Source organism: Pinus tabuliformis, chromosome 5_1 (genome assembly GCF_031772625.1).
Source record: "Pinus tabuliformis cultivar Carrire ecotype Pingquan chromosome 5_1, CPIR1, whole genome shotgun sequence".
Taxonomy (NCBI): Eukaryota; Viridiplantae; Streptophyta; class Pinopsida; order Pinales; family Pinaceae; genus Pinus; species Pinus tabuliformis.
Window position 1 is genome coordinate 113,773,788 of NC_142305.1, and position 72,089 is coordinate 113,845,876.

Here is a 72,089-nt window from a genome sequence, read left to right on the forward strand (position 1 = left end):
ATTAAAATGATGTTTTTGAGAAATAGAAAATTAATTTGACAATATTGAGAGAGGTTTTTTCCTTAATTGACCCAAGAAGAAAAACCTCTTTCAGTTTTTACACAAGTTTCATGGTTTGGGATAAATGTCGAAAACATCATTTGCTTCAGGAGGGTTGCTCCACCTCTGGAGTGACCTTGGTAAAATAATTTTTTCTCCTATATGAAATGACCAAATTACTTTCTTAATGAGTCAACTAATAATTAGAAAACAATAGCTTTCCAATGAGCTATCATGATCTCAATTTTGAGTTGAGGAAGACCTTCAAACATTGACTGCAACAGCACTATGAATTTTGGTAGCCTCATTCTACACATTTTGAATAGTCTTGGGAGATTGGACTTTTGACAGGGAAAATGAACTCCCAATTGCAAAATTCAAGATGTGCTGGAAAGTAGACTCGACAAGCTTTCTAACGACCTATCTCACACCCAATTTGGACACATGGAAGGCCTTCAAAAGTGGTGAACAAAAAGTCATTGCGTATCTGAGGCTGGCGCTACGCATCTGGGAGGTGTTGCACACCTGTGTGAGGCACTGTGCATCTGTCCAGCCAAGCCCAAAACTCTCCCAAGTTGCCAATTCACCTCGAAATCTTTAGTTCCTCTCTCTAAACAAGTAAGTACATTACTCATATCTTATGATCTAGTGTTTTGATTGCTAAGCTTGGTATTTAGCATTTTTTAAAATTAAAACCCTAGCTTCTAGGGTGAAACCCTAGTTTTCCTCATCTCTCCATTCTTTTATTTACCCTATCATTTCCATTATTACCTAAACTAAACCCCATTCCCATTTATATATTTCCTAAATCCCACTACCCTCCTACATTTTCCACATTCCCACTTACACTCTCCTCAAACCCTACAAACCCTATTCACATCACCAAACCCTACCCATTCTCCCTAAAACCCTACTCATCCCTAAAAATCTCTTCATACTCATCTTCATTCCATTCCTCCACCCCGTTTCACTATATTATTCACTAATATAACCATAAGCTTTCATAGCCACAAAAAGCAATGGAAAGAGACAATGAGTATGAGTTTGAAGAAGACACCCTTAGTGACAGTTCCAAGGAGAGAAACATACAGCAAAGGAAGCCTCACAAAGGAGGAAGGATTATCAGAGAGGAGCCCACTAGTTTGAGGGAGTTGCAAGCCTATCCACTTGCCATTTCTTGCTTTAAAAACTAGGCATGTTTTGATTTTTGTGAGATGATAGAAAGAGTCAAATTTCATCATGAGTTGGCTAGGCGATTTGTGACTCATTTGAACAGTAATGAAGTAACCCTTGCTAGAATAACATTCACCATATCACCAGCTGTCATCTCAGAGGCTACAGGTATTCTAGATGTGGGTGAAAAATGGAACAAAGGTCAGGATATTGATAGGGAATACTATGAGCCTTACATTAAGGCTAGGTACAAAGGCAAAATGGAGAGAGTATTCCCCTTCAAGTTTTTGGAAGACAGGTTTGCTCCATTGATGAAAATCATTATCCAGTACTTCACTTGGGAAGGTAGGTTCTACCGGTTGTATGCCTACCACATTAGACTGCTGATGCATTTCACTAGAGTAAGAATGATGAATATCCCTTACTTCATGTTCAGAAACATTGAGAAAATGGCACATATTGTAAAGAGGAAACCATACCCCCAGCAGTTGAATAGCATTTTCCATTACTCTTTGATTAAAATCATTATTCTATATTAGCTGAATCTTCTTAACATGCCATGGTAGACTTTCATTTCTCATGAGATGTTCAAAGGCCCCGCAAATCTTTTCATCAGTACATCATGAGGAAGGTGGACCTTGAGGGCAGGAAAAGGTCAAAGAGACTAAAATTGTTGGAGTGCCAGTGGTTGTGACATACAAGATGGGTACCAGGAAATTTTTTGCAGCTGCTAGGTGATTATTATCTCCACAAGGTGTGGAAGGGGTCTTGCCTTCGTTATCAGGCCACAGGAAAATGCTATCTCCACAAGGTGTGGAAGGGGCTTTGCCTTCTTCTTCAACAAAATAGGTACAGGTTGAGCAGCAAAGCAAGGGCAAAGGTAAGGGAAAGAAAAAGATGCAAAAAAGGATCTTAGTGATGAGCAAGAAAGAGATTTTAACCTTGTTGATCATGAGGAAACACAACAACACTTCACTCATCAAGGAGTTGATGTCATTGACTTGGAAACTCAGGATCCAAAGACTGCCAAAGACATGATGATAAAGGAATAAGAGGTTGAGATACAATCCTTATCAGATAACTTAGAAAGAGCTAAGTGGATCATCAAATATTTAGAGCAAGAAATCAAACAATTGAGCGACAAGCAAGTCCTTATGGAGCTTCAAATGATCAAAGAAAACAGGCAAAAGGCCAAGGAGGCAAATGTCAAGTTGACCTCGATTGAACAAGAGATTGAGAATGATATGGAAACTTGGCTTGAGAGGGTTAATATACACCTTGAGGGGCTGATTGAGAAGGCCAATTGAGACAAGAATATGCTTTGCCACATGGCCTACCACTACATGACTCACAACAAAATCTGCAACATATGGATGAGGAAGCTTAAGGCTAAGTTGAGGAAGGCCTTAAAGAGAAAAAAGGAGTGAGATAAGTTGAAAATCTTGGCTGAAGCCTCATTATCCCTTCAAAGTAGCTAATGGTGGTGTCCTATGCCAAATCTGGGCAAGTTTTGATGAATTTTTGTCTTTTCCAAATTTTGAAATTTTGAAAACAGAAAATAAGCCTAGATGCGCAATGCCGGTGGTGCTACTATTTTCCTTGGAGCACTTGTTTGAGGAAAGGCTTATATATTTAGATTCTGCATGATGAGAGCATCAAGCCGAAAAAATTTCAGCAATTTTAGAGCAAAACTAGGTCACCAAAAGGTCAAAAAACTACCAAAAAATGACCTCTCTACCTCTTTTTGGACACACAGAAGCAACCTTGGGAGATTTCAATTGTGAGGGGACAAATGACCTCTAAATGAAAAAATTCAAGATTTTATACAAACTAGATAGGAAGACCTTTCTGATGAGCTACCTTGGGCTCAATTTGGTGAAGGGGAAGGCCTCCAGAAGTGGGTGTGAAGCAGCGCTGCACATTGAGCCAGTTTGCCAGAAAATCCAGTTTTCGCCTATTTTCACTGCAAGTTGACTTTTCTCTCTTCATGAATGAATTTATGATTGTAATTAATGCCTTGGTATGTAAATGTAATAGTGAAGTGATCTTAGAGGGTAGATTCATCAGTTTGAGGTGGTTTGGGGGTCAATGAATCAGTTTTCATGCTTATAGAGACAAGTTGTTCCACTGCCTATATTCCTATTCTCTGTTTGGAAATGGTTGTAACAACTCCTTTACTCTTGATTTCGACCCCTGATGGCTAGCATAGGTGTTTTGATTTCTATATTATGTATTTTTTCTATCATTAGCAAAGGTTGGACTCTCTTGGATGCTCTGAGCTACATTGTACACCCTTATCAACAGTTTGGCAAGGAAATAAGCCAGGATTTGTATTTATTTTTATGGGATACTTGTGGTAAAGTGTTTTTACATAGTTTCCTCTTCTTTTATTAGTTTTTCTCATGTGTTATGTGTGCCACAATCTAATTTATTTCTTCTAGTTGAATGATATGAAGATAGATAGGTAGAATACATTGTTTACAGTGCTCTGCCTTGGAAAACCATTGAGTTTTTTTATGTTTTCCACTATTTGAGAAGGATACATGATCTTTAATTGCCATCCTTAGCTCCTCACCAGTCTTAGACCTCTCATCTCGCTCGATTCCAAGTGGCAAAACACCTACCTACCTCGCCCCATAGAACACCTTGCATCCTGACTTGATTTCTAGACCCAAAACTGCCTGCTCCATTTGATCCAGCAACAAAACCAAAAAAATCAATCAAAAAATCCCAGAGATACTATACCTAGCCTAAAATCCATATCTGATCCAGTCATCTTGACTGAGATTCACAAGGAGAGAGCCTTCGCCCGACCTGGTAGGGCTAGCTACCAGGTTAAGCTTGGTTTGTGGTTATCCTAGGATTGCCTCCCTTCAGCCTGAGGTCAATCTAGGCTCTAACATAGTGGTGATCATACTGGGGAATGTAGTTTTATGTTCCTCAACAAAATGTATCAAGTTAGACTTGATTGTTGATGGTGGACAATGACCAGACATTGGAAGGCTGAAATCATTCACCTAGCGACTCCAGTGTCGACGAATCCCAAGGTTTAGAATTTTTATGGCAACTTTGCTCTTCAAGAACCAGTAGCCTGAAGAATTTCTTGTTATCAAAATGGATTTGTTTGCTCAAAGGTATGCTCCCATGAGCTAAGATCACATTCCAGGTTTCCCAAATAAAATTCCTAAGGTAGATTGGCAAAGGAATTTGCCTACGTTTAAAGATGATGATAGGGATGTTGCTGCTTTACATTTGGTTAGATTTCACATGCATATTAGCAAGTTGAAGGTTGATTTTCCTGAAGACTGCTTGATGAAGATATTCATGGCCACTCTGGAAGGTGAAGCCCGATCTTGGTATGAAAGTTTTCCGCCTGCTTGTATTTACTGTTTAAAACATTTTCATGCCATGTTCTTTGAAATGTATAAAGAATCATATCCATCCTTAATATTAGTTCAGAATTGTTGCAAACATGTTTATAGTTTTATTGAAAATCTTGAGAGAATTTATGAAGATGATGACTTCATGGACAATGAGATCATGGAAGCCCTATATGAAAATCCATTTCAACAGCATAAAGAGAGCTTAGAGGATACTTGTCAAGATGCTCAGGAAAATTTTCAGCAGGTTCAAGATCTTAGTACAATTGAAAATGATGGAGGACAAGGTCTTATTTTAGATTTGATCATAACAGAAGATAGTATGTAGGAAAATCAAGTTCCAATTTCAGATTGTGATAAAGTCAAGTTGGCTATTCTAGATCTAGATTCAGATTGTGATGATGAAGAAGATTCAGATCATGATGATGAAGAAATCATTGAAGCCTTCTTTGATTCTTCCCTTCAAAAACAGTCTCAAAAAGCCAGTCACTTCATTACACAAGATCATAATAAACATACAATAGCTTCTTCTTTGCTTGAAGATGAAGGAATTTTGCATCTTGAGAGTCAACGGGAATCATATGAAATGAATCAACAGTATGAGGAAAATTTATATACTCCTTTGTTTGAAATTAATGAAGATATTCAACAACCTTGTGAATCTTTAGGAGGGAAAGAAGACAATTACTGTTTTATCAAAAGAAAACAAAAGGTACTCTTCCTCTATCTGAACATGAGATAGATCAACTCCTGAAAGGCCATGTTATAGCCCAAGCTAATGCAGGTTTGCAGTGTTCACATAGTCATGAAGGTGTTAGTGAAACTTCTTCTACTTTTGAAAATGAAAATATGAGTTTAAAAGAGGACAATCTTGAAATTAGACTTGTAGATCAGTGAACATATATTGTTTTCTTTCATGAGGATGATAGGGCTGTCATGTTTGATAATCTTGAAGAATGTTTTCTGTTTAAGAATGACTTAGACTATGAAATTGAGGAATATGAGCTTGAGAAAGACAATATGCCAAAAAATGAGTCAGAATTACTCATGCTTGAAGAATTTACAGCTAACACTCAAATAGCAGAAGCTTATACCTCTCTATGCCTTCCTATCAATCAGAAACCAACTGTTCTTTCAGATCATAATGAAGGGAACACTTGTATTTTTGTTGCTGGATCTCAAGACAAGCTAGTGCTTCAGGATTTTCAAGATCCCTTCGGCATTCTTTTGCAAGCATTAGACAAGATGAATGTTGCCTGGTTTGTTAGCATAAGCCTTGGTTTCAGTTGCTATTGTGAGTTGCCTACATGTACATCGTTCTACCTGCTCGGGGAAAGTGAGAGTAGAATTTCAGTATGTAGCCATCTGCTGGATTGGTTACATTGGAAGGCCCACTTCACATGATTGTACATATTTCATCAAAGCAGGTGGTTTTAATCATGATTTGAAGCCCTCAAATCTCGATGGTCTGCTACCATTAGTTATTTTTGTAAGTACTTGTTTCAATTAAGTAAGTCTCCAGTCATATTTTCAATCATGAGTCAGTCTCAGTTTGCATTGTGTCAGTTTTCAGTCTTTGAAGTGTTTTGACCCCATTGCCCAATGGATGAGGCTACTAGGTCTATGGTGTTCTTGGCATCTCCAAGGAGCTACCATCCCCATTGGAGCCAATGTTAGTGTTAGTCTTTGAAGCCTTCCACTAGTGACCAAACATGCTCTTACAAAGTGGTCTTAGGGTGTCAAAGTCAAATTTTGTCATTTTAGTGTGTCTTCAAGTAAAATTTGGTCACTAGGTATTAGGTCTAGGATTTATTTTCACTCCTTTCAAAGTTTTCCAAGTGTTAGTCTATGTCACCATTCGGTTGAGTTTCCATCATTCAAAAATATTTCATTATCATTTCAGGTTCCAATGGATCATTTTACACCTTGTTCGTGCTTCAATTGTACTTGGGTAAGCCTCATTTCCCTCTTCTAGGGTTTTGAAGGTAATTTTTATTGGATTGTCAAATCATCAACAAAACTTGTATCGTTATGTTCATACACCTTACCCCATCCTTAATATACCTTCTTAAGCACTTCCCATCACTGATATCCCTCAAATTCATCATTTTCCCACAAACCCTAGCTTATTGCTACAATTTGACAATTTCCTAGGTTAGGCCTGTGATTTGCCCTTTTGGACCCCTTCCCCTCACTCAATATTTGAAATTTCACTTTCCCCTGCTTCCTAACACCCCTTTCTATTTTCAAAAATTTCCTCAAGAATTTTGAAGCCCCTTATCCCCTTCATTTCCCTTCATTTCTACAAATCCCCTGTTCCATGTATCGTGATAGGTTTTATTCAAATAATGTTTTTGAGAAATAGAATATGAATTTGATAAATATGCGAGAGGTTTTTTTCCATAGTTGACCCATGAAGAAAAACCTATTTCAGTTTTTAAACAGGTTTCATGGTTTGGGAGAAATGTCGAAAACATCGTTTGCCTCAGGAGGGTTGCTACACCTCTCGAGCGACCTTGGTAAAATCAATTTTTCTCCTAGATGGAATGACTAAATGACTTTCACGATGATTCAAATGATAAGTAGAAACAAATAACTCTCCAATGAGCTATCATGAGCTCAATTTTGAGTTGAGGAAGACTTTCAAAATTTGACTGCAACAACACTATGCATTTTGGTAGCCTCATTCTACACATTTTGACCAGTCTTGGAAGATTGGAATTTCGACAGGGAAAATGAACTCCAAATTGAAAAATTAAAGATATTCTGGAAAGTAGACTCAATAGGCTTTCTAACGAGATATACTGCACCTAATTTGAACACCAGGAAGGTCTTAAAAAGTGGTCTACAAAAAGGAGCTGCGCATCTGAGGCTGGCGTTGCGCATCTAGGAGGCACTGCGCATCTGGGAGGCGCTGCGCACTTGTGTGAGGTACTGCGCATCTGTCCAGCCAAGCCCAAAACTCTCCCAAGTTGCCAATTCACCTCGAAATATTCAGTTCCTATCTCTAAACAAGTAAGTACATTACTCTTATCTTATGATCTAGGGTTTTGATTGCTAAGCTTGGTATTTAGCATTTTTAAAAATTAAAACCCTAGCTTCTAGGTTGAAACCCTAGTTTTCCTCATCTCTCCATTGTTTTATTTATGCTATCCTTTACATTATTCCCTAAACTAAACCCCATTCCCGTTTATATATTTCCTAAATCCCACTCCTCTCCTACATTTTCCACATTCCCACTTACACTCTCCCCAAACCCTACAAACCCTATTCACATCACCAAACCCTACCCATTCTCCCTAAAACCCTACTCATCCCTAAAATATCTTCATACTAATATTCATTCCATTCCTCCACCCTATTTCACTATATTATTCACTGATATAACCACAAGGGTTCATAGCCACAAAAAGCAATGGAAAGAGACAATGTGTATGAGTTTGAAGAAGACACCCTTAGTGATAGTTCCAAGGAGAGAAACATATAGCAAAGGAAGCCTCATAAAGGAGGAAGGATTATCAGAGAGGAGCCCACTAATTTTAGGGAGTTCCAAGCCTATCCACTTGCCATTTCTTGCTTTAAAAACTAGGCATGTTTTGATTTTTTTGAGATGATAGAAGAAGTCATATTTCATCATGAATTGGCTAGGCTATTTGTGACTCATTTGCAGAGTGATGAAGTAACCCTTGCCGAAATAACATTCACCATATCACCAGTTTTCATCTCAGAGGTTACAGCTATTCCAGATGTGGGTGAAAAATGGAACAAAGGTTAGGATATTGATAGGGAGTACTATGAGCCTTACATTAAGGCTACGTACAAAGATAATGTGAAGAGAGTATTCCCCTTCAAGTTTTCGAAAGACAGGTTTGCTCCATTGATGAAAACCATTATCAAGTACTTCACTTGTGAAGGTAGGTTCTCCCGGTTGTATGCCTACCACATTAGACTGCTGATGCATTTCACTAGAGTAAGAATGATGTGTTAGCGCTTGAGATTTCACCCTAGGCTGAGAAAAGTAAATCTTCAAGGCTACATCAAACCATTTCACCTCGTAGCTAGCCCTACGAGGTATGAGAAGGCTCTCTCGGGTCAGATTCGATAGATCTTTCAATATGATTAGGCTGACCAATTAATCATAAAGATTTTAGGCTAGTAAATTGATAAGGGGGTTGATTTAATGATTTTTGGGGTTTTTTAATGGAATGACGGGGCTTTTCTGGGCTACATGGGCAAAATCACAGTTTCAAACAGAGAAATATAATGACTACACAGGTTGTCAACTGAGGCAAGGTAGGCATGCAATTTAACACCAAATCTGGTTTCAAACGGGATGGCAAGACTGGTGAGGAGTTAAGGAGGGCAGACAATAACTCTGAATCCTCCTTAAACAGTAGAAAACATCGAATGCGAACAAACTTATAGGAGGAGCATATAATACTATGAATTCCTACCTAATCACTTCATTTGTTCAGCTTGAAAGGGTCATGAAATGAAATGTATAACTGATTACATATGAGACAAAGGGAAAAACTTATGCTAAATCAACATACCACATGAATCTTAGCAAACAGAGCTGTGAAATTCCATTAAATTCTCTGCAGAAAACTGTACATTACAAAGCTCTATGCTTCTCCAGCAGCTCCCAGCGCTCAGAAAAAACTCTCCACTCCTCTCTCTTACTCTCTCTAAAAAAAAACTCTAATGATTATTTTTAAATACAAAAAAATAAAAAATGCTGCCCAAAACAGGGGCGCTGTTTTAAACTGAAATTACAAAAAATTCAAAAAGAAAACAGCCTTCTATTCTAAAACAGTACCATGTCCCTAAAAATCCTCTGATTGACTAATAAAAATATAACTGCTGGAGCGCAAATCCTCATATAATCCAGACTGATGACATTAGTGAGAAACCGGTTGCTATATTTGGACCCATTACAAGCTGTTCATCGCTTGTATGGATGAAATTAATTGGATGCAAGCTATGCCTTTGAAACTATCACTTAACAACCAATACTGCAAGGCGCTCGGACGGATCCTTTGGATCCCATTCGGCACGAAAATAGGTCAAGTAACTATCGACGATTTCGTGGCTTGGATAGCACAAATCACCACAGATAGAAATCTATACACGTATCCGATAATCCTGGCAGGTAACCATGATTTAGAGACAGGTGTTTGAGTTCTGTGCCAAGTTTTGCTATGGCATTGCTGTCACTACTACAATTCCGCCCTTTAGATTATCTTGCAGCCGATCACCATTTGCGTCCACGTTTAGAGTGCGATTAAATCCCAAGTCAAAATATAGATGATAAGGAGAACCGCGAATGAATGATTTCACAATGATGGCAGTACTTATGGTCCATGCTTTTATACCCTTCTGAATCCCAGAGACCAGAAAGGACATTCTCCACAGTTCTTCATATGTTGTGGCAAGAAACCTGCGCTGCCCATCCAGCTTTTCTGACAAAGAATTTATCACAGAAACTGCCCTTGAACCACTTCGATCAGGCCCAGCACCAAAGGGTACAGTATCGCTCACAGTCAGGACTGCTACCTTTACACTTGTATCACTATGTTCTTCTTGAGAATTCTTGAATATATTTTCATGTTTCGCACTTGAAAGTTGACCACTTAAAACATTGTCCATGGATACCGATGTCTGGGGAACAGGCATGCTGCTGACATCAGAAATTAACAGTGCCCACACCATTGTCCCTGCTGGAAGTATTTATTTCCTGCGGGCAATTCTAATAATGCATTTGCAGACTTCATGCTTAAAAAGCGGCTACTAACTTGATGTCCTGTGCTTACCGCAACAAAGCCAGGGTAACCAGATCCATTTCTTGTTCCCAATGAATTATAGCACGGTGATATCCAGGTCTTAAAGGGTCTAATGTTCTTGGTTCTGAAATGCGAGCTTGTACTCTCCAAAACCTGGGATCTCTCCAACCAATTAAGTGTCGGATTGCAGGAATAGCCATAAAATAGAAACAAACTAAGCAACTGACAGGATTGCCCGGCAAACCAAATGCAAGAATATTTTTTCCTGGCCTTGTTTCTGTTGATGCAACATTGATGGTTGCAAATGTTATTGGCTTTCTAGGCTTCATACAAACCCTATTAAAATATATAGTACCACGTCTCTCCAATAAATGCTTTATAAAATCCTTGTCTCCCATGGAAACACCACCTGATGATAAGAGAATATCCACCCCAGCAGAAACAGCTTTATCCAGCTTGGCTTCCAACTCTTCTTCTTCATCACATGCAATACCTAAATCCAATACTTTACATTGCTGCTGTGTAGCAGCTGCTAGTAGCATAGCCCGATTTGAATCCCGAATCTTACCAAGACCTATGAAATCTGATGCTGGATCTACTAACTCATCCCCTGTTGAAAGGACTGCAATTGTGGGTATTGGATAAACCTTGACCATAACAACTCCAATTGTGGCCAGCAATCCAATTTCTGCAGCACCTATTCTCTCACCAGATTTCAATACGACTGCCCCTTTTTGAATATCATATCCTTTCAGACATTAAAGCGGAAAGAAATGGATTTGAGGGTAGACCATTCTGTGGCCAAGTTGTTCCTCTTTGATAATCTGAAATAAGGGACTTGTGCTTTCTACTTGTTGCAAACTCAGATAAGATGAGTCCTGAAGATGAGCTTGATTCCGAATCTATACAAGCCACTCCAGAACCAAGTAATGTCCTCGATCCTACTTCATCATAAACGCTTGAAGCCCCAGTGGCATGGTCACCTTTTTTGGATTTCCTTGTCCACGGAAGTATTGAAACTTTATCTTCTGATTCACTTCATCTCTTAATATCAGACCTTCCATTAGGTGTTTTGTGTTCTCTGTCAGCTGATACTATCTGTTTTAACTGAAACATTGATACTACAGGACTGATATTTGGCACACTATCACTTTGAGAATCCCAATCTTCCTTTACAGCACTCGGCAATGTTTTGTCATCAACTGGTCTTCAGATTTTTCCTGGAGGTTTCCCTTGCAGAATTTTGTCGATGTTGCATGTGCGCCAATGTCAAAATAAGATGACTCAAGTAGTCCCAATACAGTTGAAGAATTTAGATGCCAACATAAAGACATAATGGATGGATAATTGTGTATTGCTGCTCTAAGGGCCTGCAAAGCTTCGAAATGAATGACTGGATGTGCCACTGTAGAAAACCTCTGTACCATGATAATTGAAACCATATGAAGATAAAACTTGACCAAATTCATCAACAGTAGAGTCTGATGTATGCTTTGCTTTCTTTTGTTTGACAATGCTGAACCACCAATTAGGATTATGAATCTGATTTTGAATGTGTTTTAGAGCTGAATGTTGTCCTCTTCCACTTCTACAGCTATGTGAAATTTTGGAAAACTGTGGCTTGTAAACAACCTCCACAAACATTCTAATTGCCTCTGATTGCTGATGATATTTCAAATTGTACTTGTGCAGGGATAGGAGCGTTGAAGTTTGCTGCGGCCTTTTGAAGAGCTGGAGAACAAATTACATAATCTAAACAGCACATTTAAATTATTTCTTCTTCAAAACCCTGTTTTGAAGAAGAATCAATCTCATGTTGAGACGGAGTCTAACATTGGCTCCACTTGGGATGGCAGCTGCAGCTTCCTGGAGGTGCCAAGAACCGCAGAACTTTGGGAGAGCAGACCGTGCCTCCACCATTGGGCAATGGAGTCATCATCCCAACAAATCAACACAGCTGAAGACTTATTTTCACACTGAAACTGAACTCAATCAAACTAAAAGCCAACTGAAACAAGATGATGCCCTTATGGCTGCTTATTTATGTACATAACCTATTCTAATCTGCTGTACAAAGAATAGATCAAGTAATGCTAAAATGCCATATTAACCATTCAATTAAACCTGACAATGAAGCCGCTTGAGAATGCTGCCACGAAGTCACAGATGCAGTTGCTGGCAGCCCTTCATGCATGTGCTGAGCCTGGTCACGGAAAAGACAGCCTGATCTGTCAATCAAGCTGAAAAATGTGTCCATGTAGGCCGCAATAGGATCACGGACACCGGCCTCTGTTGGCTGCCCCAACTCTACAATGCATATTTCCAGCTGCACATTGTCGATGTGTACTTCTATAGGCAAATCTGTTATTGCTTGTTTCGATGGAGGAAGGATTTCCAAAAACTTTTTAGGGTCTTGGAAATCATAAGAGTGGATCTGCTCATCGAGATACTGAATCTCATTTTCAACTCTTTCAACAACTAACTCATAAAATCTAGTTTTGCCTTCAAGATGAAGCTTCGGAGATTTCACACATTGAAGGAAAATACTGAAAAATTCTTCATTAATTTCAATACCTGCTAACATCTCTCTAACTCCATCTAGAACTTCACAAAGTGCAGGGTCTGCCACATACCCTACCATTGCATGAACATATCAACAGGCACTGGAATGTCTGGATCAAGTTGGAGTCGCCAGGTGAATGATTCAGCCTTTCAAGTGTCTGATCGTTGTCCACTATCAACAATCAGATCTGAACTTGATACATGTACTGGGGTAAAGTGTCAATGAAGTGAGGGTTTCAAAAGCTCACGGAGATTGACTGAAGCAGCGTTTATCTACTTGCGCTGATGTAAAACAAGAGCGTTTTCGAAGGCTTCTGGCGTAACTTCAGGCTCCGTCTAAGACTTACGAAACTCACACATCAATCAACAAACAAGTTTGTTCTCCCCAGTATGGTCGCCAATATGTTAGCGCTTGAGATTTCACCCTAGGCTGAGAAAAGTAAATCTTCAAGGCTACATCAAACCATTTCACCTCGTAGCTAGCCCTACGAGGTATGAGAAGGCTCTCTCGGGTCAGATTCGATAGATCTTTCAATATGATTAGGCTGACCAATTAATCATAAAAATTTTAGGCTAGTAAATTGATAAGGGGGTTGATTTAATGATTTTTGGGGTTTTTTAATGGAATGACGGGGCTTTTCTGGGCTACATGGGCAAAATCACAGTTTCAAACAGAGAAATATAATGACTACACAGGTTGTCAACTGAGGCAAGGTAGGCATGCAATTTAACACCAAATCTGGTTTCAAACGGGATGGCAAGACTGGTGAGGAGTTAAGGAGGGCAGACAATAACTCTGAATCCTCCTTAAACAGTAGAAAACATCGAATGCGAACAAACTTATAGGAGGAGCATATAATACTATGAATTCCTACCTAATCACTTCATTTGTTCAGCTTGAAAGGGTCATGAAATGAAATGTATAACTGATTACATATGAGACAAAGGGAAAAACTTATGCTAAATCAACATACCACATGAATCTCAGCAAACAGAGCTGTGAAATTCCATTAAATTCTCTGCAGAAAACTGTACATTACAAAGCTCTATGCTTCTCCAGCAGCTCCCAGCGCTCAGAAAAAACTCTCCACTCCTCTCTCTTACTCTCTCTAAAAAAAAACTCTAATGATTATTTTTAAATACAAAAAATAAAAAATGCTGCCCAAAACAGGGGCGCTGTTTTAAACTGAAATTACAAAAAATTCAAAAAGAAAACAGCCTTCTATTCTAAAACAGTACCATGTCCCTAAAAATCCTCTGATTGACTAATAAAAATATAACTGCTGGAGCGCAGATCCTCATATAATCCAGACTGATGACATTAGTGAGAAACCGGTTGCTATATTTGGACCCATTACAAGCTGTTCATCGCTTGTATGGATGAAATTAATTGGATGCAAGCTATGCCTTTGAAACTATCACTTAACAACCAATACTGCAAGGCGCTCGGACGGATCCTTTGGATCCCATTCGGCACGAAAATAGGTCAAGTAACTATCGACGATTTCGTGGCTTGGATAGCACAAATCACCACAGATAGAAATCTATACACGTATCCGATAATCCTGGCAGGTAACCATGATTTAGAGACAGGTGTTTGAGTTCTGTGCCAAGTTTTGCTATGGCATTGCTGTCACTACTACAATTCCGCCCTTTAGATTATCTTGCAGCCGATCACCATTTGCGTCCACGTTTAGAGTGCGATTAAATCCCAAGTCAAAATATAGATGATAAGGAGAACCGCGAATGAATGATTTCACAATGATGGCAGTACTTATGGTCCATGCTTTTATACCCTTCTGAATCCCAGAGACCAGAAAGGACATTCTCCACAGTTCTTCATATGTTGTGGCAAGAAACCTGCGCTGCCCATCCAGCTTTTCTGACAAAGAATTTATCACAGAAACTGCCCTTGAACCACTTCGATCAGGCCCAGCACCAGAGGGTACAGTATCGCTCACAGTCAGGACTGCTACCTTTACACTTGTATCACTATGTTCTTCTTGAGAATTCTTGAATATATTTTCATGTTTCGCACTTGAAAGTTGACCACTTAAAACATTGTCCATGGATACCGATGTCTGGGGAACAGGCATGCTGCTGACATCAGAAATTAACAGTGCCCACACCATTGTCCCTGCTGGAAGTATTTATTTCCTGCGGGCAATTCTAATAATGCATTTGCAGACTTCATGCTTAAAAAGCGGCTACTAACTTGATGTCCTGTGCTTACAGCAACAAAGCCAGGGTAACCAGATCCATTTCTTGTTCCCAATGAATTATAGCACGGTGATATCCAGGTCTTAAAGGGTCTAATGTTCTTGGTTCTGAAATGCGAGCTTGTACTCTCCAAAACCTGGGATCTCTCCAACCAATTAAGTGTCGGATTGCAGGAATAGCCATAAAATAGAAACAAACTAAGCAACTGACAGGATTGCCCGGCAAACCAAATGCAAGAATATTTTTTCCTGGCCTTGTTTCTGTTGATGCAACATTGATGGTTGCAAATGTTATTGGCTTTCCAGGCTTCATACAAACCCTATTAAAATATATAGTACCACGTCTCTCCAATAAATGCTTTATAAAATCCTTGTCTCCCATGGAAACACCACCTGATGATAAGAGAATATCCACCCCAGCAGAAACAGCTTTATCCAGCTTGGCTTCCAACTCTTCTTCTTCATCACATGCAATACCTAAATCCAATACTTTACATTGCTGCTGTGTAGCAGCTGCTAGTAGCATAGCCCGATTTGAATCCCGAATCTTACCAAGACCTATGAAATCTGATGCTGGATCTACTAACTCATCCCCTGTTGAAAGGACTGCAATTGTGGGTATTGGATAAACCTTGACCATAACAACTCCAATTGTGGCCAGCAATCCAATTTCTGCAGCACCTATTCTCTCACCAGATTTCAATACGACTGCCCCTTTTTGAATATCATATCCTTTCAGACATTAAAGCGGAAAGAAATGGATTTGAGGGTAGACCATTCTGTGGCCAAGTTGTTCCTCTTTGATAATCTGAAATAAGGGACTTGTGCTTTCTACTTGTTGCAAACTCAGATAAGATGAGTCCTGAAGATGAGCTTGATTCCGAATCTATACAAGCCACTCCAGAACCAAGTAATGTCCTCGATCCTACTTCATCATAAACGCTTGAAGCCCCAGTGGCATGGTCACCTTTTTTGGATTTCCTTGTCCACGGAAGTATTGAAACTTTATCTTCTGATTCACTTCATCTCTTAATATCAGACCTTCCATTAGGTGTTTTGTGTTCTCTGTCAGCTGATACTATCTGTTTTAACTGAAACATTGATACTACAGGACTGATATTTGGCACACTATCACTTTGAGAATCCCAATCTTCCTTTACAGCACTCGGCAATGTTTTGTCATCAACTGGTCTTCAGATTTTTCCTGGAGGTTTCCCTTGCAGAATTTTGTCGATGTTGCATGTGCGCCAATGTCAAAATAAGATGACTCAAGTAGTCCCAATACAGTTGAAGAATCTAGATGCCAACATAAAGACATAATGGATGGATAATTGTGTATTGCTGCTCTAAGGGCCTGCAAAGCTTCGAAATGAATGACTGGATGTGCCACTGTAGAAAACCTCTGTACCATGATAATTGAAACCATATGAAGATAAAACTTGACCAAATTCATCAACAGTAGAGTCTGATGTATGCTTTGCTTTCTTTTGTTTGACAATGCTGAACCACCAATTAGGATTATGAATCTGATTTTGAATGTGTTTTAGAGCTGAATGTTGTCCTCTTCCACTTCTACAGCTATGTGAAATTTTGGAAAACTGTGGCTTGTAAACAACCTCCACAAACATTCTAATTGCCTCTGATTGCTGATGATATTTCAAATTGTAATTGTGCAGGGATAGGAGCGTTGAAGTTTGCTGCGGCCTTTTGAAGAGCTGGAGAACAAATTACATAATCTAAACAGCACATTTAAATTATTTCTTCTTCAATAATCAGTATGGTCGCCAATATGTTAGCGCTTGAGATTTCACCCTAGGCTGAGAAAAGTAAATCTTCAAGGCTACATCAAACCATTTCACCTCGTAGCTAGCCCTACGAGGTATGAGAAGGCTCTCTCGGGTCAGATTCGATAGATCTTTCAATATGATTAGGCTGACCAATTAATCATAAAGATTTTAGGCTAGTAAATTGATAAGGGGGTTGATTTAATGATTTTTGGGGTTTTTTAATGGAATGACGGGGCTTTTCTGGGCTACATGGGCAAAATCACAGTTTCAAACAGAGAAATATAATGACTACACAGGTTGTCAACTGAGGCAAGGTAGGCATGCAATTTAACACCAAATCTGGTTTCAAACGGGATGGCAAGACTGGTGAGGAGTTAAGGAGGGCAGACAATAACTCTGAATCCTCCTTAAACAGTAGAAAACATCGAATGCGAACAAACTTATAGGAGGAGCATATAATACTATGAATTCCTACCTAATCACTTCATTTGTTCAGCTTGAAAGGGTCATGAAATGAAATGTATAACTGATTACATATGAGACAAAGGGAAAAACTTATGCTAAATCAACATACCACATGAATCTCAGCAAACAGAGCTGTGAAATTCCATTAAATTCTCTGCAGAAAACTGTACATTACAAAGCTCTATGCTTCTCCAGCAGCTCCCAGCGCTCAGAAAAAACTCTCCACTCCTCTCTCTTACTCTCTCTAAAAAAAAACTCTAATGATTATTTTTAAATACAAAAAAATAAAAAATGCTGCCCAAAACAGGGGCGCTGTTTTAAACTGAAATTACAAAAAATTCAAAAAGAAAACAGCCTTCTATTCTAAAACAGTACCATGTCCCTAAAAATCCTCTGATTGACTAATAAAAATATAACTGCTGGAGCGCAGATCCTCATATAATCCAGACTGATGACATTAGTGAGAAACCGGTTGCTATATTTGGACCCATTACAAGCTGTTCATCGCTTGTATGGATGAAATTAATTGGATGCAAGATATGCCTTTGAAACTATCACTTAACAACCAATACTGCAAGGCGCTCGGACGGATCCTTTGGATCCCATTCGGCACGAAAATAGGTCAAGTAACTATCGACGATTTCGTGGCTTGGATAGCACAAATCACCACAGATAGAAATCTATACACGTATCCGATAATCCTGGCAGGTAACCATGATTTAGAGACAGGTGTTTGAGTTCTGTGCCAAGTTTTGCTATGGCATTGCTGTCACTACTACAATTCCGCCCTTTAGATTATCTTGCAGCCGATCACCATTTGCGTCCACGTTTAGAGTGCGATTAAATCCCAAGTCAAAATATAGATGATAAGGAGAACCGCGAATGAATGATTTCACAATGATGGCAGTACTTATGGTCCATGCTTTTATACCCTTCTGAATCCCAGAGACCAGAAAGGACATTCTCCACAGTTCTTCATATGTTGTGGCAAGAAACCTGCGCTGCCCATCCAGCTTTTCTGACAAAGAATTTATCACAGAAACTGCCCTTGAACCACTTCGATCAGGCCCAGCACCAGAGGGTACAGTATCGCTCACAGTCAGGACTGCTACCTTTACACTTGTATCACTATGTTCTTCTTGAGAATTCTTGAATATATTTTCATGTTTCGCACTTGAAAGTTGACCACTTAAAACATTGTCCATGGATACCGATGTCTGGGGAACAGGCATGCTGCTGACATCAGAAATTAACAGTGCCCACACCATTGTCCCTGCTGGAAGTATTTATTTCCTGCGGGCAATTCTAATAATGCATTTGCAGACTTCATGCTTAAAAAGCGGCTACTAACTTGATGTCCTGTGCTTACCGCAACAAAGCCAGGGTAACCAGATCCATTTCTTGTTCCCAATGAATTATAGCACGGTGATATCCAGGTCTTAAAGGGTCTAATGTTCTTGGTTCTGAAATGCGAGCTTGTACTCTCCAAAACCTGGGATCTCTCCAACCAATTAAGTGTCGGATTGCAAGAATAGCCATAAAATAGAAACAAACTAAGCAACTGACAGGATTGCCCGGCAAACCAAATGCAAGAATATTTTTTCCTGGCCTTGTTTCTGTTGATGCAACATTGATGGTTGCAAATGTTATTGGCTTTCCAGGCTTCATACAAACCCTATTAAAATATATAGTACCACGTCTCTCCAATAAATGCTTTATAAAATCCTTGTCTCCCATGGAAACACCACCTGATGATAAGAGAATATCCACCCCAGCAGAAACAGCTTTATCCAGCTTGGCTTCCAACTCTTCTTCTTCATCACATGCAATACCTAAATCCAATACTTTACATTGCTGCTGTGTAGCAGCTGCTAGTAGCATAGCCCGATTTGAATCCCGAATCTTACCAAGACCTATGAAATCTGATGCTGGATCTACTAACTCATCCCCTGTTGAAAGGACTGCAATTGTGGGTATTGGATAAACCTTGACCATAACAACTCCAATTGTGGCCAGCAATCCAATTTCTGCAGCACCTATTCTCTCACCAGATTTCAATACGACTGCCCCTTTTTGAATATCATATCCTTTCAGACATTAAAGCGGAAAGAAATGGATTTGAGGGTAGACCATTCTGTGGCCAAGTTGTTCCTCTTTGATAATCTGAAATAAGGGACTTGTGCTTTCTACTTGTTGCAAACTCAGATAAGATGAGTCCTGAAGATGAGCTTGATTCCGAATCTATACAAGCCACTCCAGAACCAAGTAATGTCCTCGATCCTACTTCATCATAAACGCTTGAAGCCCCAGTGGCATGGTCACCTTTTTTGGATTTCCTTGTCCACGGAAGTATTGAAACTTTATCTTCTGATTCACTTCATCTCTTAATATCAGACCTTCCATTAGGTGTTTTGTGTTCTCTGTCAGCTGATACTATCTGTTTTAACTGAAACATTGATACTACAGGACTGATATTTGGCACACTATCACTTTGAGAATCCCAATCTTCCTTTACAGCACTCGGCAATGTTTTGTCATCAACTGGTCTTCAGATTTTTCCTGGAGGTTTCCCTGGCAGAATTTTGTCGATGTTGCATGTGCGCCAATGTCAAAATAAGATGACTCAAGTAGTCCCAATACAGTTGAAGAATCTAGATGCCAACATAAAGACATAATGGATGGATAATTGTGTATTGCTGCTCTAAGGGCCTGCAAAGCTTCGAAATGAATGACTGGATGTGCCACTGTAGAAAACCTCTGTACCATGATAATTGAAACCATATGAAGATAAAACTTGACCAAATTCATCAACAGTAGAGTCTGATGTATGCTTTGCTTTCTTTTGTATGACAATGCTGAACCACCAATTAGGATTATGAATCTGATTTTGAATGTGTTTTAGAGCTGAATGTTGTCCTCTTCCACTTCTACAGCTATGTGAAATTTTGGAAAACTGTGGCTTGTAAACAACCTCCACAAACATTCTAATTGCCTCTGATTGCTGATGATATTTCAAATTGTACTTGTGCAGGGATAGGAGCGTTGAAGTTTGCTGCGGCCTTTTGAAGAGCTGGAGAACAAATTACATAATCTAAACAGCACATTTAAATTATTTCTTCTTCAAAACCCTGTTTTGAAGAAGAATCAATCTCATGTTGAGACGGAGTCTAACATGATGAATATCCCTTCATGTTCAGAAACATTTAGAAAATGGCACATATTGTAAAGAGGAAACCATACCCCCAGCAGTTGAATAGCATTTTCCATTACTCTTTGATTAAAATCATTATTCTACATCAATTGAAAGTTCTTAGCATGCCATGGGAGACTTTCATTTCTCATGAGATGTTCAAAGGCCCGCAAATCTTTTCATCTGTACATCATGAGGAAGGTAGACCTTGAGGACAGGAAAAGGTCAAAGAGACTGAAACTATTGGAGTGCCAATATTTGTGACATACAAGAGGGGTACCAGGAAACTTATTGTAGCCGCTAGGTGAGTATTATCTCCACAAGATGTGGAAGGGGTCTCGCCTTCATCATCAGGCCATAGGCAAATGCTATCTCCACAAGTTGTGGAAGGGGCTTTGCCTTCTTCTTCAACAAAACAGGTATAGGTTGAGCAGCAAAGCAAGGGCAAAGGTAAGGGAAAGAAAAAGATGCAAAAGAAGGATCTTAGTGATGAGCAAGAAAGAGATTTTAACCTTGTTGATCACGAGGAAACACAACAACACTTCACTCATCAAGGAGTTGATGTCATTGACTTGGAAACTTAGGATCCAAAGACTGCCAAAGACATGATCATAAAGGAACAAGAGGCTGAGATACAATCTTTTTCAGATAGCTTAGAAAGAGCTAAGTGGATCATCAAATATTTAGAGTAAGAAAAGAAACAATTGAGTGACAAGCAAGACCTCATGAAGCTGCAAATGATCAAAGAAAACAGGCAAAAGGCCAAGGAGGCAAATGTCAAGTTGACTTCGATTGAACAAGAGATTGAGAATGATAGGGAAACCTGGCTTGAGAGGGTTAATATACACCTTGAGGGGCTGATTGAGAAGGCCAATTGAGACAAGAAGATGCTTCGCCACATGGCCTACCACTACATGACTCGCAACAAAATCTGCAACATAAGGATGAGGAAGCTTATGGCTAAGTTGAGGAAGGCCTTAAAGAGAAAAAAGGAGCAAGATAAGTTGAAAATGTCAGCTGAATCCTCACTAGCCCATCGAAGAAGCTAATGGTGGTGTCCTATGCCAAATCTGGGCAAGTTTTGATGAATTTTTGTCTTTTTAAATTTTGAAATTTTGAAAACAGAAAATAAGCCTAGATGCGTAGCACCACCAGTGTTGCGCTTTTCCCTGGAGGACTTGTTGGAGGAAAGGCTTACATATTTAGATTTAGTATGATGAGAGCATCAAACCCAGAAAATTTCAGCAATTTTGGAGCAAAACTAGGTCACCAAAAGGTAAAAAAACTACCAAAAAATGACCTCTTTGCCTCTTTTTTGGACACACAGAAGCAGCCTTGGGAGATTTCACTTTTGAAGGGGAAAATGACCTCCAAATGAAAAAATTCACGATGTTCCAGAAAATAGATAGGAATACCTTTCCACTGAGCTATCTTGGGTTCAATGTGGCTAAGGGGAAGTCCTCCATAAGTGGGTGTGAAGTGGCATTGCACATCTGGCCAATGGCACTGCACATTGAGCCAGTTTGCTAGAAAATTCAGTTTTCGCCTATTTTCACTGCAAATTGATTTTTTCCTTTTTCATGGATGAATTTATGATTATAATTAATGCCTTGGTATGTAAATGTAATAGTGAAATGATCTTAGAGGGTAGATTCATCAGTTTTAGGTGGTTTGGGGGTTAATGAATCAGTTTCCATGCTTATAGAGGCAAGTTGTTCCACTGCCTATATTCATGTCCTCTGTTTGGAAATGGTTGTAACAACTCCTTTTCTCTTGGTTTTGACCCCTGATGGCTATCATAGGTGGTTTGATGTCTATATAATGTATTTTTTCTATCATTAGTAAAGGTTGGAATCTCTTGGATGCTTTGAGCTACATTGTACACCCTTATCAACAATTTGGCAAGGAAATAAGCCAAGATTTGCAGCTATTTTTATGGGATACTTGTGGTAAAGTGTTTTGCATAGTTTCCTCTTCTGTTATTATTTTTTCTCATGTGTTATGTGTGCCACAATCTAAGTTATTTCTTCTATCTGAATGATATCAAGATAGATAGGTAGAATACATTGTTTACAGTGCTCTGCCTTGGGAAACCATTCAGTTTTTTATGTTTTCCACTGTTTGAGAAGGATACATGATCTTTGAATGCCCTCCTCAGCTCCTCACTAGTCTTAGACCTCTCATCTCACTCGATTCCAAGTGCCAAAACACCTACCTACCTCGCCCCATAAAACACCTGCATCCTGACTTGATTTCCTGGACCCCAAACTGCCTACTCCATTTGATCCAACAACAAAACCAACAAATCAATCAAAAAACGCTAGAGCTACTATCCCAAGCCTAAAATCCATATATGATCCAGCCATCTTGACTGAGATTGACAAGGAGAGAGCCCTCTCCCGACCTGGTAGGGCTAGATACTAGGTTAAGCTTGGTTTGTGGTTATCCTAGGATTGCCTCCCTTCAGCCTGAGGTCAATCTAGGCTCTAACAAGATCCTTCTCTCATAATCCTGCTGAGACTGTGTGTGGTATTATAGTATTCTTGAGATCATACTTATCACTAAGGTTATGACATCACTGAGATCTTTATCGAAAATGAGACTGTGTTCTCTTGAAACCTATTCATTATTATGTCGAGAATACCTCACTGTATTACCCATCCGAAATCATAGTGATACCTCTCCATCCGAGGTACTTAACTGTTGCCTTGATATGAGATTCCTCAACCTCATGTACCTATTTGAAGTTCAGAGAAAAATATGAGTTTCTTTCTTTTCTGTGGTGAGCCTAACTATGTATATATAATGGTTATGTCTATGTATTTGTGCCGACATGACAGTGTGAAGTGTTGTGTCCTTTTATTGAGCTAACATGACTTTCTTTAGTTTAGTTAATTCAATTTGAGTCCAACATGACTGTTCTCTTCATCTTTTTTCTTGTTACCTTCTTCAAGAGGATTTTGCTTGTCTTGGAGGGTTGTTCTAGACCTTGTATACATTACATATAGGCTCAAGAAGAGCATGACATTGAATATTAAACATCTTAAGGCTCTCAATGGGAGCTGCTAAATAAATAAAACTCTTGCTCATGAAACCCATGCAGTAAGGACTAATAATAAATTCATTTTCTTGTTTGCAAAAATCATAATTACAATGTCATGAAGACCGAACCTATTTACACTTTCTTCAACACCATTGGCCATAGGCAGACCCCACCAAGATAGCTCATCCCGTAAGGAAGACCCCAACTGAATGGTTATGGTGCACAAGTCTTTAGCGCTAGAATGTATGGAGTGGGTTGATGCTAGGTGGTGATGCCATCCTTTGGACTTACCCTAGAGAGTGCACCTGGAGGATTGCAAAGGGCACACAAAGTGAAAGTGTTGGGCGGTGGACATCAAGACATGAAAATAGAGCAATGAACAATGAGTAGTCAAGCAGGCGGTCCCCACTATGACAGCTCAGCCTGCTGAGGGTGAGCTCAAAAATCTGTTTAGGGAAAAAAATGGAAGCATCAAGAGATAGGTGTCAGGCCATGTTGTGACATTCTGATGAGCCTTGATATGGAAATAGTTTCAGGCTTGGAGGTCACAGGAAGTGGTTTCCCAAATCATTGATCACGTTAATCAATGACAAAGAACCAATTTGGGACCACTCCTACTAATTCCATAAACCACAACAGATGGTGTCGAGGTTGGGTTCTTGAACCTGGTTGTTTTTAATAAATGGCTTTAAAAAAGGAAATATATGAAAAAAATGCCTCTGACTGTTCTCTCTCGTCTTTGACAACAAGACACATTGTAATGTTCAATTAACTCTTAGGAGATGATGGGGGCAGATGATGTAGCTGTATGGGGGACACGTGGCAGGAAGATTCAACATTTTTGGGTGGTATAATGGGCTGAATCTAGGTGACATATGTCACCACTCAGGAGGCACCACGTGCGGTTTATTACATAATAATGACATCATCTCGGAAGGGTTACCCAGGAAGGATTATAAAGTTTCACAAAAAAGATGTGTCGAGCAACAGGCATCAAGAAAACATGGTAGCTAACTCAACCTGAAACGTTTTAATTGTTGCACAAGTGAAACAGTGGTCCCACACGAGACACGTCATCTTGAAGGTATGGAGCTTAGAATTTTAATAAGGAAGCACAAAGGGAATGCAAAGGACACATCAAATAGACATTTCATCCTAATGGGGCCTTTGATTAGCCAGTGAAAGCATAGGGAAGACCCTACTAGATAGCTAAGATCATTAAGAGGAGCCTGAAAGTTTACAAAGGAGGCACAAACGAGATTATTTCTTTAGAAAGCTATGGGCTAAGCCCTGGTATAGTGTTACATGAAAAAAATGAGACCAAGGGTGTGAATAAGTTAATGAGCCAAATAATCCATCGGGGCTATAGTTCAAAAAGCACCCAAGTCTTGGTTTTGCAAAGGTTTCACATGTTATTGCGACCATGGGCCTTTCGACCAAATACAAAAAAGGGGCACCAAGAGGAGTAGGAAAGAGGCTAAGCACCAAAATGAGAGTGGATATAATCAATAAGGGCTGCAGGGTTATATTCAGAACCATTTTGGCACCTTGGGCCAAGCTTGGGACTTTTACCATACTTAGAGGACCTCTACATCATGGTTAATGAGCATTGAACGGTTCAATAGTTGTGACTTTAGAATTTGATTCAATGCAATTATTGAGAGTGATGTTTCAAGGTAGCAAGGATCACGACACATAGGAGAAAATTAATGGAGTCTGATGAGAAACATAATTAGCCATCCCTGAGTGTCACTCACACGAGGAAGAATTAAATGAGAATCTGAATTGGAATGGAGAGTGATGTTGTGTGTGCAGGAAAATTTTAATGGAAGAACTCCTTGAGTCTTTAGTTTGACTGATATTTAATTCTCAGTATGGAATAACACTTAGGTGCCCATTCCTTGAATTAAATCATCTTCCATGTCTGAGTATAGAAGTGGCTGCAATATGGGAATACATGCATTGAGTACATTTGGGCAATATGGAGGATTGCAGAGACAACATCGACTAGTGTGCAACAAAGGAACAAAACTCAGGATTGAAATTGAGCAACAAGGGAAATGCAACATTGTTGGGTGAGCCGAGAGGAGAGATTTGTGTGAGCGCTACTGAGAATAGGCCAAGCGTGCTTGGATTGCTAAGAGGAGGTTGAGAGTGCCTGTGTAGAAGGAGAGGGTCGAGAGTAAAGAGCTCTTTCTCAAAGTGTATGATGTTATAGTGTGGATAGAGTGTTGCAAGGTTGTGTATTAGTGTCTGTTGCTGAGCAGAACAAAAGGCTGAATGTTGAAGGATATAGAGGAGAACTGAGTTGATATTAGGTAGAGCGGCTATCATCTATAGAGAACATTAATTCCTTGTTGAGTGTAGGTTAGAGCTTGCATATAGGAATTTGGTGCTTCCATCTTAGTGAGTGTTTGAGGAAGGCCTAGGGTTGGTCCCTCCTACAAGTTGAATTTGGTGCTTCACATGGTGCTTCTAGTAAGTTGATCAGATTTCTACAAAAGGAGGGATTTGGTGCTTCCTTTTAGTGTGTCCTAGCAAACAATGAAGGGGAGTTGGGGCTTCCTTTAAGTGGTGTCTCACAAACAAAATTTGATGTAATAGTGTAGGTTCTCTTATTTGCATCATAATAACAAACAATCTTTGGTAGTTTTTCTCCCATAAGGGTTTCCACGTTAAACCTCTATGTCTCATGTGTTTTTCTCTCATGACATGTATGCTTGTATTAGTTGATATGGCTACCATTATGTTTGGTTAATGGTTTCTCACACAATGATTTCCAAGTCTGAATGTTAAATATAAATTGGAAGAAAATTTTGAATTAGCCTTAATAATAATTCACACCCCCTCTCAGTATTAACATTGTTTCCAACACTAGTCATATTAAGGGCGATAGAACCACAAGCTGGGGCACAGATAGGGTAGCACTCACCCCACCTCTCTGTGTTATTAGCTGATAATTTACATTGAATGTAAGAACTAGGGGTTGGGGGTTATCTCCCTGTCCCCTCCTCCATACTCTATCGGTGGTCACAATATATGTGTCAAAATTGGGGTCGGGGCTAACCACCCACCCCCTCCAACTTCACACCATGGTTATATGAAGAGCCAAGTGACTCGGAGCTAGGGCCATGTGCCCTGACCCTCCTACCAATGCCATGAAAACACGAATTTAAATATAATCGATGCCCACATTATATTAAGTTCCAAACATGTGGTGTAATGGTAGAGCTGATGATTTTTGAATGTGAGGTCGTGGGTTTGATTCTGACGAAGGATTTTTGGTCAACCCATTAAAATTTTGGCACAAAACCCAAGGGCCATGTGGTGTCCTCCCATTGGGCCATGTGGTCCCTGATGATTGGTCCAGCACAAACCAAACAACCAATAAGAAAATTCCAACACAACATGTATAAACTTCCACAAGTCATCATGAGATTGGCCCATACTGCACACCATACTTTCCTAGTCAATTGCTAATGTTAGCACCACATCACATGTAAGGCCTGCTCAGTCAGTGGCCCTGTCAACCTTGCAAGTTGACTTTTTATTTTTTTTCCAAAAACTTCAAAACGTGATAACTTTCAGAATGGGTGTCAAATTGAGGCAATTCAAGTGTCGTTGGAATCAAAACGACAAGATCTATGATTTGGAAATTGTTTCAAGCGATTTAGAGTACCTTGATTTTTGAGAATATTTTTGATCCCCTAGATTATCAATGGTGGTCATTATGTAACTGAGCTAACTATCTATGTCAACATTATTCTACACAATCTTATGTTATGGCATCCCTTCCATGTTTGCTACTACTTCTCGACTAGAGATTTAACTATGTTAATTTTTCTAAGGGATATATTGTTCTTTGCTTTGATAATTGCATTTCTTCATTAACACATTAAGATCACCCCATAACATCATAAAATTATTCAGATTTACATCATTATTCATCATCATATGCAACTATGTAGAAAGAAAAATATCATCATCATCAATGCAGTGAAACATAAAGGAGCAAGAAAAGAAAAGAATTCACAAATAGAGACACCAGGATTGGTCAGAGACCAAAGAAAAACCACCATGGGGAAAACCCCTGTAAATTATTCTTATTAGATTGTCATCAAATGATTCAAAAAATAGAGTAAAATTATCCATATATTCATCTATGCAACTAACCATCAAAGCAACTACAACATCCAAGAAATGAACCCAATAATGTATATAATCAAAATTAGATTCTGAAGTCTACACTGAACTGTCACTATCTATAGTCAATTGTTGAACCCTGTAGTCACTGAGTGAAATATTTAGAAGGATGAGATTTCATCTTTTAAGTCTTGGTCACATGGATGAGGTGACATGTGTGTGACTATAATTTTCCCAGTCGCTCCCTTAAGCCTGGAATGTGAGCGACTGGAAGCATATATGGACTGCAGTAACTCTAAAACCCCAGTCACATGGATGGAGAGTTGTATGTGCGACTAGAAGTCTCTATTCGCATGAATGATATTTTGTACATATGACTACGATCGGATCCTTCCTATGTTGTGCCTGCGACTGAGGCCTAAAACCCTAAATTAGAGATGCGAGCTCCAGACCCTACAGTTTCACCTCAGAGTGAACCTGATCTTCTGTGGATGAGCCATAGACTTGTGTGAGCCAAAAACCAAGATAGAAGAGTGTCTCATCATTTTATCTAAATGAGGTAGAGTTCCCTTGGTAGCACAAACCATAATCACTAGTGTCTCATCATTTTATCTAATTTATTTCATCTAGCCTAACATAGCTTGAATATGCAGGACAATGAGCATTTAATATGTAGGTATGTGTTGGGAACTAACTGAAGGAACATAGGATGCTTGTACCTTAAATTTATTCACCTTCAACTCAGTCTACTTCCCATTTTTACTCATCTAGAACTCAAGAATTTGGTGGACAACTATTGTACTTAATGCCTACAAGGATATTAGGGAACTAGATCCACCATTTTAGGGATTTTGGAGGGAAGCAAACCTTCTTCCAAGGAGGCTTCCCCCTTAACCACTTTTACATAGATAAGGAAGCCCAAGGGCTCAAAAGGATTCGAACTTTTTTGGGAAGGATAGAGGCTACTAATAGCTAGGATCTTGTACTTTTCATTTTCAACCCCCTCATCATGTACTTGAGCATTATTTTATGTTAATGAAAATACTTCCATCATCTTAAATATATTTTTTCTTTAGAGGGATAAGTCCCCTTGGGTTAGGGCCCAACCCAGAGGCTCTAGTCTCTCTCCTTTGTGTATTTTACTCATGCATCTTCTTTCCTATTGTTAAACTCACACACAAATAATGGACCATATATGAAAGATAAACATGAGATACATTTAATATTCACAATGATACACATTTATAATACATTATCATGACCCTTAGCTTTCATATTCTAGTGGTCTCTTGGAATCCAATGAATATTCACATTCCTCCACCCAACCCTTACTAGATTAGGTATCCAACACTTGTATCTAGCTAGCTACATTTACTTTCCTTTCTAGCAGAAATTTTTATGAGATAGTTTCTTGTGTAGGTATATCAATCACCTCTCTTGTGGGAAGTGTGGTGGTAGATATTGTGTTGTAAAGACAAAAACATAGTTAATTTCCTGTTGCAATAATTAGATATTGAATTAGTTTCCTTTCTCATCTATGTTTTTTGCAATTAAATCATTTGTTTAGTAGTCTTCTCAATCATCAAAAGAACAATCTATCTTGTGTGTAGGTCAATTTATTGGTCTATATGACTGAACATTGTCATTTACACTTTTCATTCCATCACCAACACTTTCCTCCCTTCCCTAAAAACCTCTTCAAGTAGACTGCTTACAGAGGTCACTTTTCAGATTTTTTAGAGGCCACCATGTGAGTATTTCATTATGCAAGATGGGATTTTGAGGAGCCTAGGGTTGGTAAGGGCTTCATGCACCCTTCCCCTACCTTATCTAACCATTTATTTCCTTCAGAACACCTTCTATGCCCACATAACACTCTTATATATGATCTTGTAGCAAAACTGTTGTAGAAACATTCTCACATCTACAAGGAGTTGTTTCAACCTTAAAGTTAGCAACCTTGGTGAATCTTAATTGTCCCTAATTTCCAAATTTTAAAATGTTTGATGATAATTTTGTAAAATTTTTTGGATTTCTAATTATTTTATATTAGACTATATAATATTGGTGATTTTTATACTATAAAATTTGGGTGAATTCATTTTTAGAGAAATGGAAATTGGCGAATATTTTTTCTGGAAAAAGCATGGAATATTAATCCACCTGTGAATACTAGCCCCTAAAATTTTCCCTTCCAACTATATGAATAAACAGGCAGTCAAGCATGCATTCCCTAAATCTAAAGGTTTTGAACTGACACTTGGCCTCCTCGCAAGTTGGTGAAGGCTCTTGAGCTCGATGTATAATCTTCTCGCTTCGACTAGGAGATCTTTCTCTCCCACTACCGATATCGGCCTTCACACATGCACAACCAAACAAGGATGACAAATGATCTTCCACAGAAGATCTTCAGCTCAAAGAAATAAGAAACAACATGAATAGTTAACTACAAATACAGATTTGAAGAGAAGGGAACAAGTATCACTATTAACCATAAATCAACAATATAAGTTATACCTTCATATTTGGATCTCCTCACCAAGATCCAACAGAGTCTCCCTACTATAACCATTATGACCTCAAGGATGTATGGACTAGAAAGAGTTGTAGCATAACAATCCTCTCTCTAAGGCTCTCTTTCCTCTTGGTGAGATTATATATGTTTATTATATCCTTTGGGAGAATGTATCTAGACCCTAGGGGCTTGAGAAGTTAGGAAACTTCTACAATAATGGACCCATAGCCAACTCATACACAAGTGGGTCAAGTTGATCTCCTTGGGAAAATAAGCCTCTAGAAACATTTTTCTTAATTATGATCTTTTTCTCAATTATTGTCAATTATGAAATAATTATTATCTCATAATTATAATATTTTGGAAAAATGATTATGAGAAATTGCTCAATTATGTAATTCCACCCTTTTAACATGGGATAAATCTCACATAAGTAAAAGAAAAGGTGAAACAAGATCCATTCTAGCTAGCAATTGAGGTAAGTTGATATTTGGTTTCTATCACTATAATGGAGTGGAAAATAGGGTTATAAAATATGACCCTTAATGCATGAGATCAAAAGGGAAACTAATGACCGAAATGAATTACAATAAATCTTAGAGGTCAAAATGTGAGGAAGGAGACAAAGCCAAGAACTAGAATTGGAAAAATCCAAATGTTGAAGCCTCATATGTGCTGATAACATCCTCAAGGCAGACATACTCATGCTCAGTCATAAAGAGATACTGAACATGGTCGTTGAGCATACACTTTTGATCCATGACATGAAATGCTAAGACATTGCCATGAATAATACGCAATGGATCCATGTGACAAATTAGAAAGATCATAGCCACCAGCAAATACAGTGTGGATCTATGTCACAATATAGATTAGTGGGACTATGGACACATGAAATATAGGAGGTGCCCCAAAGTAGTCCTCAAAGTACATACATGATACATGACTCTAATATAGCCTGAGAAGAGTGCCATATAAGAGTGAGATGTCCCTAACCCAGGGTCTTCAACATAACCCTGCTGGTACGAATCTATGACAAGTGAATAGATGAGTTGATGTCAAGCATGGTAGAACCCATATGATTACCAGTCAACAAGGTATATTATGAATAGACATCATGAGACCCACCAGTGATTAAAATGGACCCCAAGGTACCTAGTACAGTCCACTAAGTGTAAATATATGAGCTGACATCGAACACTAGTGAACTCAACCAATCAAGAGTTAATGATGTAAATCCACTATCGATTGCGAGGAAGCCTATTACAAGCTCCAAGGTACTACTAGTTCCTAGATCAAGCTCCTAGATAATGAGCTGAAGACAACATGAGAAGATCCATTGAAGGAGGGCCTTGATGTATCCCCCATCAATCAACATGGAACAAACCGAGATGATGTAGTGAATGGATGGAGTCATGAGATAATGAAGTACAACTGAAAAAAAGATGGTTGACTTAGAAAGGTCAATAGGAAACTTTAGATGGATGGCATAGGCTTAGAATTCCCTTGAACATGTAGTGGCATGAGACAAGAGTGAAAAGGAAACATGAGTAATGAGCACCACATGATATCATGCAACAATGTAGTGCAGGTTTTAACCCCGTACAAAAATTACCTGCATACGAATTCTAAAACACAGAAAATAAACAATGCGAGAGCATAACACATAAAACACATATACACAGAGATTTCCCCTGGATCCCAAAACTAGGACTACTAGCTTGATTTTTCACTATGTTCCTTTCAATGTTATAATACATATTTATACATGACGAAGCATCCAATACCATGGACCGAAAACCATCGCGTCCAAAAACATGTGCGAAAATCATGCACAAAACCATAGGTGGGTCCGCCCATGCTAACATAGGGTCCAAAACCAAAATTTTCACGGGTTCTGCCTTGGACCCCATAAAGTGGGGTTATGGGTATGCCTCAAATCCCCTGTGACCCCCCTGCTACACAATCGGCGCAACGAAAGGGGGCTCCGACCCCCCTCTAACCCCCCGATTAACTACGTGGGCTATTCATGGAAAGAATATAACACAACCCAAAATTCTCCCACTTGTCGTTTTATTTCCATAGGGGGCCACAAGAGAGCTTAGTCATTTTTCCAGCCCTGAAACATCCATTGTCTCTCTACACCAAGAGAACTTCTTAGAGCTCACATATTTTATTAATGCATCTGCAGTATTCTTCAAAGTGTCCACCTTTACCAACAACACCTTTTTGTCTTCTATCATATCCCTCACAAAGTGATACTGAACATCAATGTGCTTTGTATTTGAATGATATGCAGGATTCTTTGCTAAGAAAATTTCACTTTGGTTGTCACAGTCTATCCTTATAGCTCCCTGTACTAACCCCATACTTGAACACAATCTCTGCAACCAAACTACTTCCTTGCTTGCATGAGTGGCTGCCATGTATTCTACCTCTGTAGTTGATAGTGCCACTACAAATTGTTTCTTACTCATCCAACTTACTGCACCTCCAAATAGGTTAAACACATACCCACTTGTAGATCTTCTCTGATCCAGATCTCCAGCCCAGTCTGCATCAACAAAGCCATGAATATCTAACATTCTATCTAATCTTGGTATTCCTTGGTAGCATAAACCATAATCACTAGTGCCACGCAAATACCTGAAAACCCACTTCACTGTTGTCCAATGCTCCTTCTCTGGTTTTGACATAAACCTGCTCAATACTCCCACTGCATGTGCAATGTCTGGTCTAGTGTAGACCATTGCATACATCAAGCTACTGACTACACTTGCATATGGAACACGGGACATGTCCTCTTCCTCTTCTTGTGTCTTGGGACATTGTTCAACAGATAACTTCACACCTACAAGAATAGGACCTTCACCGGTTTACTATCCTTCATATTAAACCTCTGCAGTATTGTCTCGACATACTTCCTCTAGCCTAACTAGAGCTTCCTCTTTGCCTGATCTCTTTTAATTTCCATTCCCAAAATATAGTTTGCAGCACTAAGATCTTTCATGTCAAATTTGGAGGACAATTGGGTCTTCAAATCCTGGATAATTTCTTTATCATTTCCAACCAACAACATATCATCCACATGCAAGACTAGATAAATAACATGGTCACCAATTAATTTAAAATATATATAGTGATTTTCTTTGCTTCTGGTGAAGCCAAGTCCCCGTATAAATGTATCAAATTTTTGATACCACATCCTTGGTGACTATTTTAACCCATACAGAGACTTCTTTAACTTGCATACCAGCTTTTTCTTACCCTTCACGTCAAAGCCTTCAGGTTGCTTCATGTAGATTTCCTCTTCTAGATCCCCGTAAAGAAATGCTGTCTTCACATCCATCTGTTCTACCTCAAAATCAAAAGCAGCAACAATAGATAAAAGTAATCTAATAGAAGTTACCTTGGCAACAGGAGAAAAAATATCACCAAAATCAATTCCCGTCACCTGGGAATAACCTTTTGCTACCAACCGAGCTTTGTATTTCTCCACTTTTCCTTCTATATTTGTCTTCTTTTTGAATACCCATTTGATGCCAATGGGTTTCCTTCCATCCGGAAACTCCACCAGATCCCAAGCCTCATTTTTGTGCAAAGATGCCATTTCATCAACCATGGCCTCTTTCCAAAGTTTTCCATCCTCTGAATCCACTGCTTCCTTCACAGTTCTGGGATCATCATCAGTAATAGACAAAGCAAAATTTGAATAGAAAGCATATGGACTATACCTTTCTGGCGCCTTCTTTCTCAAACTGATCTTCCCACACCCGGAGTTTGTGGCTCTTCATCTTCTGATTCCTCCTCTACTATAGAGTTTGATTCTTCTTCCTTTAGCTCAAACTATATCTTCTCAGGTTCCTTTGGTTGGAATTCATGTTTAATAACATCTTTCACCTCTTTGAACACCACATCTCCACTGTACACAACCTTCCTTGCTATTGGGCTCCAAAGTTTATAACCCTTTAAACCATCCTTATACCCAATAAAGATGCACTTTTCAGATTTACTATCCAACTTGGTTCATTTCTCCTTTGGAACATGTACATATGCATCACATCCAAATACCCTCAGATGTGAAAGAGAGGGCTTCTTACCAGTCCATACCTCTTGTGGAGTTTTATCCTCCAACGCTGATGAAGGTGATTTTTTGACCAGGTAACATGCTGTCTCCATCACCTCTGCCCATAATTCCTATCCTAACCCGACACCACTAAGCATGCTTCTTGCCCTTTCCATCAAAGTTTTGTTCATTCTTTCTGCAACTCCATTTTGTTGAGGTGTATATGGAGTAGTCTTCTACCGTGCTATACCACACTTCTTACTTCTTCAAATTCCTTACTGCAAAACTCTCCACCATTATCTGTCCTTAGCACCTTTATCTTCTTCTTTGTCTAGTTTTCCATGAGAGCCTTAAATGATTTAAACCTGTCAAAGGCTTCAGATTTCTTCTTAAGGAAATATGTCCATGTATTCCTTGAGAAGTCATCTATAAATGATACATAGTACACAGACTTACCGAGTGATGGAACCTTCACAGGTCCAAACACATCACTGTGCACAAGTTCTAATATCTGTTTTGCCCTCTTACTACCAGAGGGGAAGCTCACCCGATTATGCTTCCCATATACACAATTTATACACAATTTTCACAAAAATAAAAATCGAAAGTGCTATTACTCATACCTTCTACCATACCTTTACCATGAAGTATTGGAATGCCCTTCTCTCCAATATGTCCAAGCCTTTAATGCCACAACATGGTCTTCTCTCCAGAGAGCACTAGATTTTCTTCTCCACTTTCAGGAACCACAGAACTGTTGCACCTGTCAACAACAGCGCTACCCTGCAGCTTGTACAGAGTTCCAATCCAAACTCCCCGCATCAATACCAGTGATCCCCGAACAATCTTGCAGCTATCCTTCTCGAACACTATTTTTACACCTACATCATCCAACTTGCTTACAAAAATCAAATTTCTGGCCAATGTGGGAATATGCAGAACACCCAGAAGTGTTCTAACCCTTCCACCTTGTAAATTCAACTTTACTTTTCCATGACCAACAATTCTAGCCTTCCTATCATCCCCTATGAAGACATCACCACCATCGTATTTCTCATACTCATAGAACCACTCTCTATGGGGAGTGAAGCGAAAAGATGCACCTGAGTCAATCAACCATGCCTCATGATCTACATGTGTACTTGAAGAAGACAAGTACACATCCCCACGTTCATCTGAGGTGGTTTTTGCCTCTACAGAAGGAGCATCATCAAATCCCTTTCCTTTATCAGGAGCTTTAGATTTACAGTCCCTTTTGTAGTGTCCTTCCTTTCCACATTTCCAACACACCTCCTTTACAAGTTTTCCTGGAGATTTAGATCTCCCTCTAGATTTAGATCTCCCACTCGATGACTTATTTTTGTTTCTCTTTTGGATTGTCCTCATACAAATAAGGCATCACCATTTTGGTTCTCCATATTTTTCTGTCTCATCTCCTCCGTCAGCAAGGCTGAGACTATTTCATCAAACTACAAGGTAGTTGCATTGCTACCTATTGCAATAACGAGACTATCCCACGAATCTGGTAGAGAACACAACAAACTAATGCACTTATCTTCATCTGAAATTTTAATATCAGCACATGCTAACTGAATTACCACAGTATTAAATGCATTCAGATGCACTGTCACCGAGTCTCCATCTTTCATCCTTAGGTTATATAGCTTTTTCCGTAGGAACAGTTTATTCACCAGAGACTTAGATTGGTACAAAGTCCCTAACTTGTCCCACAAAGCCTTTGTCGTAGCTTCCCCTGATACATTCAACAATACTGAATCTAAGACACACAATCATATTGTGCTCTTTGCCTTCCGATCCAACTTCTTCCATTCTTCATTGGACATTCCCGTTGGTTTAGTAGTCAGATCTACCACGATCCACTGATCTTTATCCACCAACACATCCTCCATCTTGAGTTTCCACAACTCAAAACTCTGACCATTAAATTTCTCAATATTTATCTTTCCATTGCTCACCATCTTCTTTCACCACCAGAATCGATCTCGCAGATCTCCCACTGAACAAGGTCTACCACAGGATCGAGCGAAACCCCTCAGCAACAAAGGTGTCCCCTTGAAGCCAAAACAACTCTGATACCAAATGTAGGTTTTAACCCCATACAGAAATTACCTGCATACAAATTCTAAAAGTCAGAAAATAAACAATGTGAGAGCATAACACATAAAACACATATACACAGACATTTCCCTTGGATCCCAAAACCGGGACTACCAGCTTGATTTTTCATTATGTTCCTTTCAATGCTATAATACAAATTTATACATGCTAAATAATACAATACCATGGACCGAAAACCATCGCATCCAATACCATGGACCAAAAACCATCGCGTCTAAAAACATGTGCGAAAATCATGCACAAAACCATAGGTGGGTCTGCCCATCCTTACATAGGGTCCAAAACCAAAATTTTCCGAGGCGCTGCCCCAGACCCCATAAAGTGGGGTTACAGGTATGCCTCAAACCCCCCATGACCCCCTCCCCACTACACAATTGACGCAACGAAGGGGGGCTCCGCTCCCCCTCTAACCCCCCCATTAACTACGTGGGCTAGTCGTGGAAAGAATATAACACAACCCAACATGTAGGAGGCATTGAAGCACACTTCATATGACTGGAAGAGTAACTTATCGGAGGAGTATACAAACTCATATGTATGGTATAGCGCCTAAGAAAGATAAACTATAAGATAATGATGTAGATAGGTGCCATGTTCAAGGGTGACATCACTGATGTTACCATTTTGATGACTAAAAAAACCAAATGTTCCCTTCCCATTTTCTCTTTTTAGTCTACTTCATGGTTTAATGAGGATGAAAGAGAATACAAGTGTTGGAGGGAAATGTTCCCCTAGGGCTTTTTGGGTTGAAACCCTAGCAGACTGAAAGTTATCTATTCAAAGAAACAAACATTCACACAGCCATTATGCTATTATAAGCAAATTCTATTGTAAAGGGTATGTACCTTAGGTCCTACGTTTGAGAAGACCCTTAGGGTCCAAACCCTTCTTGGAGTTCCCTTCTTCTCTTTTGTCTTGCAAAACAACCAATTCCAAAGAACACAACAATATATGGAAAAAACCTTATAAAGAAACCATCTTCATGTTATAAATAAAGGTAGTTAGTTATGAAATCCAAACAACCATTTACATATGAATTCTAAACATGAATATTATAAACATAAAGAAGATTTATATCGGGAACCAAGACATGTGTTTCTTTTATTATAGACAAATAAAGTACATAAAAAGGAATAATTTCACCCGAGTCAACTTCAGCAGGCTCCAAGCAAAGCTTCCTTCCAGATCCATTCCAGCCTCAAGCCTCTAACAAACTCCTTCCATGACTCACTCCATGATGTCATAAATGGTGGATGAAAATCAACACACAAGGAAACAAGGGTTTCCTGTACAAATGGGGGAAGTGCAGAAGGCACAAGGGACTTCAGACCTGGTCAGGGAAAAAATCTCAGCATAATAACCTTTCTCTCTCTTCTCTCCTCCCTTAGGCCTTCCCTTTGAGGTCTTTTTATACCTCTCCCAAAGTGGTTTTTTAGTTGGGAGTTGGTTGGGAACAGTTGGACCACGGGCACTAATAGGTGATCAACAGGTAAAACCCGCGATCTCCGCCCGAAAATAAGGAGTGTTATATTTTTTTAAGTGTTTTAATACATATACGCAGGTTGGGTATACACAGACCCACGTATACACGCATTTAACTCAGGGCAATGTCGTGTATAAGGGACAAAACACTATTTTTTAAATTTTAGGACCAAGTATGGAAGGAGGGGTTGCCCTAGGCCATGAGTGCAGCATCACAAACCATAAGAGTGAGATTTGGAGCTATAACAGATGCCCCCTAATATATGAGGTCAAAATGGGTACATGATGGCCGAAATGTATTATGCAAGTACATGGAAAGGAAGTCTGTCAAAAACCGAGGAGGACTTCACCAGAATTCAGCCTGCCAAGCCACCAAAGGAGATCAGAAAGAAACACTGTCTGAGGCGGGCATACCCATGCTCAGAAAAAGTAAAGCATGTCCGCATATCAAGTACAAGCGGATCCCCTAAGTATACAAGTATAAATGACTGGAAAATACATAATGGATCATCTGATCATGATGAACGAGTACATGTCTGAATATCACATATAAGACTGTCAATGATGCTAAAAGATGCAACGGATCACTGATATCAAAGATTGATCCCAAAAGGTACCAACTGAACATGATGGAATAGGATGGTACTACACTGCAAACTCAAGTGCCAGCATATAAAATGTTGCCATGACTGACTGCAACATATAAGGTGGAGTGGTATCAACTAGCAGCAACAAAAGCTTCTGTCAAGTGAACCAATGAATGCTGATACAACCCGAGGTCTTCACCGACCACCTGGTACATTTCTACACCATGGGAATAAATGATCTGAAGTCGACCATGTGAGAAATCATTTGATTACTGGTCATTGATATATACCGTTAACAAACGCGAGACTACTCACCGATAATGATAATGAGCATCAAGGTACGCAGTACAATCTAACAAGTGTGAATAGATGAGCTGGAGTCGAACACCTGTAAGAATCTATCGATCAGGAGACAATGATGGTTTCCCACTATCTATAGCGAAGGATCTGCCACTAATGACTGCAAACCCCAAGGTACTGCCAAATGGACTCTAGATCTTTGCCCCAGAGCAATGAGTCGGAGTCGATAGGGAAATATCCGCTAGAAGGAAGGCATTAAGGCATCCTTCACCAATCTAGCGTGAGTGTAACCCATAGGCCAATAATGTGGAAGGAATCAGACAAAAGAGATGTAGTAACCGAATCGAAGTACGTTTCTGGCGTACACAAGATGTATCTAGCGCATGACAGAAACCCTCTGAACCAACCAATAATGAAAGCTGACACAGAGGCGAGGTATCCACCAATAGGGTCAAATGGAAACCAAGGTACTGCACGAATCCCAATGTGTGATAATGTAAGCTGATGTCGAACACAAGGGAAACCACTCAGTCAAAGACCCATGATACTGATCAATGCTGAGCACAAGGTGACCTATCAATAATGAAAATAGGGCCAGGGTGTAGCTCTAGGCCTGTCCTCAGAGCAAGATGTCATTGTCGATAAGGACAAGACCCGCCAACAAGAAGTCAATGGGGACATTCTCAAACCGACATGAGTAAAGGACCAATATAGCTAATGTGATGATAGACATGATACTGACAACCAGGGATGGCCGACTGAAAAATGAGTCAAGAGACACCGCAGAAAGGCCGACTCAGGCTAACTTCCCTTGAACAAAAGCACGACTCATTGTGACTATGTGGCAGCATATGATGACTCTGTATAAGTTCGGCATGCAGGAGGCACGAACGAACCCTCCATATGATTGGAAGAGATAACCAATCGGGGGAGAACTGACTCAATAACAAGGTTAAGGCGTACCTAAGTCAAACTAAATCCCGCCCAAACGGAGGAGACTTTGTTTTGAGTGCTTTTTTCAAGGGCGACACGACTGACTCTAGCTGCCAACAATAAAATGGAAATAATGTCCCGTTCCCGCTCTTTTTTGGAATATTTAATTTTTTTGTCTTTTTCTGTTAAGCTTGAAAAGAATAAAAGAATGCTATGGTATAGTGGAAAGAACGAGTATCGGTGAAACAGATGATCTAGTCCCTGGGAATGGAACGTTCCTATGCTCAATGTAGGGAGGTGAAAACTGGTCAGTGACACTCAAAGGTGTGTTCCTTACACGGGTCAAGGTGTGTCAAGTTGCAGAAGTCAAAGATATGCAAGGTTGATTTTGCAGTCGTCATGGTCAAAAGTTGGCTTAAACACGAGTCCAAGTGAAGCCGGCTCTAGGCCAAAAGGTGCAAGTGGTCAACATGCAATGCAGTAGTACAACTCAACACAAAGGAGCCTCTAGGGTATAAGGCCAGAATGAAGCGAAGAAGCAAAGAGGAATGAGTCTTCAACGCATAAGTCATGGCGGGACTACAAAGGACTCCCGAGCCTACTCAAATCGGAGCAGCATGGGCAACAAATGTCAGTGAGGTGCTAACTATGATGCCCATGTAAAGGATGGCTCTACCATCGTGTCATGGTTTAGAGAATCGGCGAGTGAAGATGGCTTACGAACCATAACACGATGGGGTCGACCCTATAGCAGATATATCGGCAAATGGAGGCTAGTATGCATAATGCAATGGAAAAATGGTGTCCCTAACCTATATGCCAGTGAGAAAATGATACCTGCCATGACGGGTCAGCAGTCATGGAACCGTCTCAAAACTGAAAAACGTCCAAAATGTCCTGAAAAATAAACCAATCTTGACATTCCAAGCTCCCAAGTTAAAAGTCACATGAGGCCAATCAAAATAAAATTTTGAAAAAATTTTGCATTTTCAAAACTTATAAAAGAGATTTTGGACTCACCATTTTTACCATTTGAGTTTGAGAGCAAAGGATTTGGAGCAAAAGGAGAAAACTTCCCATAGCCAGATTCAACCGTTCAAATTCGTCAAAAACCTCCAGGTAACTCTTATACTTAGCTTGCAATTGATTGTGACTGGTTTTAAGATTTTTGATTAATGTTTTACCGTTGAATTTTTTGCCCAAAATTTCTTCGCGGCGTATACGCAGGTTGGTAATATGAAACCTGCGTACACACGGGCCCTATATGCGACTGTGTGCACAGGGACCCGCGTATACGCCGCGAACAATTCTTAAACAAAAACTAATGGTTAGAAATCATTTTTTTCTCAGGATGCCTGTCACGTGGCATGAAAGAGAGCACGCAGCGGTGGATAATGAAGTTATGAATAGTCCAGAAGCTTTAGACGCCCTACGGGGCTGCGGTTTGCTTAAATTCTTCAAGTTTCCGAATATGAAAGCAAACACACGTCTGCTTGAGATTCTCATTGATTATTGGGATGTCGAGGAGGAAGCCTTTATGATCGATTAGATGCCACTTTGGGTAGAAGTGGAGGATATCTATTTCATCACGGGCCTTTCCTGAAGGGGAGAGGTAGTACATTCCTGGGGCAGGACACAGAGTAGTCTCACGATAGAGGACTATGTACATATATATTGCCTGGGACATCCCAAGAAGGTTGGGAGCCAGATTTCTATCACACATGTGGCGAGTTTATCACTGAGGATAATCCTGTTCACCATAGCTCGAGTAAACAGATCGTCCTCTCTGCATCAGGCTTCACGGCTAACCATGAGCATGGCAGTTGACTGTCTCACTACTGTGTTCGACTGGTGTACTCCTCTTCTGGCCAACATGAATAGCCAGCTCACTTCTATCAGGAGGGGACAGACCAAAAACTTTGGATATGGGACAATCCTGTGCACTTTCTTTTTCGGGAAGGTTCCCGCACTCCGCCCCAGGGTAGCAATTTCCATCAGCACCCCATGCGATCCATGCATGGGCCGGTGGGATGATCTGATGAAACGTCTGGGGGGTGGGGAGGTCCCAAGGACTGCCTTCGACGATGACTTCTTCACCTGGTGGGATCAGCAGATCATCATCGTGGATGACTACCCCTATGCTGGGCTGGATTTCCGAGGAGATCCTGATCTAGCGTTACCATCGAACGCAGCATGGGGCGAGATTGGTAAGAATTTTTGATTTTATGATTTTTTTGGATTTTTCAAATATAATGATGAATTTTGAAAAATATTTTTGATGAGATTCAAATGACTGATATGATGATCATGTTCCAAACATTGGGCCGGTACGACCAGATGGGTTCCCGCGGCATGGACGGCGCGGCCGAGGAGCTGAAGAGGCGGCTGCTGATATAGAACGGACTCTAAACAACGTCCAGTGACACTTGGCGAGACTGAGCTGCCGAGTACCGATGGCTGCCATAGAGGACCTTCCTGAGGATATGCAGCATCATGTGGTTGGCATGCCACGTGACTGGGTTCGCACTTTTCGGCGTGTGGCCAACGCGATAGTTGCATACTTAGACGCTCATCCTGAGCCGGGGCATTAGATATGCCAGACATGATTATGGGCATTTGAGTCCCAATTTTGTATATTTTTGGACACACATATGTACACTCGAGACGCTTTATGATATATATATATATATATATATATATATATATATACAGTTTGACTTTTTGATGCTTGATTTTATTGTAATGAATGATTGATGTGCTAGTCTAATGCCTAATTAGCGATAGAATCAGCTAACCAATTATGAGATCTTGGAATGTGCAAATAATTAATATAAGTAAATGATCTTTGCAACAACCTCACCCTTAAATACTGGTAGTATAAAGATGGATCCCTTACCTGATAAATGTTATTTAATTAAGACACTATCAATTGAGAATCAAGATACACTACCAACGAGTCGATCCCATGAGAGATTGCCTTGGATAATAAATTAATAACGGCAGTATACTCAGCCATATTGTTTGAAGCAGGACCGATGCATACGCCTCTTGATACCATCAATTGACCAGTTGGATAATAAAGTACCCAAGCTGCGGAAGCGAGATTTCGAGTGTGCCGACTAGCACCATCGACAAACCCAAAATAGACCAAGTCATCCATCAACACCTGCCGCAGCAGACCAAAAAGTGCTGATATCAAAAAACTCTCGATGATATATGTACAAATATACATAATGTACAAAGAAGTCATTGCCTAACTCCTACTTAAGCAAAGTACTTCTTCAGGTAGAGCCCGTCGGGGGGCTCCGCCAACTTGCTCCTAGGGATTTTTATAGGTACTATGATCGAACCAATCAATATACTTCCTTCGGCGAATGACTGTGTTGGAGCCAAAGGGACTGTACAAACATCGCTAGTCGGACTGGAGGACCTAGATTCGACTTCATGCACAGGGGAATAAAAGTGTGACCGACGATATAAATCTTCCAAAGGTCGATCTACAGCCGTCATTGCTTCATCTGATGGAAAAACAATATCCGAGAAATCTGATGCAGAGGTGGAATCAAGGGTCCAAATATGAGCCACATTACCATCTATCTCTTTCCAAGAGGAAGGAGTAGAATGGTTATCTGCAGAGTTATCGATAGATTCACATCTAGGTTCTACTACAAACATAAGAGATTCTATTCCACCCGCCTTATCGTCATCTAATGTGGTCACAGATGAAGCTAAGGTTCCAGGATCCCAAGAATAAGGAGTTTGAACAAACTCTCTCCGTAAAGGGTCCCTGGAGGATGAAATTGTATCTATTCCAGCTATAGGAGGGGGAAGATTAAACGTACCCATCAATGAAGAGTACATCCCGACTCCTAGATTCTCAATAGGCGGACGGGGGTTACCCACTAAAGGAACAGTAGAGTCAGAGCTTGCTTGAGGATCGACTGGACAATATTCCAATTGATCAACCTTAACGATTTTCCCCTCATGAGGAAAGCAAATGACACAAAACAGAGTCGAAACAACGGCATCCATTTCCTATACCCAGTTCCTTCCTAAGAGGAGATTGTAGTCTAGGTTAGCATCTATGACCTCTACTTTGATATTAATGAACTTTCCTCCAACACACATAGGAAAGGTCATGATAATCCCGCATGGCCTATGAGAATGACCGTCAAACGCTGTCCAGAGGGTAGGTGAAGGAGCAACCGACGGTGATCCAATGGCCTTCCAGCATGACATAGACATGACACACGTGGAAGCTCCCTCATCTATAACCGTCCGAAAAATATTCGTTTTCTGGTAGGTAGACTTTATCTGGAAAGCCATGTGATGAGGAAGTCTCTTTTTGACATTATTCATATCAAAAGTGAGAGCTAAGGAATTACTTGGATCCACTGCCCCCATTGCTGATAGCAAGGCACTTCTTTGAGCAGGACATGACTGGAGAACCTCTAAAGCGAACATAGCACATGGACTCTGAGCCAGATCCTCGACAATGGAGTAATTCTGGGCTGCCCTAATATTAGGGTTGATAGTCGTGCGTTTAGCGGAACCTTTCGGTACTCGTGGTATAGTCTCAATAGAAGGTCGCTCAATATGAAGTGGGTTGTTAGTTTCGGGAATTGATTTACCCTTGGAAGTTTCACCTTCACCATAATCGCGTGATTGTGTGGCCACATTAGCGTGAGAACCCATCATGAAAACCTTTGATGACTTGTCCCCTTCCTGGTTGCCCCCTGCGGAGGTACCAGGGTTTGAGCTCACGCTAGCAAGCATTTGCTGCTGTTGGGAAAAAAGGTTGGTTAACACAGCTTGAGAACTAGAAGTCCCTTGCTGCCCTAACAAGCGCTGAGCATCTTGAATCTTGGGGCAGAGATGAGTTAAATGGTCTCCACTGCACAACTTGCATGGAAACTTGACTTTCTTTCTAGACTCATTTCCACCACCACCAGCGTTGTTGACGGATTTATTTGCATCAGGCTTCCCATCCTGGTTATTTTTCTTACCTCGTCCTTTCTTTTTCCCATTGGAATTTTGATTTCCTTTGGAGTTATCAGATTGGACGGCATTAATTGAAGAAGTTTGGGAAGCCAGGGGATTAGACGATGTGACTTGGTTGTTAGAAGCAGTTTGTAAGGACAACTGCTGCAATTGGTTCAACAAGTTCACGGTAGTTGTGTCTACTGATCCAACTATACCATCCATGTGGGGACCTTGCTTCGACTTAGCTATGTCAACCTTAAACCTAGGAGAATCTGGCAAGTATTTTTGTAGGATCCCAGACTGAGAGTAGATCAGTTCTAATTGCTGGGCCCTAAAAATGGCTTGCTCCTCAGAATAGACTCCAGACATGGAGACATCCTTGGAGATCTCGGGTTGTAAAGATTTCAAAAACCATTCGAGATGGTACTCCAGAGGGATTTCGGCTTTAATGAGCCTCTTTCTCCGTCTCCATTCCTGAATATGTTCAAAAATGTGAGTTGCCTTATCCTGACGAAAAGTGACCAGAAGTTCAGTTCCGGCATCATAACGGACAGGCAACTGGAAATGATTTAAGAAAATATTGGCTAAGTCAGCGAAAGATGTAAAGCTGCCCCCTAGCAAGTCTATATACCATTTGGCCGCATTACCAGTCAAGGTGCGTTGAAAAAGTCTCAACCTGATCGAGTCATCGATAAGGGAGTTAGATGAGCACCACAAATGGAATGTGGTTACATGGTCGCCTAGGTCCTCACCACTCTTCCCTTCGAATTTTGGAATGTCTGAAGGGAGTTTGGTTGGGACCGGAGGCCAGGCCAGATTGTACTTGATTGGATCGTTTGTTAACCTAGTGAGATCTGGCAAGTTCAATGTTGCCCGAAACGGAAGCCTAGGAGGACCTTGGGGATTCCACCCAGACTGGGCAAAACTCCCAAAGTTCTGAAAAGATTGTCCTGGGTTTTGGAAGGCACCAGGCTGCCCAAAGTAACCAGTAGAACCAGCTGAACCAAAAGGCAAGCCTTGTGATCCAAAAAAATTCGGAGTTTGACCAACTCCGGCTGCAAAGCCTCCATAACCAGCAAAGTTTCCTCCTAAAGGATTATAAGGAGTTGATAACCCCTGATACAGATTCCAAGCCAAAGCTAAGGGAGGAATACTTTGAAATGATCTAACCGTGGAGTACAACCTATTCCCTTGTTGGCCGATAAACGGATTCCCAGTTCCCGCGCCACTAACCCCAGGGTTAGTCCAACCTTGGAAAGGATTACTGCTTTGTCCTACAGAAGAAAAAGGCATGGATCTGATCGTCGGGTTGGAATGTGGTATATGACCACTTCCGAAAGGAAAAAAGCTGGAATGAAGCCGATTTTCCCATCATGGACGTAGCAGCACTAAGCGGAATCGATGAAATACCCTGTGAGTGGGTGCCAAATGGGAAGAATCCAGTACCAAAAGCATTGGTTTGGGCATTTCCACTCATGGATGGAATGGAGGTAGACCCAACTAAAGATGTGCTAGCAAAAGATCCAAACAAGGAAGTAGAGGAGATGGAAATCGTTCCTCCCCCTTGCACCGATGTTGGAGTTTGCATAGTTGTAGCACTTGTAGAAGCCATGCTTCCAGTAGTGGTCATCGATGGTAAGCGCGTAGTGTAACCTGGACTTGACGGTCTATGCGTCGGAGTCCCAACATATTGTAATACGTCTAGATGACTATATGGTAGTGGAGAATTCGGAGCCGCTAACGACTCTGAGAGTTCTTCTACCTCTATGTTATTCTCTGCTTGAAAGAGAACTCGAGAAAGGACTGGAGTGTCTCTCTCTTGTTCGGAAGTGCCAGGCCTTGTTGAACACTAATGCCCCTGAGAGGAGGATCAATCCCCGATGCGTCAACAGCCGTGGGACGAAACCCACCAGTAGTATTACCTCTGCGCCTTCTAGGAGAAGGCTCTAAACTTGGTGGTGAAAGACCACGAAGTCTTTGAGACTGTCTGGGAGATTAGTCAGCCACTTTGAATTTTTGTTATGATCTAACTAAAGACTCAAAAAATTGAAAGCTAGGCCAACTAAGAGCACAGAGCACACACTATAAAGTCCCTAAAGATAACAGCCAGTCAAACAACTTCCAAGTATTTCCGCTCCGGGTGATTAGGACCGGACACCAAAATACAAGAAAGTGAATTAAGGGGCCTTCCAAAGATAGTTTGGGATGATGAGGGCCCAGTCCTATCAGCGAAGGTATCAGAGGAAGTTACGCTGACCTCCTAACAACAGCCTGCGTCGGTGCAAGCCCCCAAGCTTCACAAGGGTGCCCTCCAGTAGTACTGTCGAGAGTGATGCAACATCGACCTCAGGTGCCACGGGATTCCCCTCTGCAGCCACCTGTGTAGATCCCTAGGAGTAGCAATTATGGATATCAACTCGTTGCAAAAGCCAGGCGGAACAATCGTGAGGTAAGTTTGGACAAGTAGGAGAGGGGGTATCTCTCTTCCCTGTCTTCACAGACCCTCGTGCTTAACTCCCAGATAAGAGCTTTCCTGGTCTTCCTAATGCTATTGGATTTTCTCTCATTATTCAAACTCCTATGTTTGACGTTTAAATGGCCTTGGAGAGTTAACTCTCCACTCGCCTAATCCAAGGCCCTAAAATCCTAAACTTGTTGGTGTAACTGACTTAAACAAAAATTTCTAGTGAATTTTAGTTAGCGCTTGATTTTAAAATAGGCTGTTCTTTAAGTCAAAAGGTAACGGAAGTGAAACTAGTGGTGTTTTTTGACGCAAAAGAAATTAATAAAAACTTAACTACATGCACATGCACTTTTTCGTTTTTCGATGAAGAGCAATTTCTATAGGGTTCAGAGGAACTTCTAATAAAACAAATTTTTCTTTTCTTTTCGTTAATTCACGCTTCACACTCACAAAAGTTAACAAAGCTATGTATGCCTAAAAAGGTATGCAAATCTATCCTAATGCAACAAATATATGCTGATGCAAGATTCGAAACTACTCTAAAAACAAAAAATGAAAGTCGCTTGCTTATCAATCTTTATCTTGCCACTTAAAATGTCTAGATGGAATATGAGATGTTACCATTCATTTCGTCTAAACACTAAAAACAAGTTCCAAGACAAACATAAAGCACTTTCATTCACTAAAATGAAACCAAATGAAAACCAAGTTCAAGAAAGCAAAACTAAGTTTTTCAAAAAGATTTTCTTCAAACGCAACAACAAAAAAAGTCTTTTCAAAAATGCTCTCAACAACACTGAAACTTGTGATTGAAGAATAGGTAACAAACACTTTTGCAAATTGACACCACACAATGGATGAAAACTCAACAAAAAGAGATGTGTTTAAGGATGCTCTTAACAATCAAAAGTAGCAATGAAAGCTTTGGCAAAAATAACCAAAAAGATCAAAAAGACAAATTTCAAGAAAGTGTCAATCAACAACTTTCGTGAAACAAAGAAGCGGATGGTCACAAAAGCGGTTTTGCCAAGAAAATAAAAAGTCACCAAAAGCAAGATTTGACACGAAGATTGAGAACAATCTCTCTACCCTGATGAATCAGAGTAGCCAGGATTCCAAACAAGAAAACTTGCATGTTTGAACAAACAAGAAAAGATGACGCTTGCAATAACAAAAGCAAGACCAACCCTCCTTATAATCAAAGAGAATTCAGAACAAGATGCTCGCTGTAAAAAAAAAAATTGATACTGGAAAGTGACTGTTTCAGACTAACTCAAACTACCAGACAGACCTTTAGAGGCAAAAAGATTTACCAATCTTGAAAATTGCGAGATATACGCGACTGTACTTATGTACAGATTGCGTGTATACGCTACTGTAACTAAGGAAACCTGCGTATACGCAGGTTCACTTAAAGAAACATGCATACATACGCTTCTGTAACTAAGAAAAACAGCGTAGATAAAAGGTTTTAAGAAAAATAAAAACAAACTGAAGAAACTGGCAAAACTTCAAATTCAAGAACAGACCAGACAGTAACAGCAAGCAGACAAGGCAGCTGAGCCCTGATTGGCTTGAAAACACCCAAACTAGGAACAACAAGTATGTTGTCCCCAGTGGAGTCGCCAATTCTGTTGGAGGGAAATGTTCCCCTAGGGCTTTTTGGGTTGAAACCCTAGCAGACTGAAAGTTATCTATTCAAAGAAACACACATTCACATAGCCATTATGCTATTATAAGCAAATTCTATTATAAAGGGTACGTACCTTAGGTCCTACGTTTGAGAAGACCCTCAGGGTCCAAACCCTTCTTGGAGTTCCCTTCTTCTCTTTTGTCCTACAAAACAACCAATTCCAAAGAACACAACAGTATATGGACAAAACCTTATAAAGAAACCATCTTCATGTTATAAATAAAGGTAGTTAGTTATGAAATCCAAACAACCATTTACATATGAATTCTAAACATGAATATCATAAACATAAAGAAGATTTATATCGGGAACCAAGACATGTGTTTCTTTTATTATAGACAAATAAAGTACATAAAAAGGAATAATTTCACCTGAGTCACCTTCAGCAGGCTCCAAGCAAAGCTTCATTCCGGATCTGTTCCAGCCTCAAGCCTCTAACAAACTCCTTCCATGACTCACTCCATGATGTCATAAATGGTGGATGAACATCAACACACAAGGAAACAAGGGTTTCCTGTACAAATGGGGGAAGTGCAGAAGGCACAAGGGACTTCAAAACTAGTCAGGGGAAAAATCTCAGCATAATAACCTTTCTCTCTCTTCTCTCCTCCCTTAGGCCTTCCCTTTGAGGTCTTTTTATACCTCTCCCAAAGTAGTTTTTTAGTTGGGAGTTGGTTGGGAACAGTTGGGCCACGGGAACTAACAGGTGATCAGCAAGTAAAACCCGCGATCTCCACCCGAAAATAAGGAGTGTTATATTTTTTAAAGTGTTTTAATACATATACGCGGGTTGGGTATACAAAGACCCGTGTATACACGCATTTAACTTAGGGCAATGTCGCGTATAATGGATAAAACACTGTTTTTTAAATTTTAGGACCAGGTCTGGAAGGAGGGGTTGCCCTAAGCCATGAGTGCAGCATCACAAACCATAAGAGTGAGATTTGGAGCTATAACAACAAGTATGCTCAATAGGTTACTTTCATTAGGGGAATTTTGAGGTCTAAAATGGGCCTCCTAAGGAAATTATAAAATAATAATGGAAGTAATAAAATAAGATTAGATTACATCATCAAATTTTAGAGGGAAGAAAGAAAAAACTATTTTTTCAACTTATTTCCCTATGAGTTTACTCAAATTTCAAGCGGAAACACTCGTTGGATGAAAAATTTGATTCCTCATCCAAGGAGTACCCATGTTGCATACCTTTTATGGACCCTACTACATGAAAAATGTTATTACACAATTTTTTTCATGTATTTCACATTTTTCGTGTAGCAGGGTCCATCGAAAGTATGAAACATGCGTACTCCTTGGATGACGAATTAAAATTTGCATCCAACAAGTACTCCCGCTCAAAATTTGAGTAAAACCTTAGGGAGATAAGTTGAAAATATGAGTTGAAAAAATAATTTTTTTATTTTTTTACATTTTTACTCCAAAAATGGTGAATCATCCCCCGTGGTTGACATCATCATCTTGAATCCTATCGGTTCTTATAAAGTTTATTTTGGTTGTACATTTTTCTTAGGAGGTGCATTTTAGACCTCAAAATTCCCCTAATGTTAGTAAATTTAATCCTCCGAGCCCGAAAAAGAGATAAAAAAATACAATGGAGAACCTTATAGCCATAAAGGAGTAGAGTATTCATTTTTTGTAACTAGTCTACTCAGTATAGAAAATGGTTAAACTTATACTCAGTAGATATCCCTTCAAGTAATTTACCAAGCACGAAGGATATAAGTTCACTTGAAAATCTTTTCTAAGTTAAGAAGTCTAAAAAGAGTTTAAAATAAACTCCTCCTGGATGAATGAGTGGTCTAAAGGGTAGCATTTGGTTTTGGTCTTGATTGACCACTTGGCTAATGAGACCACTTATCGCAGCAGTTCATCCAAGGAAGGGTAAACCACCAAGTGAAAGTAAATGATAAGGTAGGTAAATGATGGTGGTGGAATGAGAAAACCAAGGCTCATCTTGTAGAAATAGGCTGATAAAAAGTGGCAATTATAAGGAATAAAGTGTGGAATTCTCCCGATGTAAGGACATAAATATGACAAAGGATAGGATATGAGGCTCAAATTCTAGGTCATGGTCAGTTAGAAGGAGGGAGTCCAAAATGAGAATGGATAAGATAATGCATGGACACCATAATGACAAGGAGGTGTTATACTAGGGAATCCATAATAGGGTAGGCTCTACTGCCAAGTTACGACATGCATACAAGGGAGAGCCTAATATTGCAACTTGATGAAGTTGAAACTAAGGCACAATAATGGAACTAACTATAAAAAATGCAATGGAGAAGGAAAAATATGACCTACCCCTGTATGATAGGTTCAAGAGAAATGCACCTAAGGTCCATAAAAAATTCAATGGAGAAGGAAAAATATGACCTACCTCTATATGATAGGTTCAAGAGAAATGCACCTAAGGTCCAACGAATGTGACAATAGAAACGTCACCCTATCATGTATAAATCATCCAAAAAGACTAGACCCATGGTTAAACCACATAATCAAAGAAATAAACATGGATTAGGTAAAAAGAGGACCATATATATATATATATATATATATATATATTTTTAAAAAAAACAAATATTTGGATTTTGGGCATAAATAAGGCATGACAAATACTTGCATCACACACCAAACCAGAAAAGGGAGACAAATATCACAAACACTCCTATGTACAATATGTACAATCACAACTCAGTCTAATAGGTGACGTCAAAGTGTGCCCACTATCGAGCACGAACCAAGGATTCCCATGCATGAACTCATGGAGGAGTGGAGGTACCATATGGCACACCATGATGGGGTCATGCCATAGAAACTTGTATATCCAAATTCCTAAAGGTTGATGATGCCAAGGAACACCTAGAACCATAGTATCAGGAATGACCCGAGGACATGCAAGGGGAGTAGTCTCGTGAGCTACTAGAGCTCCTTGACAAGAACTATCAAGACATAAAGGGGGTACAAGGAACTCATCAATAGGTGGATATGAGATGGAAAATTCACTAGAAAATACATCATTAGAAACCCAGGGCTTGACTCAGTGCAAGGGTGGAATTTGCAAGGAGGGCGAACACGGTTCCCTTTGGGTCGATTAAATATTTTCTTTGCCAAGCTCTACCTTTTCCAATTTGTGGAGATTTGAGGCATCAAGAAGCATAATCTCCTTAGGATTATCAATAGGTGAATCCATGCCCTCTAAGATGATTTGTTGAGAAGAATACTCATCATCAAGGGAATCATGTGGAAGAGACGAAATACCAAAGACACGATAGTGGTCATAGAACCAATTACGACCAAGGAGAAGGTTATAATCCAAAGGAGTTTCGATGAATTAAACGTTGACATAGGCATTTTTTTCCCTGTAACTCAATGGAAAACTTGGGAAGAATCCCTTGAGGTACAAAATGATGTCCATCAAATTCCTGAAGAGTTGTAGTACACTTGGCGAGCGATGGAGAGTAGAGAGCTTTCCAACATGATTTTGACATAACACAGGTTGAAGAACTTTCTTCCACCATAGTGTGATGAAAATTCTTATGAAATATTCACATAGTAATTTGAAAGGTGATTAGATGGGAAAGTTGAAAGGCAACCTTGTCAACATTGAAAGTGATGAGGTTTGAGTAAGAGTGATCAACCCCTTTGATTGCAGTCAGCAAGGCTTTGCATTCTTGAGGACAACTTTGAAAAAACTCCAAAGTAGACATGGAATAAAGAGCTTGGGCTAAGTCCTCAACAATGTTGTAGTGTTTGGCATCCCCTGCATCTTAGGTGGGAAATAAACTAGCTCCATAGGCTTATCTAGCATGAGAGGTCTAGTGGAAGTAGTTCGGGTGGTTTATTCCTTAGAATAAGAACTCGACTCATGAGTATCATATGACTTAGCTCATGTGGTCACATTGATGTTTTCTTGGCACATAAGAACAAATCATTTATTAGCATGATGAACATAAGGCCCTTCATTTCCCCCTTATGGAGGTGGGGGAGCTTGGACAACCATTTATTGTTGAGGTTGTGTAGGGAATGGATGAGTTAGGACAAGAAGTTGTTGAGTAGCAAGCGATGGTGCAAGAATTCTATGGACCTTTGTTAGTATGAAAATTCCTAGAAAGTGTACCAAAAATTATTCACTTAAGTCACTGGTGGCAAGTGACCCTAACAACAATATGTAGTTGTTTATGCTTCAGATCTATAATAATAAAATGATAAAACCCTACAAAAAAAAAAAAGATTGTATGTGATCCAGAATAGGAAAAACCAAGAAATAACCTATGTAATAACCCAATAGAATAAGACTTGTGTATGAATAATCTTTTATTAAAAACACCTGGTGAAGGAGATCTAAAAAATGGGTTTGCAAATTCCCCTTCGTGGATGGGTCCTTTGATGTCCTTGTATTCCAACAATCTATTCTCTCTCTCAATATGTGAAAAACCCAAAACAAAGAATGGAACTCAAGTGGGAGCTCAGATGTGAGAATATGATAATGGTGATGATGATAATGATCATGGCAAAGAATGAATGGAAAAGCCTCTTATTTATAACAAAGTATTGGGTTGATCTTGAAAATGGAAAATAATAAATATTATTGACCAAATCAAGATCTAACTATTAGGAATACTTTATTGTATTTTTGAAAGGGAAAAGATATTCAAAATGGTCAAATATATTTATTTAGAAATAATTAAAAAATAAAATTAATCATTAATTATTTCACGAGGATTAAGAATGGTGTGAAATCGAAATAATTATTCAATAGCGATTTAACAATTATTCCAAAAATAGAATTAAGGAATAATAAATATATAGTGATTTGTTTAATTATTCCTAGGTGATTTAGTCAAATCTGACAAGGAATGATTATCAAATAATGATTTAATAATTAGTCTTAGAGAAAATTAAATAGATAATGATTTATTCAATTATTCTCATGGGGGTTTTTAATTTTAATCAGAAATAATTTAATAAAAATGGTTTAATAAATTATTTCCCATGGTGAAAGTGATTTTACTATGGTAAAATTAATCCTACATGGTGTATTTCAATCCACCTAGTTAGGACTAGCTAGGTGATCAGTTTTTAGGTGATAAAAACTTCATCCATTTGAGGGCACTCATGAGTTAAGTGTTCACCTTGACAATTCATGCAAGGGAATTTGATCTTACAATGACATTTAAGTGTGCCCTGACCCTGATTAGGTGTGTTTGGTTGACTCTGCTGAGCAGGTTGATTATTTTGTTTATTATTTTTATTCTTTCTATTCTTTTTCCCACTAGGTTGCTAAGTGTTCTTGGGTGTTGTGGAATTCACCGTGAGAACATCGGTGGGTTGTTCAGAAGAGGGTTATTTTTTAGATCCAGACACACTTGTCGAGGCTTCTGATGTCACGATCAATTTTTGAAGTTGGGAAGCAATTTGGCTCATAAAATTAGAGATGGAACCAATCACACCATCAAAGTATGGTGTCAGGTTTGGTTTGCGTGGGTCTATAGAAGGGCGTGGAGTGTTAGGAATTATGTCATAAAGTGTTCCCAATTGAGAGTAAAGAAAATCTAGTTGCTTGGTAGCCAAAATATCTTGTTTATTAGTAGAAACCCCAAACATAGATACATCTTTAACTATGGTAGGTAGCAATGATTGAATGAACCATTTCCAAAGAATTTCATCAGGAATATTGGTTTGAAATAACCTCTTATGTCGTTTCCACTCATGAATATGATTAGAAATGAGAGTGAACTTATCTTTTTTAAAGTTGGACAAGGGTTCAATATTGATGTCATACCTCGTGGTTAACTGAAAGTGAGTCAAAAATATCCAAAATATCCGAGCCAAGGAAGAAAAGCCACTGTAATATGTTGCATCTGTCTGATATGCCATTTAGAAACATCTCTAGTTAGGGTTTGTTGGAATAGATGTAATGTAATTGAATCATCCACTAAAGAGTTTGATGAACACCGATGGTGATATGAGTGGATGCATTTTATACAAGCTTCCCTTCAAAATTGGGTATATCAGATGGTAATTACATGGTAGGCATGGGTGGCTACCAAGGATCATGAAGGATGGGGTAATTTGTTAGCTAAGCTAAATCTAGAAGATCAAGAGAGGATAATAAATGATTGAGAAGCTGACTAAATGGGTCATAGGAAGAAGAGCCTCTTGACCAACCATGAGTTCCCTCCATATACTGATTTTGAGGAATAGATTGTTGACCATGTGTTATTGTTGCGACAAACACCCTCAAAATTTTTTCTCATACTCAAATTTTTGATCCTATCGTGGATCTTACGATCGGCCATTCCATAGTCACTTCTTGGTCAACTGATGCTTTTTGAGCTCCCTCTTGGATTGGAAGTGTTGAATTCACTTGCACAAACATGATCAATTCGCAATAAGTTCATGAGCACATTCTTCTACGCAACCTTGGAAAAGCATAGAACGTTCCATTAAGTCTATGCCTATGTGATGTCCAATCAATGTTGATAGTCAGTGTGCACTAACAACAATAGTTTCTCACATTGTAGTTGCATTGGTACTTCCATTTCAGTGATTGTTGTAAATTGTCGCTCCCATGCACCTTTGTTTACATCAATTCCACTTTCATGTTTTCAAATGTCACTTTCACTTGCTTGTACTCTAACTATTGTCATTTTCATGTTATCTTTTCTTTGGCATGTGTTGTTTTCATCATCATTCGTGTATTGCAAGTGTCGTTCACATTTTTATCTTCATATAGCAAATGTCATCTTCTAGCATGGGAATTGTTGCTTATCATGCAAAGTGGAGTTTCAATTTGTTTCAAAGGGAAATCTTTGTGATAATGATTTTTTCTCATCATGTAGGAATGTTTTGCACTCATTTCCAAATATTCACGCATTCTTGCACAAGTGTCATTGTTATCATTGCAAAGTCTATCTTCAGTGACACACTTGTCGTAAGTTGCCGCAAAGGTAGTCACACTAAGGTAAGTATGTGTTCATATGTTCTGGATGATCTATGTTGTGTTACCAAATGTCTAAGTGTGTGACCATAGTTAATTTATATCACCGTTCACATTAATATCACTAATCCTTCACTTAGACAAATTTCGGAAAGTTCCCAACAACCTAGCCTCATCAATCCCTCTTGAACTATGCATTGCACATTCTTATACATTACGAAGAAATCTTGTCTCTTATCACTTCACATTGCAAAGCATCTTCCTCCTAGAAATTCGCACTTCACAATCTCAGTGCTCAAGCCCAAACCTTGATTCCCAAAACTGTGCAATCACCCAGTCCCCTTTGTCTTCTAGAACTGTGCAGTTGGTTGAACCAATGCCCAATCCCTCAGCCTAGCTCACTAAGCTTTCAAACTATGAAATATTCTTCCTCGGCCTAGCTTGAACTATGCATTACATAGTCTTAGAACCCAAGCTTTGCCCATAATGGACTGAACTATAAAATTTTGCAATCATTGGGCCTTTCCCTTGGCCCACCACTTATTCCTGCTTAGTCAGCGGATCATCATTCAACATCTTAGATAGCGGTTTATCATATTGATGTCATCTTGTCATGAGATTATTACAGACATTGGAATTCTACCATACTATGGAGAGATGATGGAGAAGGAATACATGTTAGATGTTATGGGGTAAAATGCACGGGATGAAAACTACCCTCAAAAGTCTTCCCGGGACCTTCGACAGACTGTAAGGTTATCTGCAAAAGCTACCTGTTACACACATGTTCATCTATCAGACATATATTGATAGGGTATGGAAAGAGGATCACCTTTGGTTCTTTCTAGATTTGCTTGGGGATCTCCATGCGGTAAGAAGAACTCCTCCTAACTGGCTCCAAGACGATTCTTGCACAAAAGAACAAAGCAAACCAATCACAGCATACACTTCTGACAATTAATGTAAGAATCCATAACAAACATGTATAAATGTATAACTTATCTACTCAACACAATAAGCATCAGAATGAACAAATAAATGCACAATATCACCGACACTTTGGAGTAGGGAACACAACCATGGTCCTATATTCAGAATGGAAGAGTGATTACAACAATCCGTTATATCAGCCTTCCTTACCACTTCTTCCTCTCTCTCTCTCCTTCTTTCAGCTAGCTCCTTCAAGAATATGACAGTTCACAACAACTCTATGGGCTATCCTTCTAAATGATCTGATCCCTTTTGCAATGGCCCTCTCGCTGCTTATATAGCAATCAAATTAGGGCTACCAAGCTTCATTTAGAGTTTATTAGGGAAAAAACCATTAACTTGCCTTATTTATAAGCTTTTTCCCATTTGCCTTCATTCTCAGAATATATTTCTCCAAATATCTTGATTTTTGGAGTTTCCTTGCTTTTCTTGCACAAATTTAGGGATTTAATATCTAGATATTTATGGGCAGATTCGTTGGCATAACCTTTTGGACATCACTTAAGTTCACTAACGGTCCCCCTGGTTTAACAACAAGAGTTAGCAGGGTGACTAACGCTCCTTTATGCTTGTAAACAAGCTTTATATAGTAGGTTGTCAATGTATAGAGGGCATTAGTGTGGATTCTCGGCCTGCAATTGTGGTCATTGCTTCAGTCATCTTGTCTTTCACCTCTGAGTTGATTAGGAGGTCAATTTGTCCTATAACGAATGCCCCCTAAAGTATGAGATCAGAGGCAGAGATGATGGCCGAAATACTTTATGAAAAAAAATACTGTAATTTGCTATCAAAATCTTTGTAGAGAGAGAGAGAGAGAGAGAGAGAGAGTTTCGGGCGGCAAGGAAAACCTGATACAACAAAGATACATATATATAAACTGCTAAAATCATGTCCTGAGTCAGGCATTCCCATGCTCAGTAGCTATGTCAAAGTAATTTTCTCCTCGAAGATATAACAATGCTGGCCACAAATATGGCACAGGGCAGATCTAGTGTCATAATAGATCATCCTGAAATAGTTGTCTCCAAAGAACAATATCGCAGCTTGGGAGAGGAAACAAGGCTGAATGATGCAAGCCTCTACCCAAGGTCTTGATTCCTGCTTCATCGAATAGCATAGATCGGTACATGTGATAATATGAGTTGACATCGAACATGCACGAAATCATTTGATTACCAGCCGATAATGGAGACTGTTAACAGATGCGTGGAAGGCCACTGATAATGGTGATGGTCTCCAAGATGCACAGTGAAAACTAACGAGTGTGAAAGATTTTTTGTCATCAAACACTCATAGAATTGCTTAACCAGGAGCCAATAATGAAAACCCGTGATCAAACACAAGGTAACCTGCCACTAATGTCTGCAAGAAACAAGGCAACGAATGTGTTTTTGGGTTATCTTCCTAGCTAGAGTGTTGAAGTCGATAGGAAGAAACTTGTCGAAAGGTAGGCAATGACGTGTCCTACATCAGACGACATGAAATTGGACAAGGGTGATTTTGTTTTTTGAAGAATCTTTTGAGCTTTTGGGTCTAAAAAATGGAGGGCATGATGAAGGGATATGTAGGATTGGTTGATAGAGGAAACAAATGGGAACCCTTGAACAATAGAAGGCACGACAACAGTTTTAACCAGACAACACTAGACTCATGAACACTACAGAGTGTTTAAGATACAGAGATGCAATTACATTAGGGCATATAGGCTAAAAACTCATAAGTTGGTAGGGTTCATACTGAGAGGCTATCCAAATGAAGGTTTATCTGAGGGAGTGCCATGTTTAAGGGGACGAATGCTGCCAAACCATGCTTTCGAATACAGGATATAGTTGTATTGTCCACTTTCCCCATCTGATTTTTTAATGAGTCCAGATGGGTAAACTCATCGATCTTTTCATGTTTAAAGAGTCTGAAAAGGATTGAAAAAAGAACGAATCTTTTTCCTATCTAATTAGTTTAATGAGTCCAGATAGGCAAACTCGTCGATTTTTTCATCTTTTAAGAGTCTGAAAAGTATCATAAAAAGAACGACTCTATATCTTGTCTGTGTATTTAAAGAGTCCAAACTGGACAACTCAGTGGTCTTTTCATATTTAGAGAGTCTGAAAAGATTGTAAAGAGAGACTCCATGGTGGTCCCTTTGTCATAGTTGTTAATCGGATGCAACAAAAGGTTAATAGTATACCCGTATCGATTACTTTTTTGTATTTAATCTATTGAACCCGGATAAAGAGAAACCTTTTTCCAATAGATTTTGACCTCATTTTGTTACGAGTATGAGGCGACAGACTAAACTTGTGTTTTGTCGTGACACTTTAACGAGCTCAGTAACAAAAACTCGGGATTTTTCATTTTTAAATGAGCAAGAAAAAAGTACCTGAAAGAATGCTTGGGTCATCTTTAGCATGTTTAACGAGTAGCAAGACACAGCTCAGGAATTTTTTTAGTTTAAAGAGCGAGAAAAAAGTGCCTAAAAAGGATGCTCTGTTGGTATTTTTTAGTTTATGAGCTGGAACAAGATCAAAAAAGAGGTGCTCAAAGCATCGTTTCCATATATTTAACGAGTGCAAATGATGAAAAACTCAGGGATGTTTATATTTTTTAAAGAGAAATAAAATATCCCAAAAAGTGCTTTACGAATTGTGGTATGGATGTTTAACGAGTACTACTACAAAAAACTTGGAGATGTTTGTATTTTTTAAAGAGAAATAAAATATCTCCAAAAGTTCTCTGCCATAGTTAGATAGATTTTAACGAGCTTAACAATGAAAACTCGGGGATGTTTATATTTTTTAAAGAGCAATAAAATATCCCTAACAATGATCTATCTATCGTTGCATAGATTTAATGAGTGCAATGACAAAAACCCGGGGATGTTTGTATTTTTTAAAGAGCAATAAAATATCCCTAATAGTGCTCTATCTATCGTTGCATAGATTAAACGAGTGCAACGACATAGATTTAACGAGTGCAATGACAAAAACTCGAGGATGTTTGTATTTTTTAAAGAGCAATAAAATATCCCTAACAATGCTCTATTCATCTTTGTAGTAGTTTAATGAGCCCAAAGAAGAAGACTCGAGGTTTTTCAGATTAATGAGCAAGAAAAATACCATAAAAATAATGCTCGATCTTTTTCGATCTCATGCTTGACATTAGAAGGGTCTATGCCATGCATTTCCTCATAAGACCAAGGAAAAACATCGCGAAGTCCCTAAACGGGTAGTTGAAGCTCACAATTTCCTCAGGATTGTGATTGGCTCCACTCTGTATGTTTTCCACGATGCCTGTCATGATAGAAATATCGGGGAGCAATGTTTGTGAAATATTGCCCTTGTTTCCTTCTGAGTCCAAAATTTGGATAGTCGTATACAGTGAGGAAATGATTTCATGTGCGTCAGGTGACAGGATTTGAAGAGGCATCATGTCCGAATCAGATATCTAAACATGATGGTGCGAATCCTCCCAAGGTCGCTCTTCTAACCTTGTGATCTCTCTAATAGCTTCGTCCCTTGGTAGGACTTGATTGATTGGATCGAAAGAAAGAGAGGTTATGGGAGGAACAGTGGTACCGTTGGCCAAAACCAAAGTGACCAAAGATTCAGGTGCAATTTGAATGGCTTCGCAGGCCAATTCAGCTGGTGACAGCGACATTTATACTCTATATGTGTCAATGTCTGAAGGAGCCAGTAGGATCCATGGATCGGTCTGTTCATGAGGAATAGATAAAAGCATATTGACCATCTGTGAAACCTTCGGTGGCTGAAGAGGGAAACAACCCATGAGGGAAGAAGCCTTCAGTAGACCAGTACCTACATTGACATAACTGTCAGTTCCACCTCCTACTAGGGGTACAAAGCACTTGGTAATGGGGAATAATCAGGGGTGTAGAAAGACAACTGATCCACGGTAATGATCTTTCCATCCAATGGAAATTGGATGATATGAAAGACAGTGGATACGACAGCCATCATGGCATATGTCCAACTGCGACCCAGCAACAGATTATAGTTGAGTTCCTTGTTCACGACTTCTACATCCACCGTTACTATTTTCCTAGCCAAAGTGATGGGAAAACTAGCTAAGTATCCTTTTGGGTCAAAGGTGTGGTCGTTGAAAGCTTTAAGGGAGTTCAACAGTGGGGAGAGGGTTTGGGAACCTAAGGCGAGCCAACATGAAGCCGACATGACACAGGTTGAAGCACCTTTGTCGATGATAGTTCGGTGTATACCTTTACATTTCGAAGTGATATGCATCTGAAATGCAAGATGGTGGGAAAGGGGAGGTTTACACTTGTCCATGTCGAAAATAACAAGCATGGAATCCGTAGGGTCAATACCCCCGATAGTTAAAAGTAAAGCTTTCCTTTGGCTAGGGCATGTTTGTAATACTTTGAGTGCCGACATAGCCAATGGTGCTTGCGCCAAATCTTCTACGATGTTGTAGTGTTGGGCAGCACGTGCAGATGTGTTGTGCATTGTGTGTCGAAGTGCCCCCTTGGGGGGTCGAATTACAAAGTCCTCTCCTGGCCTTTTGATATGAAAATCGTTGGGCAGTGATGGGTTTTGACCTGCAGATGGTTCTACTGCCGGAGTGACAAGAGCTCCATAAGATTTGGCTCTTGTGGCTAGTTCTATTGTTTCAAATGTGTAAACGGTAGAACTTCCTTCACCAGCAGAAGGATGTTGCAAACCGTCACTGCCCCCTGACGTGGGTTGCGGTTGGTTGGCAACGAGATTTTGCTGTTGTTGAGTGGGAAAAGGATTCCTAAGGATAGCGAGGGTCTTACCAGTATCCCTTTTGGCAAGGTAATGTATGCATTCCTGAAGCCGCGGACAATGCCAAGTTTCATGGTCTTCAGTACAGAGTTTGCAAGGAAATCTAGCAGGTGTATCCTTTTCATCAACAGTAGGTGCAGGGGCCTTCTGTTTTGGTTTGGGCTGCTTTATTGACTACTCCTTAGAAGGAGCGGTCTTTTTCTTTTTCTTCTTTTTCTTACCACTGGATTTCTGTGTAGACTGCACAAAGTTTATCACAGTGGTAGGAAGAGTAGTCGATTTGGTAGAGGGGTCGATTGCCAGCTTGGCAATGGAACCACCGAGTTGTTTTATAGCAACCTCATAGGTTGCGCAAACGATCCTGTTGGCGTGTGCTCCATGGTGCTGGGTGGTGGGAGGATTGGGGTTACCAGGAGCATAGGGGATAATTTCGTAGAGAGTGCCAGACTGTGAATAAATCAAATCTAAGTGCTGGGCATGACGTATGGATTGGTCCTCTGTGACCACACCACCTAGAGCGACATCTCTAGCGATTTGTGGGAGTAACGACTTACAAAACTAGTCTGTTAAGAGAAAATCAGGGATGGGAGCTTTGAATAACCTCCGCCTACGTCTCCATTCATGGATATGATCAGAGATGTGGGTGGCAGTATCCTGATGAAATGAAGTAAGGAGTTCTATCCCTGTCTCATAATGGATAGGTAACTAAAAGTGCTTTAGGAACTCCAACGCTAAAGCATCAAAGGTATTCACTGACACACGTGGTAACTCAATATACCACTTTGCAGCATTTCCAGTGAGGGTGCAGGGAAAAATACGTAACCAGACACTATCATCCACCATAGAGTTAGAAACACACCAGAGATGGTAGGTGGTGACATGAGTGCCCGAATCCTCCCCTTGTTTCTTGCCGAACTTAGAAATGTCCGTCGGTATTTTATGCGGGATTGGTGACCATTGTGAGTTGTGGTAGATGGGGTCATTTGTCAACTTGTATAAGTTGGGAATATCCAACGTTGCCAAAAAAGGAAAATTGTTAGGTGCCCCCGACTTGGACCATGGTGATGATGGATGACCTGAGGAGCTCTATGCTCCTCCCATCGTTTGGTTCCCCATGGTGTACATGGGCTGCGTGGTGTAATAGTTGCTTTGTGGTACGGTGTTGTAGATAGGATTTCCATGAGGATTTTCATATTGCAGTATGAAGTTGCCCCCAGTATAAGCAGTGCCCCCTTGACTCATCTGAGTTTGTGAGTAGGGTGCCCCCATGGATTGGTTGGGAATCCCTTGTGGATTCCCAACTAACACAAAACTAACCGTATGGCTTTGATTGACAGAGGGAACACTCATTTCAATCAGCAACTGTCCATGCATGCCTGAGAATGGCGGGGGAACTGTGACATTCCCTACCAGCATGTGCATATTGGGAACTGCCCCAGATGTTTGAATATGGGGGTTAGAACTATACATTAGTGGCCGACCATGGTTTTAGTAAACTAAAACAGTGCCCATAGTGCCACATTGAGTGTTATATGGAGCACTATATGTGGCACTAGTCGAAGGTATGCTTTGTGGCACCATAGGAGTGGAACTTGGCATCTGCTAGGTTCCACCTATAGAGGGTGTTATGTGAGTTGCAGTACCTGGGACGAACGATACTGCGGGGTTCCACATTACCGTCGTTGTGATGACCATCGACTGGGGAAGTGGTGGAGGACAAAGAGTGTCTCTATAATTCCACAACCCTTGAGGTGCCGACTGGATAGATGGGAAAGTTCCACCCACTGAAGAAAGAAGTACTGGTATTGTGGGAGTAACTATAGGGTCCAAAAGATTTGTAAGAGAAGTGTTAAAATGAGGAATAAATCCTTCTACATAGAAATCCTCTAGCAAATCAAAATCGTTGGTTGTCCACATAGACCCCGTGTGTGATTTAGGAGACTGATTCCTCAAAGATGAGGAATTCGAGTCAGTGGAACTCTCATTGTGGAGGAAGTCCTAACAATCGTCTAGATTAACGATGAGGGTTGGATGTAGCCACTTAAGTTTTATCAAATATATTTTAATGTGATATTCTTTAAAGTCTCAAAAACGATAGCACTCAGGTACCTAAAAATAAAAAATACACTAAATATGTCAATCAGCAAACAAAGGAAATTACCTCACCTGATAAACACCAATTACTTGAGATGAAACCCAGTTTCTCAACGAGTAAAAGAGAAGGATGGCCAAATGTACAGTTACGGTTACTTTTGATCTTTGCCCAAACCTCAAATTGAAGGGCCAAGTACTCTCATGAAGATGAGCACCCTCCCAAAAACTAAAGACAAAGTAGGTCTGTCCGTTTTAGGTACCAGGACAGCCTGTCCCAGTCACCTTGTGTAAGTACCTAAAAGGTTTGGCCACTAGAGATACCTCAAATCACAAACATTACCAGGGGGGACATAGTCGTAGATAACACACTGTGTGGGAAGGATACCTAAGTCCTCGACTCAGTTCCGAAATCCTCGAAGGGACCCCCGATACACAAAATGCCCAAAGGAGTTGTAAGAGAAGGCGGGCTACCTTCAATCACAATCCGATGTTGTCTCGCATTTTTCTCCGCTGTGAGTGGAGTGGTCCTGGTAATATGAGTGCAGAAATATTTTTCACTCGTTAATGACACTAGTTTTGATTTTCAACCTTGGGCAGTTGACTCACATGCTTATCCCAAGGTCCTAATCTAGCTAATGTTGGTTTGCTCTAAAAAAGAGTAACTGATTGATTTTAATGTAAATTTTAGTGTACTTGCTTATTTGTCTTCGGTAGGGGTGTTGACGTATGAATATGGTGAGACTCTCGACTCAATAAACCATGCAGAACAATGCTTTGAAGAAAAAAAATTCAATTTCTTATGCAAACAAGTCTTATTCTACACATGTATCATTTCACATATTCATGAATTCGTCAGTGCATCTAAAGCCATTCAACACTTTGCATAACCGAAAGTTTCTTTTCTCAATATTCCCTAACAACTATTGAACCAAAAAAAAGCAACCTACAACTATTTGACAGAAGGAGATATCCAGTTTATCAGCTTTTCTTTCAACAAAAATGACTTTTATGAGAGAAAAACTAAAACATTTTCTTAAAAAATAAATTTTAAGATATCAAATTTGTTAGCATGATACTATTGCAGATCTTTCTTTAGCCCCTAAGACAAGTTCCCCCCCTTTTCGTTCACAAAATCTCTTGAAAAACACGGAAATGGGAGACTAACGCTCTGTCTATGTGTAAAAAGAGCTTTAGTTTGGCCACTAACGCTCCCTGTGCACAGTCAAAGAGCTTTATAAAGCTCTGTGTAGACTAGCAGCCTGTGTTAGTGAGGGAAATAGCTCAAAAAGAGGGCTTTTAGGATTAGTTTCTGAGGAGAATGAAACCTTGCAAGATGCACCAAGATAGATGGTGGATCAGAAAAGGATTTGAAGAAGCGGGAAGCTCATAGAAGAAAGAGAAGATTTGAGAGGAGTCCAGGTAACTGGGAACTAGATGTATAGTCCCTAGTGGAGTCGCCAATTCTGCAATGGGGTAAAATGCACAGGATGAAAACTACCCTTGAAAGTCTTCCCGGGACCTTCGATAGACTGTAAGGTTATCTGCAAAATATACCTGTTACACACATGTTCATATATCAGACATATATTGATAGGGTATGGAAAGAGGATCACCTTTGGTTCTTCTAGATTCGCTTGGGGATCTCCATGCGGTAAGAAGAACTCCTCCTAACCAGCTCCAAGACGATTCTTGCACAAAAGAACAAAGAAAACCAATCACATCATACACTTCTAACAATTAATGTAATAATTTGTAACAAACATGTATAAATGTATAACTTATCTACTCAACACAACAAGCATCAAAATGAATAAATAAATGCACAATATCACTGACACTTTGGAGTAGGGAACACAACCGCAGTCCTATATTCAGAATGGAAGAGTGACTACAACAATCCATTATATCAGCCTTCCTTACCCCTTCTTCCTCTCTCTCTCTCTCCTTCTTTCAGCTAGCTCCTTCAAGAATATGACAGTTCATAACAGCTCTATGGGATATCCTTCCAAATGCTCTGATCCCTTTTACAATGGCCCTCTTGCTGCTTATATAGCAATCAAATTAGGGATGCCAAGCTCCATCTAGAGTTTATTAGGGAAAAAACCATGAACCTGCCCTGTTTACAAGCTTTTTCCCATTTGCCTTCATTCTCAGAATAGAATTTCTCCAAATATCTTGATTTTTGGAGTTTCCTTGCTTTTCTTGCACAAATTTAGGGATTTAATATCTAGATATTTATGGGCAGATTCGTTGGCATAACCTTTTGGACATCACTTAAGTTCACTAACGCTCCCCCTGGTCTAACAACAAGAGTTAGTAGGCTGACTAACACTCCTTTATGCTTGTAAACAAGCTTTATAAAGTAGGTTGTTAGTGTATAGAGGGCATTAGTGTGGATTCTGGGCCTGCAATTATGGTCACTGCTTCAGTTATCTTGTCTTTCACCTCTGAGTTGATTAGGAGGTCAATTTGTCCTATAACATTAGATGACACCTAAGGAGATGATGACAAAGGATGATCATCAGGTAAGAAGGTGAAGGTACACTAAAATATGATCAGGACCACATGAATACTCCATTGGATTTACATCCTTTTGGATGATAGATGTGAAAAAAAAAGAACATCTATCATGAAGTTGAAGAAATAAGGGCAACTTATCATTGCCACATCATTATGTCTTAAATCATGTATTGTCGCAAACATTGAAACTCATTTCACATATTTTCTTTAATTGTTTTGGTCTCATTTACAACATAGGAAAAGTGTCATATTTTCGCATACTGGCTGTCATACAGCTTGTAAAAGCATATTATGATTGTTTTAAGGGTCTACCTTTATGTATATCAGTTTTCCTAACCATTTAAGCATCGGTCACACTCATTCACAAAATTTTGAGCACTATCGCACAAGTGTCGTCACAGTCATCGCAAAGTGTAACTTAAGTGTTGCACTTGTCCTAACTGGTCATTAAGAGGTCATATGGAGGGAAATTTGTTGATCATGTGTCATGGGTGATATATGTTGTTGCTTCATCAATTATTCTAAGTGTGAGATCATAGTTGAAATCTTATCACTTTACACATCAGTCTCACTGGTTTCACACTCAACCGTTTCCAAAGAGGCTTCCTGACCAAGAAACGTGGCTCCACCCAGCTTGCCTAGCCTATACACTCTGCAGTTCGAAACCTCAAGGTGTACAATTCCAACTTTGCGCCACATGATGCACATCTCCTGTCTCCCAAGACTACTGCATTGCATAGTTTTTTTTCCCAAGGCCCACCCTTGACCTCCAAGATTACATAATTAGTCCTCCATCCTGGCCCTAACTATGCACTACGTAAGCACAAGCCTCAAGAGCTTTCCCTGAGCATATGAACCACAAAATTTGGTAGTATCTCAGTCTCCCTTTCCTCCTAAGACCACGCAGTATGTCCTCCCAATGTCTATCCCCTCAGCCTTTCTCACTGTTACCAAGGATTGTGTAGTTTTTTCCCTCAGTCTAGCCTGAATTGTGCACTGCTCTGTCTTAATTATCAAGCCTCACCCCTCGCTGTTTGAAATGTGTAATTACGTAGTAACTGAGCCATATCTCTTGACTTGTCACTCGTTCCCAACTCAGTTAATGAATCTAAATGCACTATATTAGACAATGGGTTTTTCAGACTATTGTTGTCTCGCCATGAGTGAGTTGCAGATGAATGTACTCTCTCACACCATGATAGGATGAGGAATAAGGAGATGCCAAAAGGGAAGCATGTTGAAATAAATATTTATATCTATACATGCAAGCTTATTAGTCGAGGCAAAGCAATGGGACACCAATTTGTGACCAAAACCCAAGACTTGAGATCATTAAAGACTCCTTATTACCAAGCTATGAGGAGGTGGAAGACGAAATAATTCTCAAGTAGATATTAGAGACACAACATCTGCAGTGGCGTGAAACTGCCACATCATCAAGTAGTCCATGTCTTCAATGTCATGTCATGTCATGCCATGAGTTTTCATAGTCCACATCATCATTGTGAATCATGCATATTCATTATTCATTGTAAAGTCGAAGTCCAAAGGACACACATGGAATATGAAGAGTCATGTAAGTTGAAAGGTCATAGGAAGTCAAACAGTCATGAGGGTAGTCAAAGAGTCACAAGGAAGGTGAAGCATCACCCCTTGGTTATATATACACTTTCATTGTATGAGCAAAGCAAGTTTCACCTTGTCTCCTCCCGCAAGGCACTAGAGAGACAAATCAATTCTTTTGAGGAGCAAGGAGTGGCTCCAACACTCCATAATGTGAGCTAGTGATGTTTGTTGTATACATGTGTCTTGGAACTTTTACTTAATAACAAAAGCCTTCAAGGCTAGCATGTTATCCATGCATGGATTATGGATATTTGTAAGACTATTCTGTGAATGTTTGTAATTCATGTTTTCTTTCATCTGTGCTAAAGTAGTTGAACTATTTCAGTTATTTTGGTACTTATCATATTGAGAATGTGTTCTAATTTCTATTATTGTTGTCGTATCCTTGTGGATTATTTCGTTGGATATTAGACATATATTCCTCAGCATATTGGTTTCATTGACCATCGAATCTCTATGGACTATTCTACTTGATGTTTCACAGATGCTTCTTGTTCATGTGTGTCTCTACTAGGGTGGTACTATTACCTCTCTCGTAGAGGCTCACTTCTCCTCCCCTTTGGAATGAAAGAAATTTGACACACATATGATTGAACACTCACCAAGCACACCCCCTAGCTTTTTGAAGGCACATGTGCACTCATCTCTCTTGCTAACAGTTAGAGCCAATGCATATGTATAAGAATACATGGCAACCAGGCCAATATTCTGGATAGGGCTCCTACTCCAAATGGTGTGATGTCTAACTAGGACTTCACATTGAGGATGGGATTTAAACACCATTAATAGTGGTGTTAGAATGTGGTAAATATGGCAAGATGAGCCCATTGACTATGGTTTGAATCTCTTATCTAAAATGGATCATACTTACATCCTACTCCTGAGGTTTCCATTTATCAATTTTCAATCCCTGATGAGCCTCTCTATCACTTGAAATAGTTAATATCTGATGGTGAGGATGGAACATCCATAACCAAGTAAATTTCTGATTTTCTTAAATTTTGTGAATCTTACGAAATTAATGATGAAGAGTTTTCTTATGTGCTTTCCTTCCTCGCATTTAAAGGTCGTGCTAATCAACGGTGTGATACCTTTCCACCTACTTCCATCCATTCCCTTCAGCATTTCCTCAGGGAGATTCATCAAGCCTTTGACAGGTATAGTTACTGAGATGTTTGTAAAAGAATAAATCTCTTAAGAATGAATCCTAATGAATCAGTTGAGGATTTTTCTAATCGATTCTTTCACCTTTGTTGTGAAATTTTTGAAGAAGACGTGAATCTAGATTTCTTGAAACAAGTGTTTGAGCACTTGGTTCTTATCTCTTTACATGGTGAACCTGAACCCCTTGATTTTATGACTTCCCAAACTCTTGTGCATCATGAGACACCTCTAATTTTAGAGGAGTGATTTACTTCTTCTTTTGTTCTTTGTCCTCCTCCTTTTCCAGTTCCTATGAGGGTTCCTCTACGCGATAGTAATAAAATCAGAAAATCTGCAAATCAAATTCCTCATCCATCTTCTCATTTTTCTTTTGTTTCTCATGACTCAGATTTAATGGAGGAAATCCCAGAATGGCTCATGAAGCCCATGGGGAAGGAAAACTTCCCCATTCCACAACATGGTGTTATCATTCATAACTCTAGCCTCCAATATAATATAGATTTTTATGATCCTATATCATCTACATGCCATGACTCTTTGTACTATGATCTGTATGATCAATCTGCTCCACAAGCTAGTCTTTCACACTCTCCTGATTTTTTTCATTACTGGTTCAAATTGCGATAAGTTACACGGTAGTCACTTTACATAGGTAGAGGAGGAGGAAGTGTTGAAAATGCAACAAGATGATGGAGCTTAGTGAAAAGAAGTCGCCTTCACTAAGTGGGCCCTAGGCTATTTTTGGCGCAAAGTCTATTTTTAGACTATGTCTATTTTTAGACATATGGATCATGGTCTATGAGTTGCAGGATGCTATTTATGGATGATTGGTCATGTTGGTAAAAATAGATGGACCTATATTTTTAGACATATGGGTGGAGTCTATTTTTAGACTGCCAGTCAAAAAATAGAACGGTCGAATATTATTAGCTCTTAATAATATTTGGACTATAAACATTATCTTATCCTCTTGCAGCACTTCAATTTGAGCTATGGATGTGGCACATGCAACTGCTAAAAGGAAATACAGTTTTCCTATGGGTTAGTGGAGCTATTGCATGATGGACTTCAGTTAGAACTCAGGTGATTGAGTTTGCTGGAGTTGATTGAGGAGTTGATGGAGTTGTGTTTAGTTTGACTTAGTTGAACTAGTTGTATTTAGTCTAACTGACAAATACACTAGTGATGAGTGGTATGAATTAATTATTAATTAATTCACTAATTATTAACTCATAAATCAACTAAAGAATACATCAGTTAACTCAGTGCATGGACAGTTCAGTGGAGACAAGTGTTAGAGGTGGGTGAAAGGGTGAGACTACTATCAGTTGTGACTATAGCTGTGCATGAGATTTGCACAATCATTGCTTGAGATTGCCAATGAGGATTGCACAGTACAAGCCAAGGGGATTCGAATTTGGATCTTATCTATTCTCAACTTGGATTGCGTAGTAGAGGCAGCCAAACAGTGGAGGAGATTTGAACCCGTGACTTGTTCAGATCTGAGCTAGTTTGTGTGTAGCATGTGGAGATAGTATTGAGTACTTGTGGGGAGTATTGTACTATGTATTGTTACATGTTCTCTATCATTATAATATACAGATAGTTGGGGGTTTTCAGCTGTATGCTTTCCCCATTACATATTGTGTTGATATGTGTGATTGATGTTTCAATGTGCGCATGCGATTGTTTTTTTTAATTCCGCAAATTGATGATCAATGGTAGAGGAGGTTATGTATTATGCATGCATGCCAAAAATAGTGTATAATTAGGATAATCTCTGTGAATAAGTGTTATATTATTCAAATTTCTACATGGTTTCAGAGCAAGAGCAAGGTTGATCATCAGATCTATTATTCAGAAAGTGATTACATTTTATTTCTTCAGGCAGAGTCTGTAATCGGGCCAGGTAGCCTCTGGATTCATCCTTCTTTTGGAAGGTGAGATATTCGGTAAATGCCCATACAGTCAATGTCTGTACGAGAAATACTTTGTTCTCATGAATTTTAGATCAGAAGCGGTTCAGTCTTGAGCAGGTGGAATTCGAATTTGCAGCAGTGTTTTTTCTTGGTTTCGAAGTTGAAATGTCTTTCAACGGATTGCGATTGGAGTATGCCCTTGAAGGCAGCTTGAATTATATTGCATGGAAAGACAAGATGGAGGTGGTGTTAGATGACAATGGGTTGAAGGAGTTCATAGATGCTGAAGTCCCAAAGCCTACTAATGCTGCTCAAGTTGAGGCTTGGCAAAAGAAGACAGCAAAGTGTTGAAGGATTCTGTTGGAGGGTGTGAAGGATCACATTGTATCTAGCCTGCATGGAAAGGCTTCTCCATACTTGATGTGGAAAGCATTGAAAGATTTATTCCAAAGCAAGAGCGACCAGAGGAAGTTGGCACTCAAGGATAAACTCAGAAACATTAAGTGTGAGAAAGGAGACAATATGCCCAAGTATCTCACGAAGTTCACCCAATGCCGGGATGAGCTGGCAAGTGTGGGAGTGATTGTTGATGATGAGGACTTAGTGAGCTTGGCTCTCCTTGGTCTTCCGAAGAGTTGGCATTCCTATCAGGACTCTATCAATGGTCGGGAGAAATTGCCAGGATGGGAGAGACTTTGGTCTGATCTTGTGCAAGAGGAGATCAGGCGGAATACCAGGGACAGATCTTCATCAAAGGCATCTGATGAAGAAAATTTCATTTTGGCTACCAAAGCAAAGAAGGGGAAGAACAAGAAAGCTTCTCATTCCAGTGCGAAAGGCAAGAAGCAGGACATGTCCAAGGTGAAGTGCTTTCACTGTCACCAACACGGACATTATGCCACAAATTGTCCGCAGAAGAAGAAAAATAAGCAAGCTGCTGGATCTGTAGTGGGAGAGGCCTTAGCCTCGCAGTTTGAGCTAGATTTTTCACTGATCGCATGCTTGGTATCAAGTGTGATGGGATCGGTATGGTTCTTGGACAGTGGTGCGTCTTTTCACATGACAGGAGATCGAGATTTGTTTTCTGATCT

At 39.7% G+C, this 72,089-nt stretch overlaps 3 pseudogenes; all 3 read right to left on the reverse strand.

Annotated features, from left to right (window-relative positions):
* Nucleotides 1–9,791: 9,791 nt before the first annotated feature.
* LOC149163683 (molybdopterin biosynthesis protein CNX1 pseudogene) lies at nucleotides 9,792–12,019 on the reverse strand (annotated as a pseudogene).
* A 2,537-nt stretch (nucleotides 12,020–14,556) lies between these two features.
* Nucleotides 14,557–16,784, reverse strand: LOC149163684 (molybdopterin biosynthesis protein CNX1 pseudogene; annotated as a pseudogene).
* A 1,379-nt stretch (nucleotides 16,785–18,163) lies between these two features.
* On the reverse strand, nucleotides 18,164–60,551 carry LOC149163685 (molybdopterin biosynthesis protein CNX1 pseudogene; annotated as a pseudogene).
* Between the last annotated feature and the right edge of the window lie 11,538 nt (nucleotides 60,552–72,089).